We start from the raw sequence: 72089 nt of genomic DNA, 5'->3' as shown, positions 1-72089 counted from the left end.
TCAAGTACAGTTGGTGCTATTCATCTCTAGGAGCATGATCAACCCACCAGGGACCACACCCTTAAAGAAAAATGACTCTCCTAACAACTATCAATTACCAATAGCTTCCCCTTCCATGCTAGCATTTTGCCTGGATTCACCTTGTGTAGGTCTTATGCATACTGCCTCAACTGCTATATGAATTCAAATGTGCAACTGCCATGCTGCCTCCAGAAAACACTGCTTATTTGTGGTCATCCATGACCTCTGGCCCTGACAATCTAATCACCCCTGCTTCTCCAATGATACCTGAGCCTGGAGATGAAGGGTTGTGGTGTAGTTATCCCTTATTCTCTGAACACTGAAAGATGAGCTAATATATTGGTATAACAATAAGTCATTAGAAGTGAATTTAATATAAATGTCCATTGTTTCAGAATATAGTCTTGAAACAAAAACAAGAGTAGTATATATATATATATATATATATATATATATATATATATAGTGATAAATTGAATGTTTGTACATGTATACATTTACATTGTACAATTTTAAAATCATATTACACATGTCTCAAATATTTATATTATTTTTATGACAGGGTCTTACTATGTAGATCTAGATGCTCTAGAACTAGCTATGTAGGCAAGGCTGGCCTCTAACTCACAGAGATCCAGCCCCTGCCTCCAGAGTGCTCGGATTAAGAGTTTATCCAGCAATTCATAACACTTTTGGAACTTTAGTCCACTGTTTAAGCTTTTCCTACCCTGGCACACAGCAAAACATCAAGTGACTTGGCAAGAAATAAAATCATACATCACTAGATTAAATATTTGAATGTATCTATCATTACAAGGAAGCAACAGCAAATGTAGGGATTAAGAACTTGAGTTTTAAATACAAATATACTAAGTTTGGATCTTGGCAGCATATTCGATCATCTCAGCTCAATAAGGAATGAGAGTTTTCCTGGTACACGAGTTTCAATATTCAAACAGGAAGCTTCAGAAAAATGGAAGCAAGATGATTAAATTCTAGATCCAGAATTTTCTGGCTCTATGAACCTTGGACAATTTATTATACTTCTCTGTGAATTTCCAAGGTAGAAATAACACTTTATCCTGTTTCAAAAAATAAATAGTGCAATGAAAAAAGGCCCTAAATGTATATAGAGCGCAGTACACATTGTTAGTAATAGTCACAGCAGTAGTAGTAGAAGAGACACAGTAGCCTGGGTTTCAGAAGTTCTGAATATGTCAGTTACTTACAAATTCATGGAAGAGAATATGAGTGCAATCCTACTAAAAGTAAAACTTTGATGAAGCCTAGACTACATTAATTAGATCTACGATGTTTAGAATAAAAGGGGGATTATCCTGTCCCAGAGCTTTGATCAGCTCACATCAAGAACAATGTGATTCTTCTTAAACAAAATGTACTGAGAGACTAGCCGTTCACATGTCAAAGAATGCAAATGGATTGTGATCTCTAAGAGATCAACTCAAAATGCATGGAAGACTAGTTACTTCTCTATTGCTATAATAAAATACAATGACCTAGGCAAACTTATAGAAGAAACAGTTTAGTTGGGTTTACAGTCCCAGAGGGACGGGGCATAATGCTAGGGAACTGCTGTGAGGCATGCTCCTCCAAATTGAACCATTCCCTGCAAATTGCAACATTTTCTCCAGGAGGGAAGGGGAGGCTCATGAGCCTCAGTCAGTAAATCCTGGTAAAGACAAAGTTAGTTACATGTACAAGAGAACAAAATCATGGGTGATGTTTGAGGGCCCTGTCTAACTGTATAAAAAGGAGCAAACAATTGCTGGGAGTGGAGACTCTGACCAGACAGACTGAAAAGGAGACAGACAGACAGATTATGGGGCTCTAGATTCTTAAAAGCCAGGCCCCAGTGATGAACTTCCTTCAACAAACTACACTTTTCCATAACCTCCCAAAATACTGCAACCGAGTAGGAAGCAGGTGTTCAAATACGAGCCTTGGGGGACATTTCTCATTCAAGCCACCACAAGGACTGTAACCTAAGACCTTTGGGTTTCAAACTGCTGGGGGGAATAGGTAAAACCCTTCAAAATTCAGATATAGAGGGCTGAAGCTAGAGCACAGTGAGAGAACACTTACCCATGCTCAGACACTGACTTATATCTAGTATACCTGATTTGGATTCCAGAAGAATACGGGGTAGGGGATAGTGAGGATGGTGGAGAGACAGTGTACAAAATGAAAGAAAATTGCCAACTATTCCTGTAACAAGAGTTTAATACCTAGGATACATGAAGAATCTCAATAAATCAAATACCATCAGAGCAAATAATCAAATCAATAAATGGCCAAATGAGTAGGATAGTTTTGAAAACAAGCAGCCAATAAATACATATAAAAATGCTCAACATCTTTGACCATAAAGGGAAAAGTAGTCAAAACTACATTAAGATTGCCTGTCACTCTGGTCAGGTAAGATGCAATAGTTATCATCAAGAACACAAGTTGGGTCGTGGTGGCACATGCTCTCGGGAGGCAAAAGCAGATGGATCTTTGTGAGTTCCAGGCCAGCCTGGTCTACAGAGTGAATTCTAGGACAACCAGGGCTGTTACAAAGAGAAACCCTGTTTTGAAACACACACAGAGAGAGAGAGAGAGAGAGAGAGAGAGAGAGAGAGAGAGAGAGAGAGAGAGAGAGAGACACCAGCAATTGTCAGTAAGGATGTGAGGGAGATGGAACCCTTAGTCACTGCTGCTCGTCCTGGGAAGGTAAATTAGTCCAGCCACTATGGAAATAATATGGATGTTTTTCCCCCAAAACACACACACACACAATATAACACAAAGATAAAATTATATGCCCAGATATTTCATTTTGGCTGTTTACCAAAAAGAAATTTCAGCAGAGATACTTGCATACCCATGTTAACTGAAGCACTATTTACACCAACAGATAAATGAATGGAATCATGTGTTATCTATACAAAGAGATGTTTTACTTGGCCATTAAGAGGAACTAGACTATGTTATTTTCAGGATTGTGGGTGAAAATAAATATCATGTAAAGTAAAATAATCTAGTTTCACAAAGATAAGTATATCTAATATGTTTGGGTTCTAAAGGGTAAAAAAATGACATAAAAGTAAAAAGAGGACTATGAATAATCTGTAAGGGAAAGAAGAAAGGGGAGGTATAAAGAAAGTAATAATGGGGTAAATATGATCAGTGTACAATATATGCATTACTGAAATGTTATAATGAAACACCTTACTTTATAAAATTAATATAACCTAATAAAATCTTTAAGAATAACACAATGAATTTTAATGACCAGTGTAGGCAACCAGAATTACAACAGTTTTGGAATTATATTACTACTGGCAATAAAGAAATTGCAATGTTTTACTTAGAGACGAAGAAATTTGAAAGAAAAATAGAAGATACTTTCAACTATGTGAAAGAACATCCATTGTGGGCTGGAGAGATTGTTGAGTGATTAACAACACTGTCTGCTCCTGCAAAGGGCCGAGGTTTGACTCCCAGAACCCACATAGTGACTCACAACTGTCCTTAACTCCAGTTCAAAATGATCTGATGCCCTCTTGTGGCCTCCACAAACACTTGGCATATATGTGGTACATGGTGCAGATACATACTCATGGGCAGAACATTTATTCTCGAAATAAACCTTTGAAAAGAGAACTCTCACATGATGATTTTATAAATATACCCTGTATGTGTGTGAGAGAGAGACAGAGACAGAGAGAAAAGCAGACTTTGGCAGGGGAAGGAATGAAATCAGTAGAAGCAGAGTAATGGGGGATGGGGAATATGAGTTAAGTATAATGGCATACATGTGTGAAACTATCATAATACAATTCATTGTTTTGTCCACTGACTAGAAATAACAGTAAGACCATGCCAGCTCAAAATAACGGAGAAAAGAACTATCCCATCTGAAAAACAACTAAAACAAAGATCAATCTCAGTACTTGGCCATTATTAGAAGCTGAATCTAGATATTCTTAAATCATCTGAAGCATACAAAGCCTCCCAAGAAAGTAATTTATAGACTATACCTCACTTCTTATTTGCTTCTGAGAAATGTTTACTGCCAGTGATTCCCTAACAGTATTAAAGATTTGGAGAAAGTAGAAATAGTTGGCTGAAATGAGACAAAGCTGTTATTTCTTTGGAGTCTCGTTACAGTCATGGGACATTTTATCACAACCCTGGGCATCATTCTCTGCTGCATACTGTGGAAAGGGACACAATTCATTTCTCAAATAGAGCCCTCACTTTTATTTTTTTTATTTTTTTCTCAACATCAAGACATGCACAAAGGCAGAAATCACTGAAATAAGAATCAACAAAATTCGGTCTCAGCAACATAGCGATGTATTAGTAGCTTAGGTCTATCTGAGCCTGGTATCCAAAGGTGACCTCAGCTGCAAAGTTGAAAGTCAAAGTATCAGCTGACACTGAAAATGAATTTTGCACTCCCATTGAGACAAGCTTTCCTCAGCTCTGGAGTATACAATTATTCTCTACTCTAAACATTTGGTATGAAAAAGTTTATTGCTAAGATACACGTTGCAAAATCTACCAATTGTAAATCAGAGACATGCTCTGCTCCTGACACAGCATGAATTGTTAAGGCGTTGTTTGGCTGCATTTGGGACTGTACACTGATCATCATACAGAATATGTTTTCAATAAGAATAGCCTGGCCATGGCAGAACTGGGGATGACATATACACATATAAATGCTGGGCTTGTACTGTTCTTCCCAGATACGGTTATCCTCTGGCCTGACAGAGGGAAAAGCAATCATCCCCTAAGATAAGGGCTTTGTTTCGCCTCAGGGGAAAAGCTATTTCTTTCTTCTTGGAAACAATATTTTATTATGTTTATTTATCTATCTATTTGAGAGTGTGTGCGTGCTACAGCACATGTGCAGAAGTCAGAGGATGTCTTTCGGTTATGAGCCTCTCCTTTAATGGGTGAGCCATCTCTCCAGCCCCAGAGGACATCTTTTAAGAGTCAGTTCTCTCCTATCATGCAGGTCCTGGAAATTCAACTCATGTCATTAGACTTGGCATCAAGTGTCTTCACCCACTGAGCCGTCTTCCCAGCTTCAGAAAAGCAATTTCCGATGTCAATAATGCAGGCAAACTGTGGAAATAAGCCATTGGTGGGTAAAGGCTATGACGCATTGTCTCCTTATGTGAATTTTGGCCATATTTCCAGTTAAGATGCATTCAAGAGGTTGTATAAGATACGAAGAAAATACTGGAGTGAAGCAGGAAAGAACTAAGTACCATTGTTACTTTCACATGATAAATAGAAACGAAGACACAGAAGCATAAATAAACTCCTAAGTCAGAAAGCTCATAAAAGAGTCCATTGCAGAACACAGACAGGTAAGGACATGACTGACAGGAAAGGAGGACATGACTGCTCCAAGATGTGGTTGAGAAGAAAGATTTTCGTGTAGATATGTGGGAGAGTTCAGCCAGAGGCATCTGGCAGAGTTCAGACTGAACTCGACCATGAGAAAAAAGAGGGCAGGAGAGTGAGAAGGCAAGGGAACCAAGAGAGTGGGCCAAGAGCACATGGCTGACATGGTGAGTTTTTATAGGAATTAGAGGCTGGGGGAAGGGAAAGGAAGGGAAGCCCCTGGGCTGGAGAAGTATAGGGTAGGGATCTGGGTGGAAGTACTGAGAGGACCCACAGACTGAGTGAGCCTGGCATCCAGCATGGGTTTTGGTATAATAGGCACCACAGTCAGCCTTTTGCCGGGGTTTCCTTGCAAAACAGTACGCCTTCACACTTAGGTAGTCGAGCTTTGTAACAATCACTTTATTTATCTTTTGATACTCCATATTCTTAGATAATGTTGTGCTTTCTCCTGCCAAATTAAGTTACTGAGTCAGACATGAAGCCATCAGATCATTAAAGGGCAAGTAGGGGCTTGGCTCGTTGCTGTGTGTTAGTGGCAGCACTGATATGAGGAAAGAAAAACTCCAGAAACATTCGCACAAGATTCCCTTTTCTACAAGTGTATGATCCTAAGAACAGTGACCTGGATGACAGTGTTCCCATTCTCCAATCAGTGTCTTTTGTGACTTCTCCCCAGGAATCCAGTATCTACCTTCTAAAAGGAAATATCTGATGCATTTATTCAAAGATTTCAGAAAAGGACTCTGATGTCGTTTTTGGAAAAGAAGGCCACTGATACGAAAGTAAGTAGCACTTTTAAGCTAAAGGAATGAATCGTTTTGAAGGACAGACAGTGTACTGTAAGAAACTCTGACAAATCTTCTCTTGGGCGACTGCAAGTCTATGGATAAGCTTGTCCCTCAGTACAGACCTTACTAAGAATCTGCAGAAAATCAAGGCTTCCAGTGATATGAACAATATTTTAAGATTTTGTAATCCACCTTAATGTTCCCATCAGTTGTCAGCAAAACTGTCTGTTCAACAGAAGCTGTTAGCCAAGTATATGCACTAGAAATACCTAATAAGCTTCTTTAAAATGTATATATGAGTACTCTGGTTATACTAATTCACTGTTGAGTAAATAAAAACAAGCCAAGGTATGTGGGCTATTATATATTAACATAGATGGCAGTCAGTTATATCACACAAGGATTATGTTTGTTTATTTCCTGGCTGCTATTAAAATTCATTAATGAAAGGTCAGGTCTCTCTGAATGATGTCTAGTTCTATTTGGGGTATAATCTTTAGCCATAATTCCTAATGTGGTATGTATATCATCACTAACTGTGATGAATTTTTAAAACTGAATATACTCCTGGCTTATAAGTCAGGGGAAACAGCTTTTCATTGATTTTTTTAAAGTTAGCATAAAATAGAATGAGCTTCCTTGTGGTGGTATTGTGTATTCTAATAAATTTATCTGGGGTCAGAGAACAGACAGCCACTAGATACAAAGGCTAGAAAATGGTGGCACTCACACCTTTAATCCTAGCATTCCAGAGATAGAAATCCCTCTGGATCTCTGTGAGTTCAAGGCCACATTGGAAATAGCCAAGCATGGTGACACACGCCTTTAATCCCAGAAAGCCAGCCTTTAATCCCAGGGAGTGGTGGTAGAAAGCAGAAAGATATATAAGGCGTGAGAACCAGAAACTTGAAGCATTTGGCTGGTTAAGCATTCAGGCTTTTGAGCAGTAATTCAGCTGAGACCCATTCCGGATGAGGACTCAGAGGCCTCCAGTCTGAGGAGACAAGACCAGCTGAGGATCCAGCAAGGTGAGATAGCTGTGGCTTGTTCTGTCTCTCTGATCTACCAGCATCGACCTCAATAACTTGCCTCGGGTTTGATTTTATTAATAAGAACTGTTAAGATTCCTGCTACATCTGGCGCCCAACGTTCGTGTTATGAATTCATGAAAAAGCTGTTTGCCTGTGGCCTTGTGAGCCCCAGCTCAGGCCCAAGCTACACTCAGGTGGTTGTGTTTGGCGCACACCGGTAGGATTTGCTGAAGGAGACAGAGGCAGTAGGATCCCGAGTTTGAGCCGGCCTAGGAGGCTTGGGAGAAGCTTTGGCCTGGACTGAACCACAATCAGTGGTGGGACCATGGAAGCAGTGGCTACTGCTCCACGTTGCCAGCTCCTTCTCATCGTGTTGGTGACTGCGGTGATGCTGCTACCTGGGATGAAGGGTTTACTGCTGCTTGTTCAGAGAAGAATTGCCAGGACCATCGTGTTACAAGAAAGCATCAGCAAAGGTCAGTTTGGAAAAGTTTGGCAAGAAAAATGGTGGGGAAAAATTGCTGTGAAGATTTTCTGTTCTAGGGAAGAATGTTCATGGTTCCGAGAGACAGACATTTATCAGACTGTGATTGCTTCAAACCACAGAGGAGGCACAAAAAAAAAAAAAAAAAAGTCTGCAGGAAACCATGACCACGCCTAATAGTGACTTTGAAATCTTCAAAAAGATGACAGGATCCCACAAAGATGATTCCACAAGGACTATGATAAAGCCATTAAGCCGATTAACACCATGGAAAAATTGACTTTGGACTACAAACTGGTCAGGACAATTTTGAGATGGCTAGCTGAGATGACCCAGCCTGACAGACTACTTGAACAAGGACTTGAAACAAGCCCTGAACTTTCCTTTTATGCAGAGACTGGACAAATGATACAGAACTTGAAAATTAACCCAAAAATTTTCTTTTCAAGATTCCCTAAAGATATCTTCACCCCTAGAAAGCAAAAAGAAAAAGAGAATATAGATATGAGATAGATCATCGAATCTACTCTGAGAAAAAAAGATAAAGAAATAATAAGATAAATAGGTAGATCATTGAATCTACACTGAAGAAAAGGGGAAGATATAAAAACGACAAAAGGTAGACTAATGAATCTATTATGAAAAGAAAAAAGAGAAAATATGGATATGATAACATAAAAGGGGAGATTATGGAATCTACTTTTTAAAAGGAACTACATGTTTTAAATAAGATAAGTAATGAAAAATTTTTTGGTCTGAGTTTATCAGATGTTACTGGACTGGACATTGTTAATATATATAATGGAGTTTTTTTGTCTGGATCTGTCAAATGTTAATGGACTAGACATTGTTAATGTAATCTTGACTGTATATTGCATATACTTATTGAAGATAGTTTTTCTTGTATTAGTTATAAGCTTTCTTTAATTTTAGACAAAAAGAGAGGAAATGTGGTGGTATTGTGTATTCTAATAAATTTATCTGGGGTCAGAGAACAGACAGCCACTAGATACAAAGGCTAGAAAATGGTGGCACTCACACCTTTAATCCTAGCATTCCAGAGATAGAAATCCCTCTGGATCTCTGTGAGTTCAAGGCCACATTGGAAATAGCCAAGCATGGTGACACACGCCTTTAATCCCAGAAAGCCAGCCTTTAATCCCAGGGAGTGGTGGTAGAAAGCAGAAAGATATATAAGGCGTGAGAACCAGAAACTTGAAGCATTTGGCTGGTTAAGCATTCAGGCTTTTGAGCAGTAATTCAGCTGAGACCCATTCCGGATGAGGACTCAGAGGCCTCCAGTCTGAGGAGACAAGACCAGCTGAGGATCCAGCAAGGTGAGATAGCTGTGGCTTGTTCTGTCTCTCTGATCTACCAGCATCGACCTCAATAACTTGCCTCGGGTTTGATTTATTAATAAGAACTTTTAAGATTCCTGCTACACTTCCTTGTGACATTTTTATACATACATCCATCATAATGTATGTATGCATGTATATATATATATATTTATACTTGGTACTCATTTGTCTTCCTCCTCCATTGTCCTATACATTACCTTCTCCCACCCCACTTTTCAGTCCCCTTCCTCCTGCTGAATATTTTCCCTTTTATCCGGTAAGTTTTATTTGACATTTCAGTCATAATTCTAAAGTTCCCCACGAATTAAAAATAAATGCATTATTGGAAACTTCAGATGCATTCTTTATTTTATCTGCATTATCAAAATGTTCCTTTCCACATGTGACTAGAGAATGGAGATGACTAACAAGGAAGGAAATCTTCCCTGGAGGAACACAATACTTGAAATGGATGAGAGTCATAAAAACAGATTAGTAACAATACTGAATATAAGCTGTATGCATCAAATCCCGTGGGATCTCAGAATTTATAAAGATCAGTTTATACTAGGGAGCAAACGGAGAGTTCATATTAGATATAAAGTTATAATTGTTGGAGGGGCTTGGAGAGTCGTGGGGATAGGTGAGGGGAGCAGGAGAGGGAGAGGGGGCAGAACAGGGGTTAGTATGTAAAAGGGAAGAAAAAACCTTTAAATAAAAAAGTAAGAAAGAAAAAGAAAGAAAGAAAGAAAGAAAGAAAGAAAGAAAGAAAGAAAGAAAGAAAGGAAGGAAGGAAGGAAGGAAGGAAGGAAGGAAGGAAGGAAGGAAGGAAGGAAGGAAGGAAGAAAAATATAATTGTTTACCTGAAGAATGACACAAAGAAGAAAAGATTATGTTTGTAAAAACAATGAATAATGACAGAACATGGCGTGTCTGGGAACAGAATGACACATTTAATACAGCTGGAATGACGAGTATGGAGATGACAGTTGGGCTCCACATGATAAAGAGCACTGTGTGGACTCCTGAGCATTTTGTCTGATCCACAGAGTAGTCTGAAAATTCATATACACATATGCATATTTTAAACCACTATGAAAAACACAGTAACAGTTTGAAACAAATGGAATATGGTAGATAATTTTTAACCCCAACAGAACTAGAAAGACACGGGAAGCAAGGGAATCTATAGAAGGCAGTTGCCTAGCTGAAAGAGGATGCTTTCTCTGGGCAAGTTACATGGAAATAGGGTAGTATATTTAGATAGAGGCCATACCATAAAAAGCCCTGTATTCCATACCAATGACTCTATATTGAAAACATGCAGTAATTGATGAAAATATGTATGTTTTTATATGTGCTTGAAGGAGAGAGGAAAGAAGAGAAAGGCAGAGATTTATTTTGAAAAAGTGCATAATAGGGAAAAAAGAACAGTAATTAGGTATATGCCCACCAAATAGAAGTTTTCTTAATACTTAATACATTTGCTTTTAGTATTTAATTTGAACTTCTTTTATAAGTCACATGAACCAAATGAGAATACGATTAGCCTCAATCCATAGAGAGGTGCTTAGTCTTACTGCAATGTCATGTTTTGTTGATACTCATGGGAGACCTGCTCTTTCCTAAACAGAAATGGAGGAGGAGTGGATTGCAGGAATTGGAACAGCGGGGGTGGAGGGAGGGACTGGGAGGAGAGGAAGGAGGGGAAACTGTGGCCGGCATGTAATACAAATAAATAGATTAGATAGATAGATAGATAGATAGATAGATAGATAGATAGATAGATAGATAGACAGATAGATAAATTTATTTTTAGAAAAAGAATACAATTTTCAAACAAAACTGGGGTACTAAAGCTTTATATATAAATGTTCAATTGGTCTTTTATGTCACTTGATAGAAGCTAGAATTATCTGGGAATAGGGAAGCCCTAACTGAGAAAATGCCTTCATCAGATTGCTTGTAGGTAACTCTGTAGGACATTTTCTTAACTAATGATTGATGTGGAAGGGCCCATCCTATGGTGAGATATGCCATTCCTGGACTGGTGGTCTTGGGTGCTATAAAGAAGCAGGCTAAGAAGTCCTGAGAAGCAAGCCAGTTGCAGCAATCCTTGAAAGCCTGCATCAGCTCCTGCCTTGAGTTCCTGCCTTGGCTTCCCTGATGATGGACTATAATCTGTAAAACAAATAAACCATTGGTTTCCCAAAGTCACTTTTGGTCATGGCCTTTATCACAGCAATAGAAACAAATCTAAGGAAATAAATACAGGTAAAATTTTATACATAAAAATATTTTGTTCATCTTTTTATTATCCTAAAAAATTCACCACACCCTAGAGATAAATATTCCTGCAAATGTAGTAGTAACATGCCAAATCACTTCATAAAGATAATTTTACCCAATAATATGTGTGCCATAGAAAATGTATATTATTGGCCTAGTTTTAAATTTATGTAGATGAAATCACATTTTATATGTTTTGTTGTACTTGTTTCAACATGCTTTACAAACATGCCCATAAAAATCATAAAAGTCTGTTTAATTTATACAATTATGTATTTATTTCCCTATAGGATAGATATTCAAGACTGTTTGCAGTATTTTACATTATTATAATACAATGAGCATCTTTTAAAATATCTCCTTAAAAATGAATGGCTGTTTTTAGGAAATATATGCAGCTAAAATTCTATAATATAGACAATTCATGTTCCATTGTAATAAGTGAAACAATTTTCTGTATTTCTATCATTGCTATATTGTATCACTAGTTTACTAGTAAATTACCAAACTTTTTTACTGCAAAATCTTTAACTAAAATTTCGTCATCAGGCATTAATAATTAATAATCATATGCAGCTTTGAATTCTGCGTGTTACATGACCAAACTCCAAGGCACAATATATCCAGTGGTACAATAGTGGCATGACTATTGTAGAAGTAGCCAATTGCTTCCTCATTAGATTTGCGGCTGCTCTGAAGGAAGGAATCATGTTTGGTACTGTAAAACCTGGTCCGAAGTCTATGGGTAGTGGTGGTGTGTGTGTGTGGGGGGGTGCTACTATCATTGTTTTTGCCAGATGGACATTTTGTGCATATAAAAGTGTCATCTAAATCGTCATGTTTATGTCCATGGACTACTGCTGGTGTCAGCTTTGATCAGAGAAGACTTATTTTCTAGAGGATAATGATTACTGCAGAGATTCATATCTAATCAAAGTGCTAAAAATAAATAAATTACTGTTCAGTGCTCAACCCCAAATAGGAAATCAATATCACCACTTCCAAGACTCAGAAGCCAGGCAGAAAGAATGGAACCACCAGAGGAAGGAGATGAGTGCTATGGGACATAGTCTTCCCAAGACAGGGAAGTTGTTGCACTCATGAACGCACCACAGCTGTGGTTACCTACACAAGACCACCACAAGACTGGCCCTGTTAACATTCCATAATGGAATGGCACAGAGTTCCTGAGGCTTCATTCCTCCAGAAGAGCTATTGGCAATTAGTGGTTGCTGGGGAAGTGGAAGACATTTTCCTTCAGTGGTGTACCCCTGGTAAGCTGTTAGGTTCCAAAAAATAGCCCTCTGACCATGTTCATGCAAACAATCCTAATGAAACTCAGTGAGTCAGAAAAACAGACATAAAGTAAGAGAGTGACTAGTTGGGAGGGGGAAGGGAGCAAGAAAAGGTAATGGAGATGAATATGGTCAAAATACATTATAGATTTGTATGAAACTGTCATAAATTTAATTAGTAAAATTGTATTATGTTCCTTTATTTTCATTTACATAATTACTGGATCAGTATGTTTTCATATTCTAAGAAAGTTAAGAACTTAGTATTTTTGTTTTTGTTATGTTTTATTTTGTTTCTTTATTATTTTGTTTTCCCATCCCAACCAAAGTTTCCCCTACCTCTCCTCTCCCTGATTCTTCCCTCCTCACTTCCCCCAACCCCCCATCAAATCCTCCTCTGTTTCTCTTCAGATATAGACTGGGCCTCCCATGGCTATCAGCCAGCCATGGTATATGCAATTGCAGTGAGACCAGGCACCTCATCTTCTATTAAGGCTGGATGAGGCAATCCAGTAGGAGCAATGGGTCCAACACCAGGTAACACAGTCAGAGACAGCCCCTGGTCTCACTGTTAGGAGTCTCACAAGAGGAGGAAACTATACAATTGTCACATATATTCAAAGGGCCTAGGTTGGTGCCGTGCAGGCTCCCTGGTGGTCGGTTCAGTCTCTGTGAGTCCTTATGAGCCCAGGTTAGTTGGTTTTGTGGGTTTTCTTGTGTGTCCTTGACCCCTCTGGCTGCTACAATCCTTCTTCCCTCTCTTCAGCAGGATTCCCCAAGCTCCACCTAATGTTTGGCTGTGGGTCTCTGCATCTGAAGAACTTACTATTTTTCAACCCTACTTCTTTCAATAACTTAACAATATTAGCACATTTATTTGTATTTGTGTAATGAGCATGCCCACACATACATGCACATACAGAGGTCAGAGAACAACTTGCAGGAGTCAGTTCTTTCCTTTCTGCCATATGGGTCTCAGGGATCAAACTATCAGGCTCAGCATCAAGTGCCTTTACCTGCTGAACCATCTTGCCAGCCTAGCATTGAACTCTTGATCCCCCTGCTTCTACATTGCAAGTTTATAGGTGTGTGTCACTATAACCAGTTCATGTGATGTTGGGATCCAACCCATGGCCTTGTACATGCTAGGCAAACATTCTACAGAAAGCATCATCAACAGAGAAAGCAATCAGAAGAATTAATGTCAGGAATGGAGAACAGAGCCTGTTTTTTTAAAAATCAATGAATAAACTGGAACAGGACATTTACTGTGAGATTTTGTTTCCTACAAATGCCAGAGAAACTGCACCCGTGAAGTCACAAACATGACTGCCTAAACAAGACAAGAAAGAGGAGGAGTAAACTAAGCAGGACACCAACAGTTATGTTAATGGAGAAGGGGGAAAGCTCCACCTCAACCCTAGACAAAGAACTACAGGCAGCTAAGGAATGCTGAGAGAGGGAGACCCTCTTTCCCCAGGAAGAGCACTCCAGCTGGTTATCAAACAGAATAAACCAGAAAATATCCAACTATACCAGTACCAGCAGAGGAAGAAAATAGTTTACCAATTAACCAATCAAGCAGTGTGTGTGTGTGTGTGTGTGTGTGTGTGTGTGTGTGTGTGTGTGTGTGTGTGTGTGTAGCCATTTTAATATTGAATAACAGATGGCCTTAGCTTAAGAGGCATGGACCAAAATTCTGGATTTTTAAAACATGACCCAAGAGACACACAAAGCCAGAAAAGCCATCCATAAACTGAGGTTCTAAGATTGGAAATCAGAGGACCAAAGGCACAGAAGCTGATAATAAACCGTCAACCTAGTTCTCCTATCTTACAAAGTGACAAAGTAGATTTCAGATGAAACTAGGAAGAAGCTGTAAAAAGGGCCACTACACTTTGATAAGAGAGAAATTCATCAAGAGGACATCATGACTATAAATATTTATAATCCAAATTTGGGTGGCGGGGCAAGCTCATTTTTAAAAAGTACAAAGCATAAGACTGCATAAGTCTAGACACAATAATAGTCTAAATAGAAGACTATTTACCACTTCCACATCTAAATAGGTCTACTAAACTAAAAATCAATGAAAAAAAAACCTTAGTACTAAATTATGTATGCCACAGGTCAGTCGAACGTTCCACATAAGCAATAAGGAACATATTTTTCTTCTCAGCAATGCATGGGGCATTCCCTAAAATTGACTGCATTATAGGCCACAAAGTAAGCCCTAAAAAATAAGTAAAAATAGGGGTTGAAGAAATGGCTCAGAGGTTAAAAGGACTTGTTGCTCTTCCAGAGGATCCAGGTTCATATCCAGTACCCACAGGACAATTCACAGCTGTCTGTAACTCCAGTCCCAAGAGATATGGTGCCCTCTCCTGGCCTCTGTGGGCACTGCACTCATACTCACAAAAAAAAAATGACCAAAACATACATACAAAGATAACTGAGACAATTTCCCTACCTTTAACTAGATCAAAATAAAATAAAACTACTTGGATACTAAAAAACACTTTGAACAAACAGTGGATCATGAAATAAATCAACAGAAAGTGTAAATGTTTTAGAATCAAATGATGAGAGGATAACCTACCAAAATTTCTGGGATACAGCAAAGGCAGTTATAGAGGAAAAGCTATAGTTCTAAATGCTCATATTAAAAATCAGGAAGGTTTCAGGTGGTGGTGGCATACGTCTTTAATCCCAGCACTCAGGAGACAGAAACAGGCAGATTTCTGTGTGTTCAAGGCCAGCCTGGTCTACAGAGCAAGTTCCAGGACAGCCAGGGCTACACAGAAAAACCCACTCTCAAAAAAAAAAAAAAAATGAAGAAAACCCAAACAAACAAACAAAAACCTAAAAATCAGGAAGGTCAAGTATGGTAGCACACACCTTTCATCTTAGCACTCAAGAGGTAGAGGCAGTCGGATCTCTGTGACTTCCAGGCGAGCCTGGTCTACAGAGTAGGTTTTAGGACAGTCAGGGCTACATAGAGAGACCATGTATTTAAAAACAATCAGAAATATCTTAAGCAAATAGCCTAACAATGCATCTAGGACCTCTATCACAGGCAGGAATAAGCCAAACCCAGACACAATGAATGGCAAGAGATAATAAAAGTTGGAGCAGAAATCAGCGAAATAGAAAATAAAAGAACAATACATAAAATTAATCAAAGACTTGGTTCTTTGTAAAGACTAACAAGATTGCCCAACCCCAAACCTAACTAATCAAAAGAAAGACAGAAGAACCGAATAATAAAGCAAGACTGTCTAATTGTACTTAAGGCCAACTCAGTAGGAAAGAATTCATGCCTACTACTGCAAACCAAGCCCAATAGCTCTGCTGGAGCAGCCATAGAGCCTAGAAAACAATCTTCTACTACCATTTCCTAAATCATGGTAATTTCTCAATGAATTCTAAATCCTTATATTTATACCTACAGTTAAGTGTAATTCTCACCCCCTTATCACACAAGTTTCTTCAATATGCAGCAGATGGAGGCTATTGCAGATACCCACAACTAGTCAAAATGCAGAGAATAAGTGATGGTGGAATTCTGATCCACAATTGGTAAATCTACAATACAAGCCCTATACCTAAGGTTCAGAGAATATCACAGGAGAGGGCCAGAAGATTGAAAGAACCAAAGGACCAAGACATCTGCTTCGAGTCAGTGTTTTCTACACATGACAGGGAAACTGCACCCAGGAAATCTCAACAATATGGTTACCCGTACAGTGACAATACCAGTTGACATACTAACATGAATGGGGGAACCTCCCAAGGCCCCACACACAGGTGATTAATGGCTGCAGAGAGAGTCAGTCTTCTCCAGGCATGAACACCCTGATAGGTTATGCAATCCCAAAGTGTCAGCCCCAAACACATGTACATATGAGCAACACTAAATGTATTCAGTAAGCTCCGTGTGTGTGTGTGTGTGTGTGTGTGTGTGTGTGTGTGTGATGTGTGTAGCAATGATAATTAAAGAAGATGTCATAGATTTGAAACAGAGTGGAAGACATTGAAGGAGTTAGAGGAGAAGGGGTGTGTGAATGATGTAAATACAGTAGTCATGTATAAAATTGTCCAAAAAATTAATTAATTAATTAATTTTAAAAACCAGAACTGTGATGGAGCTATTCAAGTTAACTATCCTCTGATAGAAAGTTGTTTGTGGAAGCAAAGAATAACAATCCCAGGACTTTGTGAAGGTGGCATTAGAAATGATTTCTATCATTTTAGGGGAAAGTATATCACAATAAAGTAAGGAGAAAGTGCAAAACAGAATCTAATTTGTGAAATTCACCTGAAAGTACAAAGTACAGGTGTATAAGTGATTTCTTAACAACTCTCCAAGGCAAGTCCCCATTCCCGTAGAGAAATGAAGGGCATGCTTGTTCACATTTGAAGCTAGGCTGGGTTTGCTACCAGATTTTATCAATAGACTATGATACAGCTTCTGCTTTAGTTCTGGGAAGTCAATTACCATGGTTTTAAAAATGTGGAATTCACTTGAAACAGTGATTTATGTTGACACTGATAATAGTAGAAACTTAATATTGTTCTTCCTTAAATAGAACATGTCTCATGTTAATGTATAGGAAATGAGTTACAGGCACACACCAAAACTCAAACTGTAAAGAGAATATTTCTGTATTTAATTTTTAAATTAGCCAGGTGTGATGACATATGCCTGTAATCACAGCAATCAAGAGGCTTAGTCATAAGTTCAATGCTGGTCTGGGCTACATAGTAAATTTGAGGTCAGACTAGGACACCTGGGAACTGTTTTCAAAAAAAATTAAAAATGAATGAATTCATAGTTGAAAACATTCCAATAAGTTGAACTCCAGCCCAAGATGCTTTCATTCGTGACTAAAATGTCACCTGTAATGGTGAATGATTCCACACAAACTCTAGAACACAGAGTAAATCTTCTCAAATATTCCTATGAATAAATATTAGTTATTTCAAAACCAGACAAAAATCACTTCGAGGAAATAAAAGTAAAAATGAATAATTCTTATAGATAAAACAATCTTACCATTATTATCAAATATTAGTATTTATCTTGTTAGTCTGAGGCAAATCTAGCATTCAAAACTACATCAGGCCTGGTCTCAATGGATACATCAACATTCCCTCACCTAAGACCCAGGGAACATTGTGGAAGAGGAAGCAGAAAGATTGGTCAGGGAGCATGCTGTGAGATTGTGTCTCCTAGTAACCACAGAAGCAACACCTATAATATCTCACTAACATGACTACCAGAATGTGAGCTGAACAAGGATGATTCCAATGCCAAAGTGGGCTGCGAAGAGCCCACAAGGCCCCAGCCCTGTGCAAAGAATTATGGGCAACAAGGTAATACAGAGACTAGCCAAAATAATCTCCCTCAGGAAAGAGCACACCACTTTGTTATACAATACCAAATGGTCAGCCCTGAAAACATACATAGAATTTACATTATACAGAGTGAGCAGGTTATATTTAGGAATATATGTATATATATATATATATATATGTATATGTATATATATATATGTGTGTGTGTGTGTATATATATATATGGAGAGAGAGAGAGAGAGGTGTATGTAACAACAATTAATGCAAATGATGCTTTGGATTTGAGAAAGTGTAAGGAGGGACATATGGGAGGGGCTGGAGGGAGAAAAGGGAAGGCGAGATGCAATTATGCAATTATATTCAATCTCAAAACAAAGAAAATGTGAAAAATAAATAAATCAGCTTATTGTACAGAATTATCAAACTATATTTAAGGAACAATTTTACTAACTTGGTTCACCCCTGTGATGAAATAGCCGACAAGAAGCAGCTGCAGGTAGGAAGGATTGGTTTGTTCTCATAGTTTGAGGACACAGTTTGACAGCAGGGAAGGCATGGTTGCAGGAGCGGCTTGATGCTGTGGTAGCAAGAGCGAAAGTGGTTTTCTCACTTCTCCACAGAGCAGAACTTAAAGACAAGACCAGAAGAGGAACTAAGCAAAAAACATCAAAGTCTCTTCTCCAAGAGCCCCTGGCTCCACCTGGGCCCCATCTCCCCAGGGTTCGACAACCTCTGAAAACAGCTAGGGACCAGGTATTCAAACTCATGAGCTTGCAGGGGAAAGGACAGTATTCAGCCAAACATAACAAATGCAATCATCCTAATATTTTCAAATTCTTAAGATCCACTCCTTATTTATTCTTCTCTTATACATTACTTCCCAACTGCAGTTTCCCCTCCCTCTACTCCTTTAAGTCCCCACCACCATCACATCCCCTTTCCCCCATGATCCACTCCTCCTCCATTTCTGTTCAGAAAAGGGCAGGCCTCCCAGTATGTCAACCAAACATGATACATCAAGTTATAATAAGACTAGGCACATCCCCTCATATTAAGGCTGGATGAGGCAACCCAGTAAGAAGAAAGGGGTCCCAAAAGCAAGCAAAAGCATCATTGATAGCCCCTGTTCCCAGTGTTAGTAGTACCACAGGAATCCCAAACTACACAACCACAACACATATGCAGAGGACCTAGCACAGACCCATACAGACTCCCTGATTGTCCCTTCAGTCTCTGTGAGGCACTATGAGCCCTGCTTAATTGATTGTAGGCCATGTTCTCCTGGAGTCCTCGACCCTTCTGGCTGCTGCAGTCTAGTACAAAATTTACCATATATCCATGTTAAATAAAAATTTCACAATACTCAAAATAAATAGGAACTTATTTATATAGATAAAACAAATCACACAAAAATCCTACAGTTAGCATCATGGCCATTTGTATACTTCCTCTAAGAGCATTAATGAGGAGATGATGTATGCTTTCACCATTGTTTAAAGTCTACTGGAAGGTTTCAGGAAATTTGGGGAACTCCAAATCATCATTTGGTCAAAATGCCAGATCTTTCAGTGTGTGAATGTATATATGGTGAGTATACATATGTATGGGTGTTTAAATATGTGTGGGCAAGTGGGGCAAGATGTGTGAGCACATATGTGCACATACATGTAGAAGTCAGAGGTGACATTAGATGCCTTTGTCAAGTTTCTACCTTACGTATTGGGGCAGAATCTCTCATTTAAACTCAAGGCTGATCAATTCAGCTAGTCTAGGCAGCTTGCCCCAGATAGTCTCTGTATCTGCCTTCCATGCTGTAACTATAGGTAGGCCACTATGGCCCTGGCATTTCCAAAGGTGTTGAGCATCTGAAGTCAGGCCTCATGCTAGGCAGCAATGCTTTCCCCCACCAAACCATCTCCCCAGTCTCATAGACATGTTTATTCCTGTGCAGTACCACACTCCCCTGGCTACTGTGGCTTTGTGAGGTCTGGAATTAAATCCCAACAATCTTTTGGTTTCTTCTTTTTCAAGATTGTGTTGACTGCCTTGGATCCATTTCAATTCCACAGAAAGTCTAGCATCAGTTTTGTAAAACTGATGTTGGGATTTTGATAGTCATTAAATCGAATATGCAGATCAATTTGGAGAGTGCAGTCTTTATAAGGTTTTCTTCTAATCAGTGAGCATGGAGTTACTTTCCCATTTATTTGTGTTTTCTTTCAATACTTTTAAAACATCTTGTGGTTTTCAGTAGACAGGTCTTATATTCTTAAGTCTAAAATATTCTTAAGGGTTTTATTATTTCTGGTGCTCTTATAGTTGAAATGAAATGTTGCTTTGTCAAATATCTATTTATAAATATATGAATCATATGTATATTAATTTTCAAACTAACTAAATCTTCTAAATTTAATTATTAGACTATTTCTAGTGTGTAGAAAAGGATTGAAGTTTTTTTGGAGGTCTAAAGAATATATTTGAAATGATAAAAGGAAACTGCTTAGCTCCTCATGAACTTTCATTTTTCAACAGTATTAAAGATATGAAATCAAAAGCACATGGAAAAATAAATAGAGATAAATTGGATTTCATCAAATGGAAATCTATAGTATGTCAAAGGACATCATCAAGAAAATGAAAAGACAACACAGAAATGTGGGTAAATATTTGTAAAGCACATATCTGATAAGAGTCTAGAGCCCAGAGTACAGAAAAAGTTCTTCTAATTCAGTAGTAAAAAGACAAAAAGAAAAAACTCAAAGTGGAAAGGGGAAAGATAGTCATCCAAAAGAGAGGTAGAAATGACCAATGAAAACTGTTTGCTACCCTTAGTTATTTGGGATGAGATACTTCTCCAAACCCATCAGAAAGGAATATCTGTAAGCAGCAGAAGTGCGGTTTCAAACAAAGGGAAATCTCATATAAGGAGTGTAAAATAGTGAACTCACTGAGAGGAACAGATTATCACTTTCCTTAGTACTGTATATATTTATGGTGTGCAACATGATGATTTTTTTTAGTGTATGTGTACACACATAGCAAAGTAATTAATGTAGTGAAGAAAGTTAGCATAGTTATCATTTCACTAATAATAGTACCCAAAATGTATTCTGTTATTAAAATTCCAGTACCTAACACAATATTATTATCTATACTCTTCCTGCTGTACATTAAAATGCAAGTGTTTAAGGGCTGGAGAAATGGCACAGTGGGTAAAGGCATTTGTGACAAAGCCTGATGACTTGAGTTCAATTCCTGGAACCCCCAGGGTAGAAGACAAGAATTAATTCCCATAAGTTGTACTCTGACCTCAACATGTGCACCATGTCATGCACATGTATGTATACACACACATACACACAATAAATAAATAAATAAATAAATAAATAAATAAATAAATAAATAAACAGAAAAGCATTTTTTTAAAAACCGTGTGTAGAAGGACTGATCCTCTGGCTTTGATACTACTGCAAGGGTACTGAAGAGGAGGGTCAACTTGGATGCAGCAGATTACTGGAGCTGCCTTTAAAGGGTGTATTTTGTTCTTGGCTTTATCCTGATTTTCTTTCATTTTCTTTTTTTTCCCTTTTATCCTTCTCTTCTCTTCCTCCTATGTCTTCTCATCTTTGCCATCCTTCTTCCTGTCTCTCTCCATACTGACAGTATACTTTTAAAGCAATTTGTAAAAATATTCCTAGTTAATCACAAGATTAATAATGCTGTTTAAGTCTGTTTTCTGACTTATTGAACAAAATGTATGTAATAAAAAAGAATGTGTTAAGGCAGTTTGGTTGAAAATTAATATACATATGACCAATATTTTCACACATAGATATTTGTCAAAGCACCATAAAATATATCTTTACAAAAGCCTATGTGTTCCAGGGTTTTGAGTTGGCCTACCCCAACAACTACCCCGTCTGTTCCTGTGGAACTATAGCTGCAGGATATCTGAGAGGAGTTTCAGTGAGGGTCCAGTATTGATGGTGTGCCAGAAGCCAGAGGCCTTGAACCTGACCCACAACACATTACACAATGAACATTTGCAAATAAAGCTGTCTGGACAAAAGGTTCTACTGCATGATACACAGCAGCTCCCAGTGCCACTAAGACAAATAAAGAGGTGATGTAGAGGCAGGAAAGACAGTGGAGTGAAGTGGGTTTTTTGTTTAGTTCATTTTGTTTTGGGTTTTGTTGTTGTTTTGTGTTTTTGTTTGTTTGTCTTTATTTCTTCTTTATTTTATTTTTATTTCTTTTTAAATTATCTTTTTTGTGGGGACACTACAAGGGTGAAGGGTGGATACACAGGGACTTGGAAATGAATGAGATTGGGGTGTATGAAGTGAAACTCCCCCAAAAAAATCAATTAAAAAAATAAGTTTAAAAACAAAAAAAAGCCTGTATGAGGGGTGGAGTGGGAAAGCAATGAAAGAGATACTATGATAGAGACAGACATCACAGGGATAGAGAGAAACCGGGTGCTGGGGAAATTCCCAGGAATCTCCAAAGATGACCCCAGCTTTGACCACTAGCAATAGTGGAGAGGGTGCCTGAACTGAACTGGCCTACTCCAGTGACCAGACCAGATCAGTGAATACCCTAACTCTCATCACAGAGCTTTTCTCCATGACTGATGGAAGCAGATACAGAGATCCACAGCAAAACACCAGGCAGAGATCCAGGAGTCCAGTCAAAGAGAGAAAAGAGGGATTCTATGAGCAAGTGTACCAGGATCATGATAGGGAAACATGCAGAAATGACCAAATCAAACTAGTGGGAACTCATAAAAGTTGGATCAATGGCTGTGGAGCCCACATGGGACTGGGCTAGGCCCTCTGCATAGCAAAACAGTTGGGTAGCCTGATCTGCTTGGGGTGTCCCCTGGTAGTAGGATCAGAATCCATCCCTGGTGCATGAATGGGGGTTTTTGGAGCCCACTACCTATGATGGGACACCTCGCAAAGCCTTGGGGCAGGGGGAAGGGCTTGGACTTGCCTCTACTGGATGGTGCCTTCTTGTGAGGAGGAGGAGGGGGTAAGTTGGAAGAGAGAGGCTGGGGGGGTGGGAGGAGGGAAGAGGGGGATCTTTGATTGGTGTGTAAAATGAATGGAAAAAATTTATTAATTAAAAAAATATTTTCAATTAAAAAAGCCTGAATGTGTGTGTATGAGTATCTACTCATAATGATGATTCATTTTGATTTTAGCAAAACTCCTTTTAAACCTATGGTTGTGCAGGTCTAGAGGCAAAGATCCCTTCATGCACAACTCATTCAAAGAACCCTAAGCAAATATCTAAGACTCTGAGGACTGGTCTGCAGAAAACAGATAAACGATAAAAACTGAGTCAGAACACTGCAGGGCTCCACAAGATAGAAATACACAGAAAGAAATCTGGCACTATTCTCATGTGAAGATCTGAACACAGTCATACACAGGACCCTTGTCTTCTTTGGGGTAAGTCTTTTTTTTTTTCCAGAGCTGAGGACTGAACCCAGGGCCTTGCACTTGCTAGGAAAGCGCTCTACCACTGAGCTAAATCCTTAACCCCTTGGGGTAAGTCTATACAGAAAGGGGAGCAAAAGAAAACAGGAACACACAGAGGCAAATCTGGCACCACCACCCATACAAGGGACTGCACAGACACAGGTGTGGCAACACACCTATAGTGATATTTTATTTGTATTAAAATGTGATTTGTATGTTAATAAATAAAGTTGCCCAGGGGTCAGAGCTATTAGAGCTATAGTAAAAGCTGGGTGGTGGTGGTGCACGCTTTTAATACCAGCACTTGGTAGACAGAGGTAGGTAGATCTCTGTGTGTTCAAGGATACAGCCAGCATTGGAGACACATGCCTTTAATCTCAATACCAACCATAGAAGACATGGAGGTCTGTACAGACAGGCAGTGACAAGGCAGTCATGTAGTTGGGTTTACAACCAGTGAGAAGGCAGAACAGAAAGTCTATATAAAGACAAACACACAGGAAGTAAGTCTCTTGGCTGAAGAGGCTAGCTGCAGCAGACGGGTAAGGCTCTTAGCTCTGATCTCTTGGCTTTCTTCTTTGCATTGGTTCTGTGTTTCTTATTTAATAAGACGGTTGGTTACATCTACACACACCCATAGTGAGCTATTGCTTGTATGCAGCCCCAAAGCCATGGCCACGTAAGGGACTGCACAGAGGCAGTTATGACAGCTGGCACCCTTTATGTCAGGGTGTTGCTAGCCTTGATCCTGTGCTGGTCTTGTATAGGCAACCACAGCTGCTATGAATTCATGAGTGCAGTAGTTCCATCATGTCCAGATGACACTGTCTCATAGCATTTGCACTGGTCCCTGACCTCTGGCTCTTACAGCCTCTCCAGCTTCTTCCATGACAGTCCCTGAGCCTTGTGGGTAAGGAGTGGTATATAATATTCTGGTTATTCTTCCCACTTTGACCAATTATTAACTCTTTTAACTGCCATCCACTACCTAAGGAAGCTTCTCTAATGAGAGACAAGAGCTGCACTAACTTAAGAGTGTAATGATAAATGTTCAGAATGCAGCTTGATACAATGTCTCTTTTCAAAATAATAAGAATATACTAAGGCCTACGACCATGTGTTCCCTCAGGTTTATAGTACCAGACATGGGTTTCCTCTTGTGCAGTAGGTCTTAAATCCAATTAGAAAGCTGTTGGTTAACCCTATTAATATTCATCCTACTATTGTGCCAGTGTGTGGTCGTATTGTGTTCCCCAAAATATTGTGTACTCTAATAAATTTATCTGGGGTCAGAGAACAGACAGCCACTAAATACAAAGGCTAGAAAATGGTGGCACTCACACCTTTAATCCTAGCATTCCAGAGATAGAAATCCCTCTGGATCTCTGTGAGTTCAAGGCCACATTGGAAATAGCCAAGCAAGGTGACACACACCTTTAATCCCAGAAAGCCAGTCTTTAATCCCAGGGAGTGGTGGTAGAAAACAGAAAGATATATAAGGCGTGAGGACCAGAAACTAGAAGCATTTGACTGGTTAAGTATTTGGCTGGTTAAGCATTCAGGCTTTTAAGCAGCAGTTCAGCTGAGAGCCATTCGGATATGAGGACACAGAGGCCTCCAGTCTGAGGAAACAAGACCAGCTGAGGATCCGGCGAGATGAGATAGCTGTGGCTTGTTCTGTCTCTCTGATCTACCAGCATGGACCCCAATAACTTGCCTCAGGTTTGATTTTATTAATAAGAACCTTTAAGATTTCCTGCTACACCAGTGGGCATATCTTGCCCAGTCAGTAATTATTGTAGCTCACAGATTTACAGCTAGCTAAGACCGTTGATGACTTTTCTCTCTTATCAGCCTGCAAAGCACCTTCCAGCACTATGCAGATAGCCAGCAGGGAGGAAGCTCTCAGGGTTCTGCCTTGATCGCTCCATGTCCTATGACTCTTGTATCTGTTGTCTTCAGAAATAGGGTATTATTGTGCTGGGCGGTGGTGGCGGTGCACGCCTTTAATCCCAGCACTCGGGAGGCAGAGGCAAGCGGATCTCTGTGAGTTCGAGGCCAGCCTGGGCTACCACGTGAGTTCCAGGAAAGGCGCAAAGCTACACAGAGAAACCCTGTCTTGAAAAACAAAAAACAAAAACAAATAAAAAAAACAAACAGAAATAGGGTATTATTGTCAAATTCTGAAGTTACCAAGAGTATTATATTGTTTGGGGATCTGTGCACCACCCTGTGACCAGCAACAGGAAAGGGGACTATCCCACACCTGGTTCTAGGCATTTTCTTTGCTCTACTATAGCTTCTAGGAAGAGCATTGTCCTTCCATGTAGGGTAACTCAAATTAAATTCTCTTTTATACACACACACACACACACACACACTCACTCACATATACATACAGAGAGAGAGAGAGAGAGAGAGAGAGAGATCCTTTTTTAAGATTTATTTTTATTTTGTGTGTATGGGTGTTTTTCCTGTGTGTATGTCTATATACTACATGCATCATGCATGCCTTGTGCCCATAGAAGCCAGAAGAGGGCATCAGATACTCTGGTACTTCAGTCACAGACTGTTGTGAGCTGCCATGTGGGTGCTGGAAATTGAGCCTGTGTCCTCTGAAAGAAAAGTCAGTGCTCAAAATCATTGAGTCCACTATCCAGCACCTAGGAAGATTCTCGAATATTAGGTTTCCTATGGCATTTTCAAGCATCCTCAGTATATTGTACAGTTTTTTTTAGAAATGGGGAGTAAGAGCTAGTGAGGTGGAACAGAAGGTAAAAATGGTTGCCGTAGAAGCCTGGAAACCAGAGCTGATTCTTGAATGTCATCCTCTGACCTCCCCACAGGTTCCATGGCACACTCATGCCCACATGAGCACACATACATCATACACACATAAAGTAGTAATTTTTAAATAGAAAAAGAACTATCAAGCACATCCACCTTTTACTTGAGCTAATTAGTAACAGGTAACTAACAGATTTTTTTTTTTTTTGCTCTAAATGAAAGAGAATAAATCTTCAAGGAGAGAAACTAGAATATCAAGATAATAATATATAAGAGCTTGGCAGACTGATAACATTGATTGCCTACAGGGAAGGGTACAACACAACTGGTTGGGAAACAAAATTCATAGAAAAAAAAATCTCACTATATAGTTGGTTGTCGATTCTGAATTTGAACAATACCAATGAGTTAACTATCATTCAAAATTAACAAAAATTTTAGAAAACACAGGGCAAAAAAAATGAAGAACAGAGATAGTATGATAATTAAAATATGCTACCATCTTCATTTTATAAAAATATAGAAAAAAATTATTCTTACATGTGTAAATTTAAGAAATAATAAACAAATATATATATAAGTGTTTGAAATGGAAATGAACCTAGTCTATACATATATTTAGAGGCAACAAAATTAAATCTATGATGATGAATTAATATTTTACAAAGGCGCCATTAAGATGGCTCAGTGGGTGGAGGTACTAGCTGCCAAGTTCTAACAATTCAGCTTCAGTCCCAGGAGGAATGGGGAAAGACAACTGACTACAGCACCTTCTCCTCTGACCTCCACATGTGCAGACACATGCACTAAATAAACAGATAAACGTTCAATTGTATACCTACAATGAGTTTGTAAAGAACAACAAGCCTCTGGTAATTAGCACTTTACCCCAAATGTGGATTCAACACAGATCAGTAGGACCATACAACATTATATTTCTGTGCCTGGCTAGTTTCACAAAATACAGCAACCTCTGGATTCATTCATGTTGTTAAACCTGCTGGAATTTCATTCTCATTTAAAGTCATAGCATATCACATTATGCATATATAACACCTCTTTACCCATTCATCAGCCGACAGACACTTAACTTGTTTCCATTTCTTGACTACTATATGTAGTATTGCAAGGGACACTGAAGTGAGGATACATTTCAACACACCGATTTCACTTACTTTGAATATAAACCTGGTGATGGTGCTGCTGTATCATATACTGGGTCTGTTTATGAAGTAATTTTTCTCTTTAGGTACCTAAGTATTTTAATATTTTATTTCATATTCATGCATGCATATAATGCAGCATTTGGATCAAATCTAGTCCCAATCCCATCACCTCTAATTGATGCATTTTAAGGTTTTTTTTTTTCCTTAAGAAATCCACATACTGTTTCCCATACCGGCTATAGTAATTTACAGCATACAAGAGTTCCCTTTACTCTACGTTCTCACAAAAATCTGTTATAATGGTGTTTTTATGATGTCCATTCTTATGGTCTTATACATGCTGTCATAATGAGGAAACTGTCTTGTTGTTACATGTTCTGGAGGAGATAAAATGCTTGTCCTGCATCCTCACTTAATAGAAGACAGAAGAAAGCAAAATCATTTCCTTCAAACCTTTTATCAGGCCCCTAGTCTCACCAAAAAAACTCCCCCAAAATGAAGTATTCATTTCTTATAGGTGCCACATCTGAATATTGTCTTATTGGTGGCTATTTCAACACATTGAACTGGCACATTCAGCATATGCCATTTGCCAAATTAAATTCTCTTCTTCGCCTACCCCCTATCCTGCTCCTTAGAAACAACTATCATTAGAAGTTTCTCCAACCTAGATGCCCTTCAACTGAAGAATGGATAAATAAATTGTGGCACATATACTCAATGGAATACTACTCACCAGAGAAAAACAATGACATCATGAGGTTTGCAGGCAAATGGATGGATCTAGAAAAAATCATCCTGAGTGAGGTAACTCAGACTCAGAAAGACAAATATGGTATGTACTCACTCATAGGAGGATACTAAAGGTGGAACAAGGATGACTGGACTGCTACTCACATCACCAGGGAGGTTACCTGGAAAACAGGACCCCAAGAAAGACACAAGGATCGCCCAATGACGGAGAAATGGCTGAGATCTACATGAACAACCTGGACATGAGTGGGAGTAATGAAGGGCAAGGGTCGAGGGAAAGAGAGCCTATGGGAGCGGGAGATCCCAGCTGGATCAAGAACAGAGAGGGAGAACAAGGAATAGGAGACCATGGTAAATGAAGAACACATGAGAAAAGGAAGAAACAAAGTGCTCGAGAGGCCCACAGAAATCCACAAAGATACCCCCACAATAGACTGCTGGCAATGGTCGAGAGACAGCCCAAACTGACCTACTCTGGTGATGGGATGGCCAAACACCCTAATAGTCATGCCAGAAACCCCATCCAACGACTGAGGAATCTGGACGCAGAGGTCCATGGCTCGGCCCCGGGTGGAGCTCCGGGAGTCTCATTAGCGAGAAAGAATAGGGTTTGTATTAGTGAGAATTGTTGAAACCAAGGTTGGATAAAGCACAGGGACAAATAGCCAAACGAATGGAAACACATGAACTATGAACCAAAGACTGAGGGCCCCCCAACTGGATCAGGCCCTCTGAATAGGTGAGACAGTCGATTAGCTTGATCTGTTTGGGAGGCATCTAGGCAGTGGTACCGGGTCCTGTGCTCATTGCATGAGTTGGCTGTTTGAAACCTGGGACTTATGCAGGGACGCTTGGCTCGGTCTGGGAAGGGGGGACTGGACCTGCCTGGACTGAGTCTACCAGGTCCATCTCAGTCCTCAGGGGAGGCTTTGCCCTGGAGGAGGTGGGAATGGGGGGTGGGCTGGGGGGAAGGGAAGGGGGACAGGAGGGGGGAGAACAAGGGAATCCATGGCTGATATGTAGAACTGAATGGTATTGTAAAATAAAATAAAAGGAAAAAAAAAGAAGTTTCTCATCTATTTCTTCAGAAGATTTAAAGCCAAGAGTTGAAGACAGTGCTCCCTTAAAAGGCTAAATATGTTAAGAGACTTACTTATGAAATAAGGACTTTAGAGAGCAAATTAGAAGAGTATGGTCAACAATAGAAAGTACAGCCCAGGTTAAGTGTGACAGCATACTGTGAATGGAACTAGGAACTTGATTTGGAGCAGTAGTGGACATCTGGCCATGCAGGGGGGCTCAACAAAATATAGGTTATACCCCACCAGATAAAAGTGACATATAGTCACCTTTTAACATATTTTAAATGCAATGCTGGAAAAACTTGAATTTTCCTTCAGGGGTGGCTGGCTCCATGAAATGATTAATCGAATGGAAGCCATGGTATGTACATTATTACCTCGTGAAACTTGACAAAGAGGCTGACAATGAGATACTGAAAGGTAGAAGAAACCACCACAATGAGCAAGATAGACATCCAAGGGAAATGATCAACTCTTCAAAAATTACCAAGGTTAAATAGGATGTAGGCTAAAAAGTAGGTCTTTGAAATAAAGACAATCAAACTACACATGATATAAAATAAAAGTCCACACCCCTAAAGGATAAACTATTGTACACACAAATCTATTAAAACAGTACTCTACATTAACATCAGAAAGATGTGTTGTTTGTTTTATGGTTATCTCATCTTTCTGAACCAAATTTCAATCCAAAAGAACAAATAGAATTGTCAGCCGTTTTTCAGAGGTTTGAAATTTTTTGTATTTTAAGCCTCAGTTTTGTTTTGTTTTGTTTTCGATGAAGGTCAAACAAATAAAACTCAGGCACTGACAAGGTTGAATTGTCCCATCTTGTAAGCAAGCATTCGCCTGGAATTTTACTTTGGCAAGCCAGAAACTTTCTTTAACAGCCCTTCATCCCTTGCTGAAAAAAGAGAGAGTCATCATTAATATGTTCCTCCCATGGTCATTTATTTTCTCTCAAGCCAACTGGACACTTCTCTGTCAAAGGGCTCTGTATTTCTCTCCAAAAGAATTATAAGCATATTTTGAGGGTAATGCAGATGTGACTTTGTGCAAATGCAGATGTTACTTAAATCATTGTGACTAATAATTAAAGTTATAATCTGTACTCTTAGATTTCACATTATAATTATTGAAAGTCCTGTCAGAGATTATTCCTTTCATCTTTTCCTCTCTGTTTCTGCTATTTTAATATATTTTGTTAGATGCTAAGATTTGTGCCAATAGACTTTTTAAGGTAGCTTTCATCTTTGGCTCACTCTACAAAGTCATTACATGCAGTAAAATATTAGAGCTGCAAGTTAGCCTTTATTCCCACTTTTTGTTATAACTTTTCTTTAATCTCGGGAATCTCATGCATATGCACAATGAAATATTATCATGTCCACCCTCCATTTCCCTTATACAATTCCACCAATATCCTCCCAAAGGGTCCCCTCACAACTTTATCAATGTTTTTGCTAACCCACTGAGTCCAATTAGTGCTGCTCACATGTGCATGGGAAACATACCAGTGAGAATACCTTCAAAGAAGAGTGTGCCTACAGTATACTATACTTCTAAGAGTATGCTAAATACCTGCCTTTATACCAACAGATCAGTGCAGCTCTCACCCCTCATCAAAGACAAATTCTTTTTGAAGTATGGAGGAACCATTACAGAAAGCCACAACTGGTCAAAATGCAGAGAACAACTCACCATGGCATACCTAGACCCAACTGATACATCTACTAACAACACAACTCCTAAATCTAAGGCTCAAGGAACATTGTAGAAGAGAGGATGGAAAGATTGTAGGAGCCAGAGGACAAGGTTGCCTGCTGTGAGGTGGAGTCTTCTATATATGACAGAGAAGCTACACCCATAACATCTGAACAATATGGTTGCCTAAACAAGACCTGAATAATGACAACAGTAGTCAGCATGGCAATGTCGGTAAGAGAAAGTCCACAAGGCCTTATTCCTAGATGAAGAATGACAAGCCATCAATGGCTGTAGGGGAAGGGAGAATGAGTTGCCTCTAGGCACAAGGTGGCTAATAGGTTATCCAATACCAAATGGACAGCCCTAAACACATCTACGTACAAGCAATATTAAATGGACTAAATAGGTTTGTACATGTATGTACAGAAGAACAGGTCATGAATATCAGAGGGAATGGAAGGAGCTAGAGGTCAGAGAAGGAAGGGTGCAAATTGTGTAAATACAGTGTATAGTGTATCATGTATAAAATTCTCAAAAACAATATTTTTTAAAAGAGTGCTTCTTAAACCCCCAGAACCTATCAACTGCAAATATATCCTCAATAAGGAGCAATGTCTAAAGAGCTCCTCCCCATTCATGCTAGAATTTGCTAGATTGATCCTATGTATGTCTTGCAGCTGTAGTTACTTAAACAAGACATACATAAGATCAATCTAGTAACTACAGCTGCTGTGAATTCATGATTGCAATAGCCGTGCTATGCCCATAAGACAGCATTTCATAGCACTCCTCCCCATCCTCCACCTCTTACATTGTTTACACTTCCTCTTCCCTAATGCTACTTGAGCCTTGGATGGGGATGGTGGTGATAAAAATGCCCCATTTAAAGAAGAACAGTCAGTCTCTTATTCTCAATATTTTGATACATCTCTCCATTGACTGCTGCCTACTGCAAAAGAAGTTTATTTGACCAGAGTGAGGAGAAACCTAGCATGATGGTTTGAAAGAAAATGGCTCCAAAGGGGGTAGCACTATTAGAAGGTGTGGCCTCGTTGGAATAGGTATGGCCTTGTTGGAGGAAGTGTGTCACTGTGAGTGTGGACTTTGGGTTCTCTTATGTTCAAGCTAAGCCCAGTGTCATGGTTCACTTCCCATTGCCTGCAGATCAAATCCAGATGTAGAACACTCAGCTCCTTCTCCAGCACCATGTGTGCCTTCATGCCACCAAGTCCCATCATAATGATAATGGACTAAATCTCTGAAACTGTAAGCCACCCCAATTAAATGTTTTCCTTTATAAGAATTACTGTGATCATGGTTTCTTCACAGAAATAGAAACCCTAAGACACCTAGGTCAATAGGTATAAAAACATATATTTAGAAGATAATTTGACAACATTACCATTGAGCAAAATAATAATAACATGTTCTACCTAAGCCTATGACCTCCTCAGCCATGTGCTTTTGAAAAAGACTACAGTACCAAGCATGAAATCTCCTAGGGAAAAGGCCTCAAATTCAATCAAAAGTATTTAGTTACCCTATAACAATCATGCTACTATTATATTAGTGGGCACATCTTGCCTGGCAGGCCAGTATTGTAGCACTCAGTGTTTAGCTCTAGATAAGACTACTGATTCTTTTCTCCTCTACCAACCTACACAGATAGCCAGCAGGGAGGAAGTTTCCAGCTCAGTTTGAGATGATTGATTTCACTATGTTCTGCAGCCAAATCACACTTCTTAGATTCGTCATTCCAAAGAAATCAATCTCCAATATATCAATTACTTCAGTAACTTTTGCTGCATGTATAAAGTGTCCACCTTGACCCATCTTTCTTTTTAGACTCATTCTGGCCACTACTATACTGGAATCACATATCACTTTCAAATCAAGCACCTTAATGTTCCCCAAACGTGGTATTTCTCTCATACCTCCAAATTGTACCAAACTATTTTCTCTACCATAATGCCCTTCCCAAAACTTTGACTTATTCCTACAGTTTTATTAAATGTCAGTCAAGAAAACACCTTCCCAGAAGTATCTATTTCTATCTCTCTCTTTTCTTTGTTACCCTGAATTACACAATTCTAGCTTGTATCATAATGTAGCTTACTACCATCATAATTTTCTAACCAACTCACTTAAGGTTATTTTACAAAAAAATAAAATATAAATTTATCAATGTACAGGTTGATGAATTTTGACAAGTGTATAAAGCTGTGTAATCACCATTCCAATCAAGGCATAAAGTATTTCCATTATCAAAAGAAAACTTTATCATGCTCATGTCCATTTGCAATCAATCTCACCCACATAGGAAAACACTAGTCTTATTTCTATAAATATCAATTTGTTTTTTTATTCTAGAATTTCATGTAAATTAAATGGCACAGTTCATGCTTTTTAAGGTTAGCTTCTTTCACTTAACATGATGCCTACAATGCACCATATACTTGTATATATATATATTTTATATATATATAAAATTCACTCATTGTCATTGCTTGGGGAATATATCACTATATAGGTATGCTATATTATGTTTATCCATACACCTATTGAAGGAAATTTGAGTTATTTCCATCTAAGAATTATTATGAAAACTGCTATAGACATTTTATACAAATCTTTTTAATGTATATTTTTATTTCTCTTGTTTAATAACAAGAATAGGATTGCAAGATTATGTAATAGATATATTATTTAGTTTATAAGGAATTGCTTAACTATTACAATGTAGTTGTGTTATTAAACATTTCCATGAATAGTATATGAGTTCTCCAGTTGTTCTATGTCACAGACAATACTTAATGTAGCAAGACTGAGTTGTGATGTTTTTGTTGTTTGTCTGGCTTTGGTCCTACTAGTGAGTACAAAGGGTTATGTTTTACTATTTTAGGCAGGATACCTATGACTCAGTAATTTATAAGGAACAGAAATATGTCCCTTACAGTTTAGAGTGTTGAGATGTTCAGTATCAAAGCATTAGCAATTTTTCATTTGACAAGACCCAAATTTCGGCTTCTATGATACCACCTAAAGAGCTGTATCCTCTAGAGATGATTCCTTGCAAGGCAGAAGAATATAAGGAGCAAGAGAGCCGATCAGTACCAACCCCACTCTTGAGGTTACATCCCTCATGGCCTAATTACTTCCTAAAAGTTCCATATCTTAATACTGTCACATGGGCAATTAAGTTTCAGTGTGAGTTCTGGTGGTAACAAATAAAAAGTCCAGTTCTAGCTCTGAAGTACCTCTTTTTGAGTTGTTGGTCAGTGGGATTCCCACAGATCCTCATACATTACAGACTTTTTGACATTGCTCTTGATTACCCTCCAACTTAATGGTATCATCCCTATTACTGAAGACAGTGAATCCTTCAGAAAGTCTATCTCTACGGGCTAGTTTTAATGGTGCTGGAAGCTTATATGAATAGTGCTGGAGGAAAAGAGGAATCAACAGTCTTATCCAGCTGTGAATTTTGTGAGCTATAATAACCACTGGCAAGACACGCCCTCTGGTGCAACAGTGGCATAAGTGTTATAAAAGTTACCAACTTTTTTTTAATTTAAAACCTACTCCATAAGAGTCACGCCTGATGCAATAACTGGATTAAGAACCAGTGGCTGAGTAGATCATAGGTCCTAGAGTAGAACAAAATATAATTTCCTAAATAAACATGGTTTTAAACTGACCCCTAAGTATTTATCTTTACACTATAGATCAGTTCATCTCTCAACCGTCATCAGAAAAACTTTTTTTTTGCAGTAAATAGCAATTAATACAGAGCCCCACAAAGCACTCAATATGCAGAAAATGAGAGACTACATGCTCAGACACCCCTTCTTAAAGGCTCAAGGATCATCATGGAAGAGGGAGCATAAAGATTGCAAAAGCCAGAGATAGTGGTTAGTGGCTGCAGGAAGATGATGCTTCCTGGACATAAGAGGACTGTTGCACACAAGAATTCACAGAAGTTGTGACTATATGCACAAAATTAAGCCAGACAAACTCCAAGCCTGGATGACAGAGGGAGTAATGAAGTCTCACTCCTGTCTGAGGAGCAATTGACAATTGATGGCTACTTGGAGACAGTCAGTTTTCTTCAGTAATACAACCCCTGAGAGGCAATCCATGCTCCAGTAGGTGGCCTTACATTAATACACAAACTGACAGCTCTAAGTGGACTCCACAATTTTTGAGAGTACACATGAAGTTGAAGGAGAGTCATAGTGCAGTATTGGGGGCAGAATTGGCAGTGAGGGAATGAAGGGTGTGGAGAATTTGATAATTTGATTTTAATAAACCAACCAACCAACAAACAAAAATCACCAGGCATGGTGGTGCATGCCTTTAATCCCAGCAGTCAGGAAGCAGAGGCAGACAGTGTTTGAGTCCAGCCTGGTCTGCAGAGTGACTTCCAGGACAGCCAGGCCTACACAGAGAAACCCTGTCTTGAAAAACAAAAAAGAAGGAGGAAGAGAAGAAGAAAGAAGAGGAAGAGGAAGAAGAGGAGGAGGAGAAATAGGAGGAGAAGGAGAAGGAAGAAGACAACAGAAAGAAGAAAGAAAGAAAATTAATTAATTAATTAATGAAGCCATTGTGGTTATGGTTTCAACATCTTTGTTCACTAATGGTATTCAATATCTTTTTACCTATATTTAAGTGTCTTTCTCCTTCTTTTTTGCAAGCCATTGTATCACATATAAAAGGAACTGGTTTTAAAATAAATCGATCACATTTAAATCTGAGATCTTTCATTGGAAGTTGATCTTAGGCCACAACTCAATCTAAACCACAGCTAACTTATCTGTAAAAGGAGGATAATCTACTCTTAGAGGCAGACAATATATATCACCTGCCTAGCACAGTGTTCTCTAGAAAGAGGTTTTAATAATAGCCAGACATGGTGGCACATACCTTTAATTCTAGCACTTGGGAGGCAGAGGCAAGCAGATCTCTGTGAGTTCAAGGCCAGTCTGGTATACAGAGGGAGTTCCAGGACAGGCTCTAAAGCTACAAAGAGAAACCCTGTCTCAAAAAAAGACTTAATAAACTGCAATTATTATTGTCAAGGATTCCTTAGAGAAGCCAGGTGTGATAGCTCATGTCTAAAATCCCATTGCTTGGAGAATGAGGCAGGAGGATTGCCATAAATTCAGGGCCACCCTTAGCTACATGGTGAGACCAGGGCAACCTTAGCATGAGACCTTTATCTCTCATATTAGAGGTATAGGAATATGACTCAATAGTAGGTTTGCTAACACATGTGAGGCTCTGGTTTAATTCTCAGTATCACAAAGAAAAAAAACAATTTTGAACCCTTCCTAGGACATAGTCAAAGAAGCATAGCTGATAAGTGTGACCTCTGATTATATTGCTACAGCTTGATGATACAGTGCCTCATGCCCAGTTTTCCTCCATAGTTCCAATATTCAGGTTTTAGCAATTTTCCTGTCCCACAACTTCACTGAAATTTAAGTTTTACAAGGAAAATAATTGCATCTGCTTTACCTCCTTGTGTGTACTTAGCAGCTAGCTCAACACTTTCTGGAAGAAGGAAAGCAGAAATGCCTGCTTCTCTCATCTCGGGCTCATTCACTGGACAATCGACTTCTTTTTTACTTTAATATCCCCAAGCATAAGATGTTTTCTTTTTTAATTGTCTGTGTCTAAGCACCCCCCAATCCCAACCAGACTAGACACTTAAACCATGTTTCTCTAAAGCTGAGGGTTTTGCTCAATGGTAGAGTACATGCTTACCTTATGGGAGACACTGGGTTCCAGCTCCAGCAACAACAAAAAAAAGGGGGGGGAGGAAAGAAAGAAAAAGAAGTGACTTACTGCAACCCAAAGCAATCTAGATAGGTACTGATCTGGAAGAAAGAATCTGTAGCCACAAAGCTTGGCTTACCCAATTCTCTCTGTCTTTTCTATAAAGATAGCATACAAAAAATAGTGGGTTTCACTGTGGAATTTTCATGTATGTGTGTCATTTTCCTTTGCTCTTTTTTAAAAAATTTTTTTCAAAGATTTACTTATTTATTATGTATACAGAAGAGGGTGCCAGATCTCATTACAGATGGTTGTGAGCCACCATGTGGTTGCTGGGAATTGAATTCAGGACCTCTGGAAGAGCAGTCAGTGCTCTTAACCTCTGAGCCATCTCTCCAGCCCCCTCCCTTTGCTCTTTTTAATCCTGCTTCCTCACAAACCTCCCCATCTTTCTTGCCCCTCTCATGCGGGTCCCCTACCTCCTCCCAAATGGTCTCCTCTTCTGCTTTCATGTCACATGCATTCCATCCCCCCCCACACACACACACACATAAAATCTATAGTCTACATACGAGAGAAATTATGGCATTTGTCATCTGGCTTATTGTGATTTACAAAATGGTCTCCAGTTCCATCCATTTCCTGCAAATGTCACTATTTCAATTTTTTCTTTATGACTGAATAAAATTGCACTGTGTATGTGTATCACATTTTCATTATCCATTCATCTGCTAGTGGACATCTAAGCTCATTCCATGTCCTGTCTATTGTGAATACTGCAGCAAAAACACTGGAGGTGCAAGTATCTATCTGATATGTTCATATTGGTTTTGATCATTTCGTCACTGGCCTCTTGACATGAAATATGCCCATACAAACTGTAGCAAAGTTGTAGCCATGGGCAGATCAGGTGAAAGATAATATTGTGAAAGAAAAAAAAAACCTGGCTTCAGGATAGAACACACCTGCAATAGAGGACAAAGTCCATCACTTCTTTGCCATGTGATTTTTGACAAGTGTCTTAATTCCCCTAAGCCTAAAATTGCTCCTTTTAATGTTGATAAAATAATACTTGACAAAAATAAGTAGTGTAACACTTTGCCAGGTTTATAAACAGTCTTTTCGAAGGTATCAGCGGATTAATTAATAGTACTAACAGTAATAGTGGCTGAATGGAGACTAGAGCTTCCTAAGGCATAGTCCATAGATCTCCTATACCCAACTGCCTTTATTTTTCAAAGAATAGGAAAATCCAATGGCTACCCAAGAGCTTCCTTTTATAATTTATCTGTTTCTTTACATTTGCTTTTTAAATTTTTTTTAAACAGAAATTTATTCTCTCACAAAATACATCCCAACCACAATTTCACCTCCTTCCACTGCTCCCAGCTACCCATAACCTCTGCTGCCCCCAGATCCGTCCTCCTCCTTCTCCATTTCCTCTTTATAAAAGATCAGGCTTCCAAGAGAGGGCAGGGAAGCAGGACAAAACAAGATAGAATAAGATAAGGCAAAAGCCTTCTTATCAAGGCTGGAAAAGGCAACCCACTGGGAGTAAAGGAATCCCAGAGCTTCCTAATAAAAGAATTCGATAAATGAAGCTAAGAAATCATTTTAAATAATGTTTCCAGATGGTGTATTCTCAAATTGGGAATTGACCACCATCTTACTTTAAGATGCAAAATCCTTGACTTCCATAGCTTCCAGGCACATGACTCTCAGCTTAAGGACAGAAGAAACCTGAAGGTAGTGTTGCTCCTGTAGACATTCAAAGCCACCCAGAAACTTAATGCCCACCTTGCCTTCTCCATCCTATGTCAAGGAAAATCTAAAGGAGGCAATAGAGTCAGAGAAGTCACTTACTATTTTATGGTATGTGGGTGATACCAGACATACATTCACCCACATGCAAAGTCATCCTCCATCCTCAAAATAGAGTCAAAAGCTGCTTGTAAAATCCATCATGGCAGCAGGGCCACCATGGCGCACCCCTTTAATCCCAGCACTTGGGAGACTGAGCCAGGTGGATCTCTGTGAGTTCGAGGCCAACCAGGTCTACAGAGTGAGATCCAGGACAGGCACCAAAACTACACAGAGAAACCCTGTCTCGAAAAACCAAAAAAAAAAGAAAAAATCCATCATGGCATAGTCTGAAAGACTCTGTTTTACACAGTATGGAGGAATGTAGAGCAAGAGCACAGCCTGAGCTCAACATAAGCCCAATGAACTCATGAGTAGTTCACCAAGTTGGACTTTGTGGGGTTATGCTTTGTTTTGTCATTGGTGCCATATGTGGAGTGAATAGATGTTTGCTCACTTCTCCCTGGGGAAATTTAATGCAGCACATTTATATAGCAGAGACTGTGCAAGGAATTAGATATACACTGATGAACAGGACTGGGTGGTGAGTCAACAGTTAAGAACACTTACCGTTCTTGCAGATGTTCCAGGTTCAGTTCCTAGCATCTACATTAGGCAGCACACAATTGCCTGTAATTCTACTCCCAGGAATCCAATGCCCTCTGGCCTTCACAGGCACCACACATAGATGGTACAAATAAACTCATGTGGGCACACATCCATGGACACAAATTTTAAAAAAATCAATGAATCTTTAAAAGACAAAAGTGTTACTGAGAATAACGATAGCTTTGGCAATAGCCTGTGATGTTTGGGGTGTCTATGGAATCCCTTTGGCCAACAACTCAATAAGACATAAGTCATTCCTGATATTGGGGTTTTACTTGGTGTCATGAGATGTCTAGTTGGGGCATATTCTTCCCCATTATGTGGTGACTCCTTTCCATATGTATATTAGGGCATTTCTACAGTAGTACGTTTTCATATGGCTTTTCAAAAGGCCTTTCATGTTAGTTGTCCCTCCTCATATTCTCTCTTTTACCCTTCACTCCCATCCCCCTCTCCACTTAATCCTCCTATACCAGTTTTCTCTTCATCTTTTTTTTTCCTGAGTAAAATCTCTTTATTATAGAAGCTCTGGAAAAGTTCATAGTCTACACCAAATATAAAATGCCAAATCAAGGGAAAGCAATGTTCAAAATAGTAGGAAAGTGTATGGCTTTCTTTTTTCAAGAACAGTTTTTAATGTAAAAACTCTTTTGTCATACAAAGACAAGTGCTGAAGTACAGGGAATCCTAAAATACACAGAAACAGTCCCTATCACATTGCTGTTGGGAGGGTGGGATTTTGATAAAGAATAAACATTTTTAATGTGTTTTTAGGAAATTCTACATCTTTAAAAGAAACAGAAATGAAAGATGCAACAAGGTTTTTTTTAAGCAGAAATGAAATTCTTCAATAGAACTGTATAAACAATTGTTCAGAGAGACTCTGCTCATCACCAATGATGAGGAGCAGAGACAAGCAAAGGTCTTAACAAAACTAAGTATTCTTAGCTTTACTTTGCAAATTCAGCATCTCCCCGGGTCTAGTCTTGGGATACCAAACACTTAACACTAAGGAATGAATCTTAACTTTATTTACAGCAGTGGATTCAGTGGTGACGGATTTCCTTTGTTCTCCTTTAAAAAGCACTGACACTCTGGATCTAATCTCTGACAGAGAGAAGGGTGTAAATTCAGCCATTTATTAGATGAGCATTTTTTAAAGGAGGGGAAAAAAGACAAAAGCCTTCCATGGAGTTGGGTTTCCCCAGATAGCAATGGCACCTTCCAAAAGACTGATCTGATTATGATGTAAGAACAAGAAATACATTAAGCAAAATTATTTCAGAATTCACACCATATTGAGAAGGCAAACCATGATGCCTTAAAACACAGCTGTCCATGAAAGCAACAAATAATGGGCTGATCATGATGAGAAAGAGTAAATTCTAAACTTCCCCACAAAGAGGAAACTGCTTAAGGCTAAAAAATAAGTAAGACTGACAACTGACTAGAGACTCAGTGCTTGTAACAAATGATGCATGGATCCCTTTTTTTGTCAGCACAATGAAACTAATTTTTTTTGTTTGTTTGTTTTTTCGAGACAGGGTTTCTCTGTGTAGTTTTGGTGCCTGCCATGGATCTCGCTCAGTAGACCAGGCTGGCCTCCAACTCACAGAGATCCGCCTAGCTCTGCCTCCCACTTGCTGGGATTAAACGTGTGGGCCACTGCCACTCAGTTCTAAATTTTTAATTAGGTTTTGTTTTTTCTTTTTCTTTTTCTTTTTTTTTTTTTTGCTTGTTTGTTGGTTGGTTGGTTTTTCTTTTCTTTTTTGTTTGTTAGTTTTATAGAGAGAGAAAGAAGTTGTGGAGCTGGATGAACAGAGAAGTGGGGAGGATCTAGGAGGAAATAAGGGAGGGGAAACCATGATCAGAGAGACTATAATGTCTGAAAAAATATTTCCAATAAAAAGTATTGTAAGGGAAGAGCAGAGGATGCAGACGAGCGGGAGAGCACTCATCTCGCATGTCTGGCCTGTGTTTGATCCCCAGTACTGGAAGAAATTTTACCCATATTCTCATTGAAGCTATTCTATTTAAAAAATAACAACAACAGTAATTGTGGAGTGTGGTTGTAGACTATCATATCATGCATTCTGTTTTAAAAACTAAATATCTGGAGACTGAAGGTTAAAGTGGGTGAACCATGGGTAAGACAGCTAAAGTTTCTATTCCTTTTTATTTCTTTTATTTGTGAGATTATAACATAATTGCATCATTTCCCCATTTCCTTTCATTCCTCCAAACACTCTCATTTGCCACTCCTTGCTCTCTTTCAAATTTTTGGCCTTCTTTTTTGAATAAGTGTTGTTATCTCTTTATAACACTATATTCTGTTTCCCCTTCCTTGGGAGATCCCCTTCTTTGCTTGGCCCTTCCTAGATACATAACCTCTCTACTTATTTAGATGGAAACACACAGATCTAAAGTTTAAATGCAAACTTCATGTAGAAGAGAAAATGTGCAATATTTGTCTTCAGTCTGATTTGTCTCACTCAGGGTGGTTGTTTCTAGCTCCATCAGTTTATCTTAAATTTTCAAAACTTCATTTCTCTTAACAGCTGAATAATATTCCACTGTGTAAATGTACTGCATTTTCATTTTTGTTTTATCAGTTCATTGACACTTTGGCTGTTTCTAATTTCTGGCTATTATGAATAGAGCAGCTATTAACATGGTTGAGCAAGTGTCTCCATAATAGGTAGAGTCCTTTGGGTATATGCCCAAGAGTGGTGTAGTTAAATCTTGAGGTAAATTGATTTCCAGCTTTTTTTTATTTTTTAAAAATTTTATAATTAATTTAATTTTACATATTAGTCATGGATTCCTCTGTCCTCCCTTCTCCCACCCCCCTCCACCCTCACCCCAATCCATGCCTCCATTCCCATCTCCTCCAGGGCAAGGACTTCCCTGGGGATTCAGCTCAGCCTGGTAGATTCAGTGGAGGCAGGTCCAGTCCCCTCCTCCCTTTACCCAGGCTGAGCAAATGGAAGTGGATGCAGAGATCCACAGCCAGGCCCCAGGTAGAGCTCCGGGAATCCAATCTGTGAGAGAGAGGGGGGATTGTATGAGCGAGAGATGTTGAAATCATGATTGGGAAAAGCACAGGGACAAATAGCCAAACTAATGGAACCACATGAACTAACAAATAGCTGAGGAGCCCCCATGGAACTGGATCAGGCCCTCCAGATAAGTGAGACAGTTGATTAGCTTCAACTGTCTGGGAGACCCCAGGCAGTGGGACGGGACCTGTCCTTAGTGCATGAGCTGGCTTTTTGGAGCCTGGGGCCTATGCTGGGACACTTTGATTTCCAGCTTTTTGAGAAACCTCCACACTGGTTTCTATGGGGACTATACCAGTTTGTACACCTATGAGCAACATCTTCCTGAGTCAAGAGGAATACTATACATCTGAACATCTGAACTCACAGAGACTGGGGCAGCACTCACAAGACCTCCACAGGTTCAAACCAAACAAATCTGAGCACTGATAAGTGTGGAAGTGGACACAAAATCCCACCCCTAATCATGAAATTATTTGTAATTGATGCTTTCTATGAGAGGGAAAAATAGTTTTCTTCAATGGAGTGTCACTGGGTATACCAACCACATGTCAGGGCAAGCCCTATGTCCCAGAGTAGTTGACCTGCACAAAATAGACCCCATGGTTTTTTGGTGAACTTTTTGTTTTTGTTTTGTTTTGTTTTCATTTCTTCTCTCTTCTCTCTCTCTCTCTTCTCTCTCTCTCTCTCTCTCTCTCTCTCTCTCTCTGTGTTGATTTTGGGGTTTTTTGTTGTTGTTGTTTTTCCTGGAGAAACAGAGACAGAGAAAGAGAAAGACGTCTGGTGAGTAGAAAGATGGGGAGGATCTTGCAGGAACTGGGAGAGGGGAAAGAATATGACCAATATATTGTCTGAAAAAAAATCTAACAAAAAATTTTAGATTTTACAAACACTGATGAACAAAACTGTCTACATAGGACTTAAAATCTACTAAGTGTGTTATAAAACAAAATGAACAAATATAGGAATAAAAATGTAATTTCTGTGAAGAAAATAATAAAGTGCCGGGCGGTGGTGGCGCACGCCTTTAATCCCAGCACTCGGGAGGCAGAGACAGGCAGATCTCTGTGAGTTTGAGGCCAGCCTGGACTACCAAGTGAGTTCCAGGAAAGGCGCAAAGCTACACAGAGAAACCCTGTCCCAAAAAACCAAAAAAAAAAAATAAATAAATAAATAAAATAAAATAAAAAAATAATAATAAAGATAAACATGATATATACTACATATTAATATATAACATATATCATAAAATAAGGAATAATAGTGAAGGGGCACAATTTGGATTTGGGAATCAGATGGAGAAATATTTCAATTCCGATGTGAAAAACAGTATAATCTGTCCAAGTAAAGAGTGGAAGAAGAGCACAAAGGAAGCTAGGTATGCAAGAATAAATCATTGGAAGGCCATTGAGATAGGTCAGTGGGTAACAGTGCTTGCTGCTAAGCCTGACCACATGAGTTCAGTTCCCAGAGGCTACATGTTGGAAGGAGAGAACCAACTCCTTAAAGTTGTCGTCTAACCTCCACATGCTTGCCTCGGCATATGCCCACGTACTTAAACACAAACACACACACACATCCCCATACTCACATGAATGATTCTTTAATACATAAAATACATGTAAGAAGATGAAGAAGCAGAGATGGAGAAGGAGGAGGGGGAGGACAAAGAGGAGGAAGAAGTGGAGGAGGAGCAATCTGTGGTTACTCTTCACCACCCTTTCCTTCTAATAATGTGAAGCAATGTGTTGAATATCTCTTATAGACTGACTCCCTCTAAATTCAGTATTAAGAATTAAGGCCTTTGGAAATCAAGTAGGTCATAAAGAAAGAAACTTTATGAAAGGAGACTCTTTTATCCTCTCTACCACTAGAAGCCACTACTGGAAGGTAACATCTATGAACCAGGAAGTGAGTCCTCATCAAACATTAAATTTGTAGTGTCTTGCTTTTGAGCAACTCAACCTCCAAAATCAGAAGTAAATATGTATTCATTATTTGAGCTACCCAGCACATGTTACTGTCACCTGAGCAAACTTCTTCATATTCAGATAATAAAAGCCATGGGAGTTCCCAGCAACTTGTTGAAGCAAGTTCTAACCTCTCATACCTGAACTGATCCAAGGCATGTCAGACACCAGTCCCATGACAACAACGTAGTATAGTCGAACTTTCCTTGGACTACCAGCTCCTGAATAATGATATGGAAACTTGTCATTAAGTATGAAAGCTTGGCCTTAGCTAAGTCTTGTTCCCAACTAGCTCTAAAACTTAAATTAACCCATTTACATTAATCTGGTTCTGCCACGTGGCTCATTACCTCTCCTCAGTACCATTCATTCAACTTCCTCCACATCTTGCTGGTGAATCTCCCACCTCTCAGATTCCTTCCCAGAGTTCCTATCTCTTTCAGGAAGTCCTGCCTATCCTCTTTTGCCTAGTTATAGGCTGTTCAGCTCTTTATTAAACCAATCAGAGGGTACCTTAGACAGGTGAGGTAAAACAGAGACATTGTCACACAGTGTGATCAAATATCCCACAACAACTTAATGGATCTTCAAAGCAGCTGAAATTATCTATTTCAATTTGGATTCATTTTTTCTTAGTTCTTGGCCTCTTTGGTCAAAGAGACACATAGTTTCTTCTAGAAAAATCTACATGCTCGACTTGATATCACAAATATGTTGCGAGCACAAATAATATCTCCTATAAGACAGCAATATTGTTCCATCTCTGGTCCAGGGTACATGAGAGTTTTGTAATGTATTCTCCACAGGAAGTCAGAAGAGTTTCTAAGCTAATTTTATGTGATCACAAGGTCACTCTATCAGGTTAGAACATAGCTCAATGGAAGATCACTTGCCTAGCATGAACAGGACCCTGGGTTCCATCTCAAGAGCAAAAACTACTCTGGTGCCATTGTTCACATATTTGCTAAGTACATCTACTCAATAGGACTTATTTCATGGCCAAGACCCTTCACTAGTACATGGAAACTAACTCTTCATAAGAAAGATGTTTTACCATGTCATGTGGTCATCTCATTCCAATATCATCTAAATTGCAACGAAGCTGACATTTGAGAATGGTAGTACTGTATGTGACTACTTACCTCCTATACAGCATTTTCAGTGGTCTTTATATACTTAGATCCCTGAAGTTTTAAAACAGAGTATCGACAAAGGTCATTAGTGGAAATGGTCTTTCACATGTACAGCAGTCATTTGAATGCCCAAAATCTTGTATTACAACACATTGCTCTAAGCAAGGTCCCACTAAAAGAATTGAATTTGAAAGTTGTGTACAGAATTTAACACTGAAGATTAGAAAACATTGCTCAGAACACTCAAGGCAACTTTACAAAATGAATCAATGGCTACAAGAATCAATTGATTCAACCAAACATGATTGTGCACACTCATAATTCTAGCACTTGAGAGACTGAGGTGGAGTATTGAACCTTTAAGCCCAGCCTGGGCTACAGTGTGACACTTTGTCAAGAGAAAGAAAAAAAAAACTAAAGTAGGAAGGAAGGAAGGAAGGAAGAGAGGGAGAAAGGGAGGGAAGAGTAAGGAGAACATTATGAATATATGGATGATAGAAGACTGAAAATAAAGAAAAATAATTGGATTGTGTTGATTTTTAAGTTATCTGCTAATTATACTTGTTCAACTGCCTTCCATTATTAATAAATCTCATTATGACATCTTTCTCCATATGTGTCCTTATAGTTTTTTTCTCATTCATTACTCTCTCCTATTGTTATCACTTGTACACCTCCTGCCTCCAGCTGGATCCCTTTTTCCTCCATCTATTGCCTCCTTCTGCATCCATATTATAGGTATTCCTTTACCCTCTCTATTTCCTTCCTCCTTTAAGATCTCTTCCTTCCTTCTTACTGCCCTCTTTCTAGCTTCACAACCTACGTGTGAGCACACATACATGTATTAATGTATGCATGTATAATTTAAAATCTGGGTTCTTTGTATGAGAGAAAATATGTTTGACTTTCTGGGTCTGTTATACTTCACTTAGCAATTATTTCCAGTTACATCAATTTTCCTGCAAGTGCCACAATTTCATCTTTTGTTTACAGATACATACGACTTGATTCTGAATATATAGCATATTTTTGTATCCAATTATCTGTTGATAGACACCTAGGTTGGTTCTATAATTTGGCTATCATAAATAGTGCATAAATAAAATGGGTGGACAATATGTCTGTGGCAGGCTGACTTAGAGTCCTTCAAATATATACCCAAGTGGTAGATCTGGTGATACAGTTGTTCTTTGCCATGGTTTTAATGAGAATGGCCCCATAGGCTCATATATCTGAATGTTTGCTCCTCAGTTGGTAGAACTATTTGGGAAGGATTAAGAGGTGTGGCCTTGTTGGAGGAGGTGTGTCACTAGGGGTGGGCTTTGAGGTTTCAAAAGCACACCATTCCAGTTAGCTGGTAGCTCGTTCTCTCTCTCTCTCTCTCTCTCTCTCTCTCTCTCTCTCTCTCTCTCTCTCTCTCTCTCTCTCCCTCCCTCCCTCCCTCCCCCTCTCTCCCTCCCTGCCTCCCTCCCTTTCTCCCTCCTTCCCTCTAACTTGCCATTAAGATACACTCTCAGCTACTGCTCCAGTGCCATGCTTGCCTGCCTGCTGCCATACTGCCCACCATGATGATAATGGACTAAATTGCCTCTGATATTCTGAGCAAGAACCAAATTAAATGCTTTCTTTTATAAATTGCCTTGGTTGTGGTGTCTCTTCACAGCAATAGAAAATTAACTAAGACAATCTATTTTCAGTGTTTGCAAAGCATATCTTAATTTATCTTTGATCACTTAGGATATACAAACACTGTTGGAAGTAATTTTTATATATGTATGTATGTATGTATGTATGTATATACATATAACACATCATTTAATTTTCACAGCCAACAAATGAGCAAAATACTAGAAGTAGTTATATAATTAAGGTAAATGGGGCTCAGATAAATAATTTCCTCAAATCCACACAACTAATGCACAGAAAATTTAGAATACGATGATCCCAGATAATGGACTCATCTTGATGTCTTGATCTCTGACATACTCCCCTCTAGTGTTGAATACATTTGCATAAATGTATTTTTAGTAGGATGAAAAAGTATATCCAGATATCAATTCATGAAAGAGTGGAAGAAGTGTAAAATTTTGGGAGACATTGTGGAAGCAAAGAAAAGATATAAAATGTCTACTTGTGAGAAACAGTACTTGAATCCTATTCAGAGGATCACATTGGGAACCTTACAAATCTGGGCTGAAATTCCACTCTATCACAAAGTGAGCTTTGAAAGCCCAAGTAAGTTACCAAAACTTCCTTTGTTTCAGGCTCCTCCACTATGAAATAGTGACTTAACTGTCACTTAGGAGCTATGTTAAGTGACAGTTTGGAGAATTGAGTAAAGCACATAAAGCCCTTAATGTAGTTAACTTGGTATATTAACACCATTTGCTATTGGCGCTAATGTTAGTAATATACCAATTTCCTAATTGTGTGGTAAAAAAATAAAATTGGTAAATTATCTTAACTTTTCAAGATAGGTAGCTGGAGAGATGACTCAACATTGCTCTTTCAGTGGACCCAAGTACAATTCCCAGCATCCACATGAAGGCTGTCAGTTGCAAACATCTGTAATTCTAGTTCCATGGGATCTGAAAGCCTCTTCTTGCCTCCACAGGCAACAGGCACACATGCATGCAGGCAAACACTCATACACATAAAATAAAATTATAAATAAAAAAGTTTTAAAATAGCTCTAGTATTTGTCATGCTGTTCACAAATGATAACATTTCAATCAAATTAAAGTCAATTCAGTCTCAAGGAAGATGGTAAACTAATGCAAATCTTTTCATTTGTAAGCAAGAAGCCTATATTCAGAAGACAAAAATGTGGCAGTTTAAAATTACAAAGTATCTTTAATTTGTTAAGGAGCCATCATTCCTTAAAAAATTATTTTCCCATCATCAAGATTATCTCTGGTAACTGGGAAAGCCAGCATTCAAAATCATCCGTAAAAACACACAAAATACATCACCGCACTCAAATCCAGAGGCTGTCTCTCCATTCAGAAATCGCCATAAACAAGTTTTCCCACCATGTGACAAGAAGTGTTCCTACTTGGTCACTCCTACCAGTCTTAACCCTGACTCTGGCATTTAACTAAAGTCCAGATTGCTGGGTACCTGGAAAGTTTCATTTGTGGTTTAGGGCTACGTGATGACGTGGCAAGGAAAACTAGGGAGAAGCAGACAAGCCACTGACTTCTCGGCTTCTGTTGTTTCAGGTGCCACAGAAAATCAGCAAATCCGTGGCACAGACAGTGTGGGGCAGGCAGGCAGCCAGAGACAGACAACAGGATCCAGAGCCAAAGACAGTAATGTGTGGGGAGCTAGTCGGGAGCAGAGCCCAGGGCCTCTTAGTAGCAAGTGTGAGCACGACCAAGACGAACTGTGCTTCATGACAAAGCTGGCAAATTGGATCCTGTGCACAGTCAAGCAGGCCGGATACCTCAGAAACCTGAGGGGTGTGGGCAGAAACTGTGGGGTGAAGGCAAGGGGAGCGTGGCAGAGGCTGAAAAGCAAAAGCAGAACAGGAACAAATTACAAATGGAGAATGCAGTTGCATTGTGTGGGAGTCCAGGGGACTTTGGCAGCTAAGGCAGCAGGGGTTCCAGCTCAGCTGCTCTCCTTCTCCTGCTGCCCAGTGAATGTGACCTGGGGGCTTACTGCACAGGCAATGGAACCAGGTGGCCCAGGGAATTGCCTGGGGGTGAGGAACGGAAAACAGTTCCAGCAAAGAAAGACTGTGTTTGCTTATAAAGGAAATTAGAAATGTACTATGGGAGGGACTTGAATACAAATGAGTTATTGGAGTATTTAAATACCCACAGGAAAGATTTCTCAATAACAAGAATGCTCAAACTTAGAAATATTTAACAGAAATCAAGCACACACTTCAGTAAATGAGCTCAGAAAGCATATAGTTAAACAAGCATGACATTTTCAAGTCCTGCCTCAGTCTAGAAGCCTCCCAATGATGCCACACTCTGTTTAAAAAGCAGGGGCTGTTGAACAGCCCTTCAGTGTTCCAGGCAGCAAACAGACTCTGAAGTATTAATGGCAAAGTTGCTCTAAGCCAGGCATACCTGGGACCAGATGAAAGCTCCGTTTGTTCACCTCCAGCCTTCTGCTAGTTCCCACTCAGGACTGCTGAGCACATTACTGGAAAGTCTGAAAGCACAGTGACTGGTGTGAAGAGGTCTCTGAAAACATACAAAGCACACATTCAACAAGAAAGCTCACCTGAAAATTCTGGAAAGGCAAAGCTAGCTGGAACATTACAACATCCCTGTTGTTTTTCATAAAGACCAAAGAGACTTCAAAAGACTCCAAAACGATCTTGAAAATGACAGAAATGTGACGGTAAATTAGGTTTCATTTTGAGTACCAAATGAAACTGCTGGGTTCTTGGCTTTCCAGGAGCCCTGTTACCTGATCAAATTGCTGCAGTGATGTCTTTCCCAGCCTAGGAAGGAAGACATGAAGATAGTCACTTTTATTTTAAAAGCCCCCCCCCCTTCGCTTTGCATCTGAGAAAGTCTGGATATAAACCTTTCTGTCCTAGAGGTTGCAAACTGGCAGCTTGTGGAAAATTTGCTTTGTTTGGCCTTCACAGTATTTTTCAAAACTAGTTGCCAATATTTGAAACTGGGACATTTCACATTTTAAAAAAGATTTACCATTTCTCCTAAAAATGGAAATTTCTAGCAATCAAGGCCTATCCTTCCAAATGGCAACTCTCACCTAGTGCTGGGCAGTAGCCGTCCCCTTCCAATGTTCTGTCTGCTCTTACATTTTACCTACTTTCACCAATGTGGTCACCCAAAATGAGCTGAATAAGGATGACACCAACGAACATGCCAAGCTGGACTGAAAAAGACTGCATAAGGCCTCAACCCTATTCAAAGAACTACAGGCAACTGAGGAAAGCTGGGACAGGAGTGGTGGTCCTCCCCAGGAAATAGCACACCAATTTTGTCCAGTGCCAAATGCTCAGTCCTGAAAGTGTACATATGGGTAGTTTCTCAGCTTGAGTTTCTATTGCCTGAAGAGACACCATGACTACAGCAACTCTTATAAAGGAAAACATGGAACTGGGGTGGACTTAGAGTTCAGAGGTTTAGTCCATTACTGCCATGGTGGGAAATACGGCAGCATGCAGGCACACATGGTGCTGGAGAGGTAGCTGAGAGTTCTACGTCTTGATTCCGAAGGCAACAGGAAGTAAACTGAGACACTGAGCATGGCCTGAGCATATATAAGACCTCAAAGCCTTCCCCCACAATGACACACTTCCTCCAACAGACCATACCTACTCCAACAAGGCCACACCTCCTAATAGTGCCACTCCCTATGGGCCAAACATTCACATACATGAGTCTATGGGGGCCATCCTATTCAAACCACCACAGGTAGCATTGTGCATTCATATATATATATATATATATATATATATATATATATATATATATGCATGCAATAACAATTAGTGAAAAAGGAGGTCAGGAATTTGAAGGAGAACAGGGAGGAATATATGGGAGGATTTGAAGGGAGGGAAGGAAAAGAAGAAATGCTGTAATTAAATTATAATCACAAAAGTAAAATAATTCACCTACTCTACAGAGTTGGGATATGTGCACCCCTGATCTTGTCCTCTATGTTACCATTACCTAATCAAGCTTCTCCATATTAATGAGAATTTTGAAGTTCAGTGTATCCTTTTCCACCTCACATTCTGTCCTGGCTTTCTGTTGCTAAACTTGCTAAGTTTCAATAGTCTCTGCTTTAGCAACTATATTAACCAGCGTTCTCTAAAGTAACAACTTGTAGAATGAATTTCTGTTGTGTATATATGAAAAGGAGATTTATTAGAATAGCTTACAGGCTGTGGTTAAGCTAGTCCAACAATGGCTGTCTACCAACAGAAGGTTCAAGAATCCAGTAGTTGCTCAGTCCACAAGGCTGGAAATCTCAGCTGATCTTCAGTATACACCAGAATCCCAAAGAAGTAGGCTGTAATACCAGTGAAAGAATGGACTTGCCAGAGTGAGAACAGGTGAAAAAAAAGCAGGCTTCCTTCTTCCCTATCTTCTAGATAGGCTGCTAACAGAAGGTGTGGCCCAATTAAAAGTAGATCTTCCCACCTCAAAAGATCCAGATTAAAACTTGGTCTTCCCACTTTCAACAATTTAATTAGGAAAAAAATTCCTCACAGGCATACCCAGCTGCTTGGGTTTTAGTTAGTTCCAGATGTAGTCAAGTTGACAACCAAGAATAGTCATCACAGCATCACACTGTAAGACCCCATACCAACCTTACACTGAACCAGAAACTTGCTGATTTGGCTAGGCCAACTAGCCAGTGAACTCCCACCCTCCACGTTCCCCTCCATCAAAGCTGTGGTTATAAGTACAGGCAACCATGCCAAGCTTTTAAAGTGGGTGTTGGGGGTTTGAACTCAGATCATTGTGCTTGTATAGCAAATGCTCTTGTCCATTAAGCCAGTTACCTAGCCCCTACCCTTAAATGTTTAAATTCTACCACATCTATTTCATGATTCAGTTATATGCTTATATTGCTTTGCATATTGTTGCATCTAGCTTTGCTTTTATTTCCAACAAGTCTTCCTCTCCACAAGGTAAGTCTTTTTACTCTTTCCATCTTTTCCAGTTCTATTAGCTCCTTCCTGAGTTCTTTGTTCCTGTCTTAGTTTGCTTTCTATTGCTGTGACAAACATCAAAAGTAACTTGGGGAGAAAAGGGTTTATTTCATGTTACAGCTTATAGTCCATCACTGAAGGAAGTCAGGGCAGGAACTCAAGGCAGGAACCTGGAGGTAGGAGCTGATGCAGAGGCTTGCTCTTCATAGCTTGATCAGCCTTTCTTATACCAGCCAGGATGACTTGCCCAAGGGTAACACCTCCCACAGTGGACTGGGGCTGGTCCCTCCCATTTTAATCATTAATCAAAAATGCCCCAACAGGCTTGCCTACAGGTCAGTCTTTCAGACATCTTCTCAACTGACATTCCCTCTTCCCATATGACTTTAGTTTGTATCAAATTAGCCAAAAAAATTAATAAAACTAATCATTTTAGATCTCATGGCCCATCATGTCAGTTTCTCTTGAAATGACTTCCATTTCCCACTGGGCTTTCTCTCCTACCTGCTCACCAAACTTCATCTGTCTCAGTCCAAACACTAACCTTCTCAATGATGACCTCTGCTGGATAAGCTCACATACCACAAGCTCTCAGAACCAGTCCAGGCATTCAGTTCCTAAATAACACCCTTTTATATTGCCCTAATGTCGAAATAAAAGCTCAGCAGACTCTTTGAACTATACATACCTACCTTCTCTTGACTCACTTTCAGAGACCACCTCGAACCCTGAATTCCGAGAAAATCAACACCACCAGGCAACACCTTGCTCACCCCACCTTGTTCCTCCTCCATCCACAAACATGAATTTCCACCAGTTTTTATCTGATGCCTCCAAGAGACAAATGTCCACCCTCCATTCAATGTCATGTCTCCCACCTGAATGTCCATTGCCTTGATATTTCTTATATCCTAAGCCAGTGCTTCTCATTCTTCCTAATGCTGAGACTGTTTAATACAGTTCCTCATGCTGTGATGACCCCAATTATAAAATTGTTTTCATTGCTACTTCATAACTATAATTTTGCTAGTGCTTGCGGTGGGATGGTCTATATGTCAAATTGCTCTGCTTGGTCAATAAATAAAACACTGATTGGCCAGTGGTTAGGCAGGAAGTATAGGCGGAACTAACAGAGGAGAAAAGAAAGAACAGGAAGGCAGAAGGAGTCACTGCCAGCCACCGCCATGACAAACAGCATGTGAAGATGCCGGTAAGTCAGGAGCCATGTGGCAAGGTATAGATTTATAGAAATGAATTAATTTAAGCTATAAGAACAGTTAGCAAGAAGCCTGCCACGGCCATACAGTTTGTAAGCAATATAAGTCTGTGTTTACTTGGTTGGGTCTGAGTGGCTGTGGGACTGGTGGGTGACAGAGATTTGTCCTGACTGTGGGCAAGGCAGGAAAACTCTAGCTACAAGTGCTATTAATTGTAATGTAAATATCTCAGATGTGATCCCCAAATGGGTTACAGCCCACAGTTTGAGAACCATTGTTCTAAATCTTGATTACCTGGTCATTCATAGCCCTTATTTCACACATCCAATATTTCTCTGTACCTATATAATTATTCTCCTTAAAATAGGAATATGTTCAAGTTTTTCCCATTAATAAACATTTTCCCTCAACTTCAAATTTCCTTCTGTATACAGTCCTATATATTGCCACTCTTGTTGGTGAGTTTCTTTTTTAAAACATTTTATTAATTAATTCTTTGACAGCTTTATTCACATAAATAATACCTTCTAGTCACACTCATCCCTGGCACACTTCATCCTGTCCCCCTCCACCTCCAGCAGCCCCATCTTTCCATCTTTGTTTCCCTTTTGTCTTCAGTTTATGGTCCATGAGGCTAAATCAAAGCTGATCACATGATCATTAGTGTGGAGGATGAGTAACTCCCAGGGTCTACACCAGCAACCTCTTTCAGCAACCCTCAACTGCCATTAGCTCCCCTGGGAATAGCTGGGTGCCATGAGTCCCTCACCCATTTAAGAATGAATTTTAGAGGTCTCAGTCTTGTACAGACCTTACACAGGCCATCAGAGTTGCTATGATTTCATGAGTACCATGGCCTATAATAACGCACTATTTCCCTGTCATCCAGCTCATAAATCCTTTCCATCCACCTCTTCTTCGATGTTCCTTGAGCCTTGGAAGGGGTAACATGAGTGTCCCATTTAGGGCTGTATTGTTATTTGTTTTTGCTCTTTTTGGGGTGGCCACCAACCAGCTCCCGAATAAATCACACACAGAGGCTTATTCTTAATTATGAATGCCTGGCCTTAGCTTGGATTAGTTTCTAGCCAGCTTTTCTTAACTTATCCCATCTACCTTTTGCCTCTGGGTTTTTCCCGTTCTCTTACTTCTGTAAATCTTATTCTTTCTCCTTGGCTTTCTGTGTAGCTGGGTAGCTGGCCCCTGGAGTCATCCTCCTCCTCTGGCTGCTAGCTTTATTTCTCCTCCCAGATTTCTCCCTTTCTCTGCCTGCCAGCCCCACCTGTCCTTTCTCCTTTCTTGCTTTGTCCAGTTCTTTATTAGACCATCAGGTGTTTTAGACAGGCACAGTAACACAGCTTCATGGAGTTAAAGAAACACAAAATAAACAAAAGTAACACACCTTAAAATATTCTACTACAAAGCTGAGCACCCAACAGTCACTTGTTCTCAGCACCTTGACCAGCCGTTTTCTGCAAAGAGATGCTTTTTGATCAAAGCCGAGGACTTCCTACAATATTTCATTCTGTTTTGCAACATTGTCTTTCTATATAGCCTAGGCTAGCCTAGAACTTGCAATCCTCCTATCTCAGCCTCCTAAGTGAGAGCATTACAGATGAACACTACCACATCCAGACGACTGCCCTGTTTCTTGAAGAACAGCACACATTCCTTGCCTCCTTGCATTTTGTTTATTCCTCTAACTGAATTATATCTGCTTCTTCATTACAAATTTTTATGACTATCAGTGACTTCCACATTACCAAAAAAGCTAAGCATCATTTGCCCTTATTTTGTTTAATGGCTCCAGCATTTGCCCAATGTTCACTATTCTCTCTCTTCTCACTTTCTTCCCTGGACACGAAAGGTCTTGCTGTTACCTTTCTGTCTATATCTTTTAGGTTACTCTTGAAAGCACTGTTTTTGCTTACTCACTAACTATATGTTGGTATTAGCCAGGACTTTAATCATACTCTCCTCAAATAACACAATCTCTGGTGTGGTCCCCTGCAGTTCCATAATACTGCAACCTAAGACACAGCCTCCAATCCAGCCATTGCTCTCCAGCTTAGACCTGCAATATCCAAATGTGTATTCAGTATATCTGTTTTGAAAATCTAAAGGTACTGACAGTTCCACATGTCTCAAACCGAACTACCTTCTCCTAATTCTATGATTCCTCTCTCCATTGATGACGTCAGTGCTGATCCAGACTCTCCAGTCAGAAATGTAGGAGTCATTCTGAGGTCCATCACCCTCTTCCCTATCGTCCTAGATCATAAGTGTAAGCAGTGCAAAAGAGAAATGGCATCAACACTACTTGTCAACAAGACAAACAAGGTCTCACTCTGTGAGACCTACTGGAGTTGGGCCCTGGGCAAGTTACAAAACTTCCACTGGGAATTTCTCACACACAAATCTGATCATATCACTTCCCTCCCATGGCTACTCACTGCTTTCAGAGAAAGGTTTTTGGTTTTGTTTTGTTTTGTTTTAAGGAAACTTAGCCAGGTGTGGTGGCACACGCCTTTAATCCCAGCACTCGGGAGGCAACAGCAAGCAGATCTCTGTGAGTTCGAGGCCAGCCTGGTCTGCAAAGTGAGTCCCAGGACAGCCAGGACTGTTACACAGAGAAACTCTGTCTCAAAAAGCCAAAAAAGAAAGCAATTTAGTTCACAGGTCCTTCCCAGTGTCGCTAGAGTCGTGTCTTGCTTCTCCCTGCATGTCCCTTGTACATTAGGCTGAGCTGCTCGCACTTCCCTGAATGTATGGCGCTGTCTCATTCCCTTCTTCCATTCCTAATCTCACTTTCTTGTCTGGCTCTTCCTCTTTCCTTCAGGATGTCACTCACACACATGCCTGTATTGTTTGCAAGCCTCAGTCATAGCACCTGTCACATGGGCATGAATTTCAGTTTACTTGGATGATTATTCTATGAAGAGAAAAAAATATTTCTGTAATGCTAATGCCTACCACATTGCTTAGTCCAAAGTAGGTATTTAATTGATATTTGTTAAAGAAAACAATGAAGGACCAAATGAATGGAACGTTAGATAGGAAACAAAATGACACCATAAATCCAAGTTGCTATTTTTTTATGTTAACATTAAACTGGTTTTTAATTATTTGTCAATTTCATGCATATGCATCCTGGGTTTTGGCCATTTTCATCCCTATTTCCCTCTCTCACACACACACATCCTGTCTCTCCCATGGAAATTCTTCCAGACAAGCCCCCTCCTATTCTATCCTTTTTGTTTACTCATTGAGTTGTATTACAGGAACATGATTTTGGGGATTTTCAATGGAGCATGGGCAATTTATCAATGACTACACATCTGAAGAAAAACTGCACCTCTCCACAGAGACCCATTAACTAGCCACAGCCTCTTAGTCAGTAATAGGGCCTCATGAGTCCTTCTGCCATGCATGATGAAATGTGATGGTCCAATCTTGTGCTGGTGACCATAGTTGCACAGATCACATACAAAAGCCTTATTACGTCCAGAAGACAACATTTCCTATCAATCTTCCCCTTCCTTCAGCTGATACAGTCTTTCTGTCGCCCTCTCAATCAGTTCATGCATCTTGGAGAGGGTGATATGGAGCTCTCATTTAGAGTGCATACTCAACAGTCACTCACTCTTAGCATTTTGACCAGATATGGGTTTCTGTGTTAATTGGTGTCCGCTGCAAAAAGAAACTTTAATGACAAGGGCTGACAGGATTTCCTTACTATATGCCAAATCTCTGCTGTCTTACAAAAAAGAAAATCTATGCAAATGAGGCCTCTGTCTTGGGGCTGCCAGAACTTCATATTCTGCCCTGGTTCCTCCTGCAATGCCTCATTTTGCTCATGATGCTTGCTGTTTTTTCCAACTATCACTTTGGTAGAACCAGCCAACTGGGCTCCCCAAGCAAGGTAAGAAAGGCTTTCCAGAAAAAGCAAAATCATTGTTAGGTCCAGGGTTTTACAGACCAAAATTGCTTTTAACCCCACTCAAAGCCTCCTTTTGTGCCAGGAACAAATGGTAATAGTTGTGCTATTGCTCCCTTCATGAACGTTCCCAGTATAAGCCACTTCCAAAATCAACACCTTCTTGTCAGTGAATAGCCCAGTTCATACCTCTTCTTTCTTGTTCAATGGATGGTTCAGGTGGTACACTGTGTTCCCTTCTTGCCTTCTCCTAGACTGGATATGTTCTATGCCATTATGTTATAGACCCTCACAAACCTAGACCACGAATATGTCTGTGGAGGCTAATTTAACACTATTTGGAAGTCAGAAAGGCCTACAGTAAAGAGGCCCCTGATTGCTTCTCATATCTTTCAGTTGTATCACAGCTGAGTCTCTACAAGTTGACAAGACATGTCACATACTCACCAAACTGCAGTAGGGACTCAGTCCTTGTGCTTCTTTGTCGTGTCAGCCCTGCTTTCCTATACTTTTGTGATCCTTCCTAGCTGTAACACAAATGGTATTCAGAAGGCATCACTCTATGCTTAAAAAAATGAGAGTTTGGCATCCTGCTGCAAAAGTAGTAATATTTCCATAAATCATGTGAATGTTTTGCCAAGTATGTTATAAAGACAACACATTTAGTGAGCTGATTCCTCTTCATAATTTTGGTTAGACCACCATTACGTTGATGTTCTTTCACACTGGATAATTTAATGCCCTCATTATTTCAAGAGTTGCATCTGAGCAAATACTCACTTTTGATATATTTTCATATTAATACTTGCAACTGTTCTTTTTAAACAAATCAAGTTAATTACTCCAGTGATCATGCAATCTTTCTTTTTGTATTTTCACATTCATTATCTTTTAAAATACTTTATTTACAACTTTGAAGTCTTTGAAGTCTCAAACATTGCTTTGTTTTCACAAAGCAAATTTCAATCGCATTGAAGCCATAGGAGATAATTTCCCACAAGTATCTGTAAGTATTCTCAAAAATATTTTTGAACGTATTTTCAACTACCAATCAAACTGAAACAGCTTATTGAAGTTCAATAGTTTCATAATAAATTTTGGCCATGTCCAAATCACAACTTTATACATGTTTATGACATATTCTGGTTATTTTCCCTGTCCTTTTTTATTTTTCTCCCAGCCTTGTCAATACATCCCTTTTCTGCAAGTCCCTTTTTGGCATGTATGTCTTTCTGTTTTATTCTGTGATCCACTGAGTTTAACCAGGGCTATCTGTTTGGACATGGATGGTGGACTCACCTGTAGGCATACAACTAAAGAAAATTACTGCCTTCCTTCAGAATCTACCAGTAGCTCATAGCTCAGCAGGAAAGGGCGGGGCCCCATGAGCTTCTCCCCACTCTATAATTGACTATTGACAGGCCCAGTCTTGGGAAGGCCCAACTGCTGTGACATCACAATTGCAATGGCTGTGACTTGCCCAGAATGGAGCATTTCCTAGCCCTTCTTATATTCTGTCTTGTAGTTGGAGTTTTTCTAGTCCTGCCCAGCCCCATGAGCCCCACAATCGCTTATAAAATAATCATTTAGAAGCTCATATTAATTACAATGCTCGGCCATTAGCTCAGGCCTACCATTGTCTAGCTCTTACATTTAAATTTGGCCTATTTCTATTCATCTGTATGTTGCCACATGTACTGTTGCTTTACCTGTTGCCTTTACATGTTGTTCCCTGGATTACAGCCTGGTGTCTCCTCGTTTAGCCTTTTTTTTTTTTTTTGGTTTTTCGAGACAGGGTTTCTCTGTGTAGCTTTGCGCCTTTCCTGGAACTCACTTGGTAGCCAAGGCTGGCCTCGAACTCACAGAGATCCGCCTGGCTCTGCCTCCCGAGTGCTGGGATTAAAGGCGTGCACCACCACCGCCCAGCTCTCATTTAGCCTTTTACTTCCCAGAATTTTCCTCTCTCTTTGTCCCACCTATATATACTTCCTGCCTGGCTACTGGCCAATCAGCGTTTTATTTATCAATGAATCATAGCAACATATATTCACAGCAGACAGGACATCCCACAACACTTTCTACAATGTTCTCTGAGCCCTAGAGAGAGACAGTGCTATGAGTATCCTCTTTAGGGACGAACACTCAACTATCACTCATTCTCAGCCACATCTTTCTCTGCCTTCAGCATCACTCATTTCAAAAAGAAGTTTCTCTGATTAAAGCTGGAAGTAGCATTAGTCCATGGCAAGTCTCCACCCAGAGGGAGATGCCATCCTTTATGAGAACATTAGGACTGCCAGTCTCCTTTCACTAAGGTTACCTGCCTTGTCTCTTTTTGTTTGCTTGCTTGCTTTTAGATTTATTTATTTTATTTGTTATGTATGTGAGTGTTTTGCATATGGGTGCCTGGTGCCCAAGAAAGGTCAGAAGAAGACAGCAAATCCTCTGGAACTGGAGTTTCAGATGGTTGTGAGCTTCCATGTGGGTGCTGGAAATGGAACTCAGGTCCTTTGCAAGAACAAGTGCTCTTAACCACTGAGCCATCTATTCATCCCCTGTGTTCCCTGTTAACTGGGACTCCAGTTTCCTCCCCAGGCCTCCCCTGCTCTGTATGCACACAGCTGAAGGTGTGTTGAGCTTAGCTTCTAGTCTGTGCATTCCTCCTCGTTTTGGGGGTACTTTTCCAGTGTTCTATTTCTGCTTTTATGGATTTCTAAGTTCTCCCTCTTTCTCTATTTGGAATAAGTCTATATTTTCTCATACTGACTGTTCTCCATAATGGGTTGCATGGAGGCAGCTTCTAGTCCACCATCATACTCAAAAGTCCCACATGTCAATTATTAACATTTGCTTCAAGCCTTCTTTTTTTTTCTTTGTCTACATTTTGAGAACATACATTACTGAACATTGGTCATCGCAAATATCCTGCCTTGTCTAGATAGTTCATAAAATATCTCCCTGTGTGTTCTGAATACTACATGTCTAGAAACTTCAACTAAGGAACAAGCAGAGGAAAGCATAATCTTTTAACAGTATTTGAAGTCAGTATGCTCACCTAATTATCTCTTGAGATGCAGAGGAAAGAAACAGAGTACTTTTGGATATTGTTCCTTTTATCCATTCCATTCATCATTCCAACAGTCAACACCATACCCATTTTCCTCCAGGGCTACTGTCTACCTTCATTGTTCTTTATTTAATATCAGAAACAAGGCAACCATTTCTATTTTCTGCCTTCCCAATCAAACTTTTTCTAATCTCCCAAAGATAAGTCTTGCCTCAAACAACTACCCAATTGTAGATATAGTTCTAACATCACCCAAAACTATAAACTTGTTGGCCTTGAGGCGTATTCTCAGAGTAGAAAGCCCAGAAGCCCTCCTTACCTCTCCAAGTTACATACCAGCAACAGCCCATACCAGCAACAGCCCCAGATTGATTCTAACTTATGCTTTCAATTGAAAAATTATGAAAGTGGTCGGGCAGTGGTGGTACACGCCTTCAATCACAGCACTCGGGAGGCAGAGCCAGGCGGATCTCTGTGAGTTCAAGGCCAGCCTGTTCTACAGAGTGAGATCCAGGACAGGTACCAAAACTACATGGAGAAACTCTGTCTCGAAAAACAAAACAAAACAAAATATATGAATGTTTGTTTTCAATCTTTCTATCCTTTATTTTTCTAGACATGGGTACAGTGAGAAAGTTGAATATTGCCTTCTAATAGAAAGAAAATCATTTCATAAATAATAAGGTCATTGTTTTTAAAAAAGAATCTACCTTTGCTCTCCTGTTGCAGTTTTAGGTACTGGGATGTTGAACTGAAATGGCATTTTCGTGACAGCAACAGGGGAACTAAACTTTCCCACACCACTGGTTGCATCACTAAAGCCATGCTCAATCATCTACAGCAGTGTGTGTGTGTGTGTGTGTGTGTGTGTGTGTGTGTGTGTGTAGAAAAGATAAGAAGAAGCCTGAGTGGCTTGAGTAACCCAAAAAAGCATTTCCATTGCTATAACATAGCAGGACATGTACACCATAATTACATGGCATGTCTGGCTGTCTGGCAACTAATCAAATATATAAAAGAATCTTAACTTTGGTAGCTCCTATTATGTCCTCAGACATCGATTAATCCTTTCAATTATGCCTACACTTCTAAAGTTTCTGGGCCAAGTAGAAAAATATTAATTCCTTGGAAAGAAGGCCCTGGGTGGAGTGCCGGGAGTCTAATTAGTGAGAAAGAGGAGGGTTTATATGAGTGAGAATTGTTGAGACCAAGGTTGGATAAAGCACAGGGACAAATAGCCAAACGAATGGAAACACATGAACTATGAACCAATGGATGAGGGGCCCCCAACTGGATCAGGCCCTCTGAATAGGTGAGACAGTTGATTGGCTTGATCTGTTTGGGAGGCATCTAGGCATTGGTATCAAGTCCTGGGCTCATTGCATGAGTTAGCTGTTTGAAACCTGGGACTTATGCAGGGACGCTTGGCTCAAATCTGGGAGGAGGGGACTGGACCTGGCTGGACTGAGTCTATCAGGTCGATCTCAGTCCTCAGGGGAGGCCTTGCTCTGGAGGAGGGGGAATGGGGGGTGGGCTGGGGAAAGGGGAGGGGGCAGGAAGGAGGAGAACAAGGGAATCTGTGGCTGTTATGTAGAACTGAATAGTATTGTAAAATAAAATAAAAGAAAAGGAAAATACTGGCTCAGTAGGAAAGGGGGGGGGATCTGCTCACTTCTTTGAAAGGATGCATTCACTTTTTTTCCCACGAATCGCGATCTCCCTCTAGTGTCCAAAAGAAGAGTAGCAGCCAGCATATCACAAATGTTCTTTTTTATCCCTAATAAAATGCATGCACATACACACTGCATGTGTGTATTTGCCTTTGCTTACCTGTCCCCAGTCAATATTACTGTGCTTGGAGCAGGATTAGAGCACAAATTATAGTTGTCATAGTTCATATGACACTGAACACAAGCTAGCTACTTTATTAGTGATTGTAGGACAAAGTGCCACAGAATAGTAAACTCTTGGGAGTGGAAAAATATAAATTAATGTCTAAAGGAAGACCTAACTGGTGTGGAATGGTATCCTGTGGGGTTTGTCACCAATGAGGAGCAAACGGATCAATTCCATGCACCTGTTGGTGTATCACCTTTTGAGAAAGACCTACTTAAGTCTGCTGCCCTTTTTGGTTTTTAATTACTTTATTTTTGAGATTATAACATTGTCCATTTTTAATCAAGTAAAATTTACTATTGGGTTATTGAGTTCCTTACACAGTCTGCATATTAACTGGTCAAATACACACTTTGCAAATATTTTCCCATTCTTTAAATTGTTTCTTCAAAATTCGTAGATTGAAACCTAATCTCTGAGGACAATACTAAGAGATATGGCCTTTTTCTAGTTCATTTCTATTGCTGTTATGAACTACCCTGATTGAAATCAACTTAGGGATAAAAGGCTTATTTGGCTTGTTTGCAAAAAGAGCTTATTTCAAGTTAAAGTCCATCATTTCAGGAAAGTCAAGGCAGGAACTCAAGTGGGTAGCCACAACATGCCCACAGTCAAGTGTAAAAGGGGAATGAAAGAATTCCTGCATGCTTACCTGGTGCTTACAGATCAGCAAGCTTTGTCTACCCTGTTGTTGTTGTTGCTTTTGTTTTATTATTTCTTTCTCCGTTGTTATTGTTGTTGCTATTGTTTTGTTATTGTTTCTCTGTTGTTGTTGCTGCTGCTGCTATTGTTTTGTTATTGATTTCTCTGTTGTTGCTATTGTTTTGTTATTGCTTTCTCTTTTATTATTGTTTTGCTATTGTTTTGTTATTGCTTTCTCTGTTGTTGTTGCTATTGTTTTGTTATTGCTTTCTCTGTTGTTGTTGCTATTGTTTTGTTATTGCTTTCTAGTTATTGTTGTTGCTATTGTTTTGTTATTGTTTTCTCTGTTGTTGCTGCTGCTATTGTTTTGTTATTGATTTCTCTGTTGTTGTTGCTATTGTTTTGTTATTGCTTTCTCTGTTGTTGTTGCTATTGTTTTGTTATTGCTTTCTTGTTATTGTTGTTGCTATTGTTTTCTCTGTTGTTGCTGCTGCTATTGTTTTGTTATTGATTTCTCTGTTGTTGTTGCTATTGTTTTGTTACTGCTTTCTCTATTCTGTTGTTGTTGTTGCTGCTGCTGTTTTGTTTTGTTGTTGCTGCTGCTACTTGTGTTGTTTGAGACAGGGTGTCTCTATGTAGCTGTAACTGTCCTAGAACTTGCTATGTAGACCAGACTTGCCCAAACTCACAGAAATCTGCCTGCCTCTGACCTGTGTCACCACAGCTGGGGGTTTTCCCTGTTCTTACACAATCTAGGACTGAGCACATGAAATACCACCTACATTCGGGGTAGGTCTTCCCACCTCAATTAATAATAAAGACATTCCCCTACAGGCATGCCTAGGGGCCAATCTGATATAGATAATTCCTTATCGAGATATTCTTCTTAGTTGAAACTAGATTGTATCAAGTTGAAAATTAAAACTAACCAGCACAAGGCCTTTGGGGAGTATTTGGAGCATAAGCATTTTGCCTTCTTGAATAGAATTAATGACTTTATAAAAGGTTTAAAGAAACCTTCTAATCCTTTCCACCATGTAAGGATAGATATGATGTCTGCCTTCCATGCCTTCCATAAACAACAGCTCTCACCAAACATCAAATCTGCTTGTGAACTGATCTTGAACTTCCCAGTCTCCAGAACTATGAGCAACTAGTTTCTGGAGCTCAGAATTTTCCACCCACTCTTAGCATCCCAAACAGACTTTTTAAAGACTAAGGTTTACAATAATGTTATCAACATATTTAATACCACTGAATTTTATACATACAAGTAGTTAAAATAAGAAGTATGTGTAGTCTACCACATTAAAAAATTAAAATATCAGACTACCATCCTCCTAGCAAACCTGGTGCACAAATATATACACACAAGTTATGCTCATATATCTGATAACACTTGGTGTGGGTTAAGGTCTATAACTATGAAGTCTTTTTCTTTAGGAAATGATCAAATATTTTAAATATGGATACAAGAGATCTGAGAAGAAGAAAATGAAGGGAAAATGGTACCCAATGGTGCCAGGTCAGTAGATCACAATTTGAAATATTGGAAGAATCAACAAACATTTTTAGTGGCCTGGGAATAGCCACAAGTAATGTTCAACTTTAATTTGAACTGCTTATTTATTTTGCCATTATCCTCTGAGGTATATGGGAAAAAGGAATTTTTCCATTCTAATTTTTGAAGAAAAAAAGCACTTGCTGAAAGCAGTTCTTACTTTATTGGAACAACTTACAATAATAAAAACATTTCAAATTTAAAGAGTAGACATTTCCCATACTGGTAAATTGTAATGGGGTCATCAAAGTCATAGAAAATAAGTTTTTCACAGGTTTGGTGAGCAAATTAAAGTTATTGTGACAAATTTAACATTATATACTTGTTAACTTTAATGAGGCAAACACAGTTTTGTAAGCATAAGTATTTAAACCATAGCTCCTATAATGGATTTTCTTCCTAAAGTTATAGGCTGCACTTTTTATGTAGTTGTAAAGTTCATATCATAGGCTATAAGTCATCAAAGGCTAAACATATAATAGAAACTACAGTTACACTAACAAAAAATTGATCACATATACATTCAAAGACAAATGAAGAATTTTATATTGCCTTGATTTAACACTCTTCTTGAATTCTTTCTTCAGACTACTGGATGTAATCATTCTAATTTTTTTCTTTATCCCTTTTAATGATAAATAATAGGACTCTACAGATTCAATGCAATCCCCATCAAAATCCCAACACAATTCTTCACAGACTTGGAAAGAAAAATACTCAACTTTATATGGAAAAACAAAAGACCCAGGATAGCTAAAATAATCCTATACGATAAAGCAACCCTTGGAGGCATCACCATCCCGGATCTCAAACTCTACTATAGAGCTATAGTAATAAAAACAGCTTGGTACTGGTATAAAAACTGACATCCGGACCAATGGAATCAAATTGAAGACCCTGACATTAATCCATGCACATATGAACACCTGGTTTTTGACAAAGGAGCCAAAACTATACAATGGAACAAAGAAAGTATCTTCAACAAATGGTGCTGGCATAACTGGATGTCAATATGTAAAAGATTACAAATAGATCCATATCTGTCACCATGCACAAAACTCAAGTCCAAGTGGATCAAAGACCTAAACATAAATCCAGTTACACTAAACTTAATAGAAAAGAAAATAGGAAGCACTCTTGAACGCATTGGCACTGGAGACCATTTCCTACATAAAACACCGACAGCACAGACCCTGAGCACAACCATTAATAAATGGGACCTCTCAAAACTGAGACGCTTTTGCAGGGCAAAAGACACAGTCAATAAGACAAAAAGACAGCCAACAGATTGGGAAAATATCTTCACCAACCCCACATCTGACAGAGGATTGATCTCCACAATATATAAAGAACTCACGAAACTAGACATCAAAGCACTGAACAGTCCAATTAAAAAATGGGCTAAAGAGCTAAACAGAGAATTCACAAAACAAGAACTACAAATGGCTGAAAGACATTTAAAGAAATGCTCAACATCCTTAATCATCAGAGAAATGCAAATCAAAACGACTCTGAGATACCACCTTACACCTGTTAGAATGGCTAAGATCAAAAACACCAATGACAACCAATGTTGGAGAGGATGTGGAGCAAAGGGAACACTCCTCCACTGTTGGTGGGAATGTAAACTTGTACAACCACTGTGGAAATCAGTATGGCGGTTTCTCAGAAAATTAGGAATCGAACTACTTCAAGACCCAGCCATACCACTCTTGGGCATATACCCAAAGAATGCTGATACATACCATAAAGATACATGCTCAGCTATGTTCATAGCAGCACTATTTGTAATAGCCAGAACCTGGAAACAACCTAGATGCCCATCAACGGAAGAATGGATGAAAAAAAATGTGGTACATATACACAATGGAGTACTACTCAGCAGAGAAAAACAATGAAAGCATGAAATTTGCAGGCAAATGGATGGAACTAGAAAAAATCATCCTGAGTGAGGTAACCCAAACCCAGAAAGACAGTTATGGTATGTACTCACTCATTGGTGGATTCTAGATATAAAATGAACAATCAGACCACAACCCATAGAACCATAAAGGCTATATATATATATAGCATGGAGGTCCCTAGGACGACTGTGGCATATAATAAATTTCAGTTTTACTCAATTATTGAAAAAAAATAGCCAAATGAATGGAAACACATGAACTATGAACCAAAGGCTGAGGGGCTCCAGCTGGATCAGGCCCTCTGAATAGGTAAGACACTTGATTGGCTTGATCAGTTTGGGAGGCATCTAGGCAGTGGGACCAAGTCCTGTGCTCATTGCATGAGTTGGCTGTCTGAAACCTGGAACTTATGCAGGGACACTTGGCTTAGTCTGGGAGGAAGGGACTGGACCTCCCTGGACTGAGTCTACCAAGTTGATCACAGTCCTCGGGGGAGGACTTGTCCTGGAGGAGGTGGGAATGGAAGGTGGGCTGGGGGTAAGGGGAGGGCGTGGAGGGGGGAGAATAGGGGAACCCATGGCTGATATGTAGAACTGAATGGTATTGTAAAATAAAAAATATATATCACAAAAAAAATAATAGGACTCATAAAAATTATTGATCTAGTGTGTTGTTGTGGCACACCTAAAATACTTGGGAGAAGCAGGGGTATCATGAGTTCTAGACCAGCCTGGGCTAATAGTAAGGCTATATATATATATGAGAGAGAGAGAGAGAGAGAGAGAGAGAGAGAGAGAGAGAGAGAGAGAGAGAGAGAGGAAAAAGATCTATCCATCCAGGATAAATCAAAAACAAAAACAAAGTATAAAACAGCAAAAAGAGCAAATAATCAAATCAACAAATAGGCAGTTGAACAGATATTTGTCACATAAATATCAATAAATCACTAATAAATACATGGAAGAAATGCTCAGCATCTTTAAACATCAGGGAAATGCAAATAAAAACTAAATTGAAAACATGTCAAAGTGAACAGGGGAACACCCACAAGGCCTCAACCCTACACAAAGAATTACAGGCAACCAAGAAAAGTTGGAAACAGGAGAGGTCTTCCCCAGGGAAGAGCACACCAATTGGTTTTCCAGTGACAAACAGTCAACATTGGAAACATGCATACAAGTAACATTATACATACTCAACAGATTATATTGAAAAAAGAGGCCATGCATTTGAAGAAGCATGGGGAACAGTATATGGGAGGGTTTGAAGGAAGAAAGGGAAGAGAGAAACATTGTAATTATATTATAAACTCAAAAGTAAAAGAAAATTATAATCATTATAAATAAATAAAGACTACATTGAGATTCCACGTCACTCCAGTCAAAATGCTATCATTGATACTGGGCTTTGAGTATGCAATAGTACCTTTCTTGGCCTAGTTGGGCTTGACCCGGGGATGCTGAATGCTTCCAGTCACCCGAGATTGAGCTGGGACAATGGCTTCCAAATTCATTGTGTTGCATCAGTAAAAATTAAAGACACTGACTCCAGTGGTAGCAAATTTAAATGTAAGCTTTCTTAAGAAGAATTACAGAAAAGTAAGAAAATGAAAAAAAGTGAGAAATAAGAAAGATGAAACATACTCCCTAGAGTTGAAAGGGTTCCCCAGAGAAGAAAAAGCCAGTGAACATCCTTGTCTAGGAGTTTTTGTAGAGCCATGAAAGCCACTGTTTGCTGGCTAGTTTTATGTCAACTTGATAGAAGCTAGATTTATCTGAAAGGAGGGATCCTCAATTAAGAAAATGCCTCCATAAGATCCAGCTGCAAGGTGTTTACTTAATTAGTGATCAATGTGGGGAGTCCCGGGACTTATTCACTGCAAGAAATGAAATCTGGTGGGTTGTTTTCAAAATACAAGTACTGTGAGTCATTCTAGTTCCAGCTACAGATGAACGGAAAACACTAGGAGTCTGACAAGCTATGCACTCATCCAAACTCCAAGTTTAAAGTGGACAGACACTAGCAGTCAAACTTGCATAACAACCTGCAGGTGTGACAAGCTCATGTACCTGAGAAGCTTTCAAATTGACACAGGAGGTAAAATGTAGAGATGAATTCATGAATTTTTTGTTGCTGTGGTTGAGAAAAAGGCAAACAGAAGTGGCAGAGGGAAGCCAGGCAGTGGTAGTGCACGCCTTTAATCCCAGCACTTGGGAGGCAGAGGCAAGCACGTCTCTATGAGTTCAAGGTCAGCCTGGTCTACAGAGTGAGTTCCAGGACAGCCAGGGCTACACAGAGAAATTCTGTCTCAACCCCCCCCCCACAAAAAAAAAAATTTGGCAGAGGGGAAGATGTGCTGTGGATACCACTCTATATGAATAAAACACTGATGGCCAGTGACCAGGCAGGAAGTATAGGTGGGACAAAGAGAGAGGAGAATTGGGGAAACAGGAAGAAGGAGGAGAGACACTGCAGCTGCCGCCAGGAGAAGCAGCATGTGAAGATGCCGGTAAGCCACCAGCCATGTGGCAAGGTATAGATTTATAGAAATGGGTTAATTTAAGATAAAAGAACAATTAGCAAGAAGCCTGCCACGGCCATACAGTTTATAAGTGATATAAGCATCTGAGTGATTATTTTATAAGTGGATTGTGGGACTGCGGGGCTTGGGGAACCTGGAGAGAAGCTCTCCAGCAACAAATGGCGCCCAACGGCTCAGAGTCTCCACCTTAAACCTGAGAATATTTAATAACCAATTCTAAACAGAGCCAAAACCAGGTTCCTGCTTCTTGTCTCATATGAGCAGCTAGACGCCGCAAAACGCAGGTTTGAACACTGGCGGGTTCCTGGCGTGTGCGTTTGACCGGCAGTATGGTGGGAATGAGGGGTCTGCCAGAGGCACATTATGCTGTGTAGTAGATTTAGTCTTTACTACTATTTTTTTAAAAAAGGTTTCTGGGCTACATGCTGCTTTGATAAAAGCTTAGACCCACTATTTCTGAGACTTGATGACTCCCAGAGCTGGCGAAAAACGTACCACTGCCATGTTGGGAAGCTGAAGTGGGCGGAGCCAGCAGCCACAGCGCTGTTTCAGGCTTAGAAGGATGCAGTTTAAAGCAATAGGCTCACAAAAAGACTGATTCAGATAACATCTTTTACAATGTGTGTAAAATATACGTAGGCTTGAATGAGACAAAAAAATTAATGTAAAAAGCCACATAAAGATGAATATTACACAGACAATCTGGATTGTGTTGTCTTTGGGATTTTTAACTGCAAAAAAACATTTGATCAAAAAAGATGTTGAATTAAACCAATATGTATATTTTAAAGGTAACTTGACTTCAAAATTTAGATTTAAGGATATGTTACTTTGGAAAAGAGGTTTTGCTTTTGTTTCCACAGAAAGCCAGAGACTGTGGATTTGTTCCAGATTAAGATACATCAGGTTTCACCAGCCAAGATCCCCTGAAAGGTCTCCGATAATACCATGGCCCAGATGATCCAACATCCAGAGCGGTTTCAAGGCAACTGGTTCATACAATACAGCCTCAAGGACTACCCCATAGGCCTAAAATTTTCTTTGTATCCCCATAAGATACAGCGCCCCCCTCCAGCAGGAAGTAGTAAGAGATGCTACGCCCAAATTCCCAAATACACCAAGCTGGCTTTAGAGGTGGAATTGGCTCACTCCCCTCTAAACCCAGACATATTGCTTTAAAAAAAATGGTTAAGAGATTCTTATGTCCCAAATCAGAAGAGCCCTCTGGTGTGGGACAGAGAAAAACCAATATTTTTATTTAAAACAGGTTGATTATAAATGTGATCTCTTTCTAAAAAAGAAAAGGGAATATGATATATAGGAGGATATGGAGATGATAAGATAAAAGGGTAGATTAATGAACCTACTTTTAAAGAACAACTTGTTTAAAATGTTTTACATTGGTATAGATTTTAGTTTATGTTTAAAATGTTTTACATTGGTATAAATTTTAGTTTATTGATACAAACTTGAAGTTAATTTTGTTATACTGTATATATATATTTCTATTCTTGTTTGAAGTATTATGTTTATGTAACTCATTTAAAATTATAATGGATAATTAAAAATAGATTAATAATTAGTCATCTATGATAATCATATTTGTAGCCATGTTAGTTAAGTCTTCTAGGTATACATAGATATATTTCAGATAGATAGGTAATCTTCAAACACTTCATAGACCTAGAGAATATGGCATTTAAATAACTTAGAATTCTGTTGACGTGAGACACAATTGCTCCTGGCTGCACCAATTTGATCCCAAGAGAATGTTGGGCTTCTAAGACATTTCCATTTGGAAGTTTGTCTTTTTGGCACAAAATGGCCTACTGGGCAAAGAACTGCCCTTGCCTTGATGGCTGACAGTACAAATGCAATGCTGTCCTTTCTGGACAAGCGGGACACAAGGAAAGCGACCACTGTGCTCTGCCAAGACAGGGTAAGATGGTCTTTCAGAAATCCTGCTTCTGAAAATGGTCTGTCAGATACTCTAGGCCTGTAGCCAATTTGAATGCACCAGCAATGCTGAGAAACATTAGGTGACTGTCCAGGCTGCCAGCTGTCTTGGTCTACTCTTGCAAGATTCCCGAAAGTTGCTTGCATCCGTCTACCATTTCTTAGGTACCATTATGTTCCTTCTCAGGTCTTTGATGTGGTTAAAGACTAGATAGTTGTAATTTCCTCAGTTATGATAAAAGATAAGTTAGATATAAAACTTTAAAACTCACAAATATAAGATAGATAGGACATCTTCTTTAATATTGTAACTGTAATTCTTGCTCAATAATTGTTTTATTATATGTAATATTACCATGTTAAAGTTAAAACCTTCCTTTTAAAAAAAAAAGAAAAGGGGAAGTGCTGTGGATACCACTCTATATAAATAAAACACTGATGGCCAGTGACCAGGCAGGAAGTATAGGTGGGACAAAGAGAGAGGAGAATTGGGGAAACAGGAAGAAGGAGGAGAGACACTGCAGCTGCCGCCAGGAGAAGCAGCATGTGAAGATGCCGGTAAGCCACCAGCCATGTGGCAAGGTATAGATTTATAGAAATGGGTTAATTTAAGATAAAAGAACAATTAGCAAGAAGCCTGCCACGGCCATACAGTTTATAAGTGATATAAGCGTCTGAGTGATTATTTTATAAGTGGATTATGGGACTGCGGGGCTTGGGGAACCTGGAGAAAAGCTCTCCAGCAACAAAGATGAGCTCTAGATGGTGTGAAAAGTCACACTCCTTATCACTCAGCCAATAAGGAGTGGTAAGAAGGGGTTTGTGTTAGAGTTATAAAAACTATTCCCTGTACCCGACCATTGTTTTACATTGCTATGGATTGTAGTTTATTGATACAAGTTTAAACTTAATTTTATTATACTGTATACATATTTCTATTCTTGTTTGAGGTATTATGTTTATGTATCTCATTTCGATTGTAATGGATAATTAAGAAATACAGATTAATAATTAGTCTTCTATGATAATCAAACTTATAGTCATGTAAGTTTTCTAGGTATACATAGATATAATTCAATTAGCTATGTAATGTTCAAACACTTCAAAGTCCTATAGAATATGGCATTTAAAATGTTTTAAAAGTTTAGACTTTCTGGACAGTGAGACATGTCTGCTCCTGGCAGCACCGATTTACTTCAGAGAGGAGGATGGGAATTGAAGACACTCTATATAGAGTTTATCTTCTTCTTGGCAAAAATAGCCGTTTGGGCAAGAAACTGTTCTTACGT

At 39.3% G+C, this 72089-nt stretch overlaps 1 long non-coding RNA gene across 1 annotated transcript; it reads right to left on the bottom strand.

The window, feature by feature from the left end:
• Positions 1-44922: 44922 nt before the first annotated feature.
• On the bottom strand, positions 44923-50612 carry LOC114682199. Its single transcript, XR_005090027.1, has 2 exons — positions 49506-50612; positions 44923-45474 (listed from the first exon to the last, which is right to left on the bottom strand). It is a non-coding gene; the product is annotated as an uncharacterized LOC114682199 (long non-coding RNA).
• Positions 50613-72089: the final 21477 nt, after the last annotated feature.

Source organism: Peromyscus leucopus, chromosome X (genome assembly GCF_004664715.2).
Source record: "Peromyscus leucopus breed LL Stock chromosome X, UCI_PerLeu_2.1, whole genome shotgun sequence".
NCBI lineage: Eukaryota > Metazoa > Chordata > Mammalia > Rodentia > Cricetidae > Peromyscus > Peromyscus leucopus.
This window is presented reverse-complemented; position numbering and strand designations above follow the sequence as displayed.